Source organism: Oncorhynchus gorbuscha, linkage group LG22, assembly GCF_021184085.1.
Source record: "Oncorhynchus gorbuscha isolate QuinsamMale2020 ecotype Even-year linkage group LG22, OgorEven_v1.0, whole genome shotgun sequence".
Taxonomy (NCBI): Eukaryota; Metazoa; Chordata; class Actinopteri; order Salmoniformes; family Salmonidae; genus Oncorhynchus; species Oncorhynchus gorbuscha.
In genome coordinates, this window is record NC_060194.1 from 4,876,581 (window position 1) to 4,947,911 (window position 71,331).

At 43.6% G+C, this 71,331-nt stretch overlaps 3 protein-coding genes and 10 non-coding genes across 18 annotated transcripts in view; 12 read left to right on the top strand and 1 right to left on the bottom strand.

Annotated features, from left to right (window-relative positions):
- Positions 1-3,286: 3,286 nt before the first annotated feature.
- On the top strand, positions 3,287-40,980 carry LOC124010197 (anoctamin-8-like). Of its 4 annotated transcripts, XM_046322603.1 has the most exons (17): positions 3,288-3,811; positions 9,293-9,403; positions 10,808-10,940; positions 16,105-16,243; positions 17,601-17,697; positions 18,010-18,126; positions 18,315-18,442; positions 18,990-19,151; positions 22,639-22,791; positions 23,360-23,486; positions 25,774-25,829; positions 25,958-26,032; positions 26,149-26,805; positions 27,044-27,235; positions 35,399-35,530; positions 36,274-36,384; positions 39,695-40,980. In XM_046322603.1, exons 1-17 carry the CDS (start codon positions 3,733-3,735, stop codon positions 40,340-40,342), a joined length of 3,117 nt encoding a protein of 1,038 aa, XP_046178559.1. In that variant the 5' UTR covers positions 3,288-3,732; the 3' UTR covers positions 40,343-40,980. The 4 variants fall into 4 exon arrangements, with proteins under 4 accessions (XP_046178562.1, XP_046178559.1, XP_046178560.1 ...); XM_046322606.1 differs by lacking the exon at positions 35,399-35,530 and having other exon boundaries at positions 3,287-3,811; XM_046322604.1 differs by lacking the exon at positions 9,293-9,403.
- Positions 19,889-19,961, top strand: trnak-cuu. The gene has a single exon. It is a non-coding gene; the product is annotated as a tRNA-Lys (tRNA).
- On the top strand, positions 20,069-20,141 carry trnak-cuu. The gene has a single exon. It is a non-coding gene; the product is annotated as a tRNA-Lys (tRNA).
- Positions 20,249-20,321, top strand: trnak-cuu. The gene has a single exon. It is a non-coding gene; the product is annotated as a tRNA-Lys (tRNA).
- trnak-cuu lies at positions 20,429-20,501 on the top strand. Its single transcript has one exon. It is a non-coding gene; the product is annotated as a tRNA-Lys (tRNA).
- On the top strand, positions 20,609-20,681 carry trnak-cuu. Its single transcript has one exon. It is a non-coding gene; the product is annotated as a tRNA-Lys (tRNA).
- trnak-cuu lies at positions 21,136-21,208 on the top strand. Its single transcript has one exon. It is a non-coding gene; the product is annotated as a tRNA-Lys (tRNA).
- Positions 21,316-21,388, top strand: trnak-cuu. Its single transcript has one exon. It is a non-coding gene; the product is annotated as a tRNA-Lys (tRNA).
- On the top strand, positions 21,496-21,568 carry trnak-cuu. Its single transcript has one exon. It is a non-coding gene; the product is annotated as a tRNA-Lys (tRNA).
- Positions 21,676-21,748, top strand: trnak-cuu. The gene has a single exon. It is a non-coding gene; the product is annotated as a tRNA-Lys (tRNA).
- On the top strand, positions 22,208-22,280 carry trnak-cuu. The gene has a single exon. It is a non-coding gene; the product is annotated as a tRNA-Lys (tRNA).
- Positions 40,981-42,661: 1,681 nt separating the features above from the next.
- On the bottom strand, positions 42,662-48,153 carry LOC124009472 (DET1- and DDB1-associated protein 1-like). Of its 2 annotated transcripts, XM_046321282.1 has the most exons (6): positions 48,039-48,153; positions 47,590-47,628; positions 47,121-47,201; positions 46,837-46,888; positions 44,818-44,879; positions 42,662-44,704 (listed from the first exon to the last, which is right to left on the bottom strand). In XM_046321282.1, the coding sequence occupies exons 1-6, from the start codon at positions 48,066-48,068 to the stop codon at positions 44,600-44,602; spliced, it is 369 nt and encodes a 122-aa protein (XP_046177238.1). In that variant the 5' UTR covers positions 48,069-48,153; the 3' UTR covers positions 42,662-44,599. The 2 variants fall into 2 exon arrangements, with proteins under 2 accessions (XP_046177238.1, XP_046177239.1); XM_046321283.1 differs by having other exon boundaries at positions 47,590-48,138.
- Positions 48,154-59,387: 11,234 nt separating this feature from the next.
- The window catches only part of LOC124010221 (protein ABHD8-like), a 20,719-nt gene continuing 8,775 nt past the window's right edge, over positions 59,388-71,331 (top strand). The window contains exons 1-3 of one of the 2 annotated variants that reach the window (XM_046322657.1): positions 59,388-59,715; positions 68,245-68,297; positions 70,683-71,331. The exon at positions 70,683-71,331 is cut by the window's right edge and continues 142 nt beyond it. In XM_046322657.1, coding sequence (XP_046178613.1) covers positions 70,692-71,331 — 640 coding nt within the window. In that variant the 5' untranslated portion in view covers positions 59,388-59,715; positions 68,245-68,297; positions 70,683-70,691. The remainder of the gene's footprint in view (positions 59,716-68,244; positions 68,298-70,682) is intronic. The other variant, XM_046322658.1, reaches the window with a different exon arrangement.

Below are 71,331 nucleotides of genomic sequence, written 5' to 3' on the forward strand. Positions count from 1 at the left end.
AAGTTCAAAGATTGACGACCTTCATGTCTTAAAGTAATGATGGACGGTTGTTTCTCTTTGCTGGTTTGAGCTGTTCTTGCCATAATATGGACTTGGTCTTTTCCCAAATAGGGTTATCTTCTGTATGCCACCTCTACCTTGTCATAACACAACTGATTGGCTCAAACGCATTAAGGAACGAAATTCCACAAATGCACTTATGACGAGGCACATTTGTTAATTGAAATGGATTCCTGGTGACTATCTCATGGAGCTGGTTGAGAGAATGCCAAGAGTGTGCAAAGCTGTCATCAAGGCAAAGGGTGGCTACTTTGAAGAATCTCAAAACTCAAATATATGTTGATTTGTTTAACACTTTATTTGGTTACAACATGATTCCATATGTGTTATTTCATAGTTTTGATGTCTTCATTATTATTCTACAATGTAGAAAATAGTGTAAATAAAGAAGCAGCCTGGAATGTGCAGGTGTGTCCAAACTTTGGACTGCTACTGTAGAACTCTAGAAAACTAGATAATGGTTAAGGTAACCTGTCAGGCACTAGGGCCTTCATAATTACAGGACACCTACACCAGTCAGTGTGTGTGTGTGTGTGTGTGTGTGTGTGTGTGTGTGTGTGTGTGTGTGTGTGTGTGTGTGTGTGTGTGTGTGTGTGTGTGTGTGTGTGTGTGTGTGTGTGTGTGTGTGTGTGTGTGTGTGTGTGTGTGTGTGTGTGTGTGTGTGTGTGTGTGTGTGTGTGTGTGTGTGTGTGTGTGTGAAGCTAAGATAATGACAGTGGGAATTAAAACATGACCCTCATATTAAGTTCTTATTATATCCTAACGGCTTTAGGGTGCCTCAAGTATGAATCCAGAAGAGTTCATTCTGGCAGAGTTTGCGGTCCTTGTCTCCTCCTCTTGGTGACACTTCCACCATGTCAATGCCCTGGAATTATAGAGAAGACACAATGTGAGAGCACTGGACAAGTAACAGGGTCATTTTCCTCCTTGCGTCTCATGTTGGCTTATTCTCTGTTTCAAGCTTCTAGTTGTCTTTCCCTCGTACATGTTGTCACAAACAGGGTGTAAATCAAACGTGTTGTGTTGCATGTGATCACGCCTTTAACACTGTATCCAGACCTTGGGTGTCAGAACTGATACTTTTTCGGTTCTGTTGCACTGAGCACAATTGCCATAAGGGTAGTTTACATCTCTCGGTGGAGTAAAAGGACGGTTTGTTTAGAGCCCATGTTGAAGCTGGCTCTGACTAGTCTACTGCGAAGATTGGAGCCCCGTTTGTAGACAATTAAAGGGGGGTTCCTTGAATTCCTGGCCGAGCTCTGGGTCTGAGGTGAGCATATGCCAGTGCTTCATTACTATGTTTTTAATCAAACAGACTTTGCGGGTGAATGTAGATATGCAAGTAGTAGAACTCCTTAGAAGTTTTAACACATTTTGTTTTAGTATATCCTGGCCAGGTTTAGTATATCCTGGCTTTCAAGCGCACTACGCATCTTCCGCAATGAGCCTATAAACCTGTCCAGAAAACGTTTGTTTCACGTTGACAGCGTTATCAATCAAGTCCTTTGTCGAATGACACACAAGTCTGAGCCTATAGAACTGGCTCTTGGGTAACCCTCTTTCAAGGGCACTAAAATGAGCGCTACCTTGCTCTTGGGTAACCCTCTTTCAAGGGCACTAAAATGAGCGCTACCTTGCTCTTGGGTAACCCTCTTTCAAGGGCACTAAAATGAGCGCTACCTTGCTCTTGGGTAACCCTCTTTCAAGGGCACTAAAATGAGCGCTACCTTGCTCTTGGGTAACCCTCTTTCAAGGGCACTAAAATGAGCGCTACCTTGTAACTACCAGTCTCTTTCTGATATAGAGTGGCGATAAAGTTCCCAATTAGCAACCTCTATTCCACATGTTCAAGAAATGGACCCGCTCGTGGTCATATTCAATAGAGAACTTCAGGTCAGAGTTCATGCTGTTCAAACAGGAAGTGAATGCATGGAGTTCTTGTTCAGTGCCAATCCACACAGAGAGAATATCATCAATATACCTGAATCATTTGAGGATCATGCAGAAGTAAGGGATCCTGGTCTCATCACAGATAAACTTTTGCTCAAAATAGCACACATATAACACATAATTAGGGGCCAATTTGGAGCCCATAGCATTTCCACTAACTTGAAGGAAAAAGTGTTTTTCAACGGAAAAGTCGTTGAGCTTGAGAACTTGAGAAGCCAGTTCACAGATCTGAGGATGGGTACCAAAACATTTCTGCAGCGTTGAAGGTCCCCAAGAACACTGTGGCCTCCATCATTCTTAAATGGAAGAAGTTTGGAACCACCAAGACTCTTCCTAGAGCTGGCCGCCCGGCCAAGCTGAGCAATGGGGGAGAAGGGCCTTGGTCAGGGAACTGTGGGGAGGTTTTTCAGCGGCAGGGACTGGGATAATAGTCAGGATAGAGGGAAAGATAAACGGACTAAAGTACAGAGAGATCCTTGATTTAAAACCTGCTTCGGAGCACTCAGGACCACAGACTGGGGGCGAAGGTTCACCTTTGACCCTAAGCACAGAGCCAAGACAACGCAGGGGTGGTTTCGGGACAAGTCTCTGAATGTCCTTGAGTGGCCCAGTGAGAGCCTGGACTTGAAACCGATCGAACATCTTTGGATAGATCTGAAAATAGCTGTGCAGCGATGCTCCCCATCCAAAAATCTGCAGAGATTGGATAAATGGGATAAACTCCCCAAATACAGGTGTGCCAAGCTTGTAGCGTCACACCCAAGAGGACTTGAGGCTGTAATTGCTGTCAAACGTGCTTCAAGAAAGTACTGAGTAAAGGGTCTGAATACTTATGTAAATGTGATATTTCCGGGGTGGGGGGGGGTTATACATTTGCAAAAATGTCTAAAAACCTGCTTTTCCTTTGTCATTGTGAGGTATTGTGTGTAGATTGGTGAGTGGAAAAAACGATTTAATCCATTTTAGAATAAGACTGTAAAGTAACAAAATGTGGAAAAAGTCAATGGGTTAGAATACTTTCCTGAACGCACTGTACATTCAGAATATTCAATAAGTAGCAAATTGTCTGTGATGCATGAATCAAATACCTGAATGTAGGCTACAACACAGATAACCTTTTATGTTATGTCTAGCCTACATGATGGATGGAGTCGCAATATAAGATGCCCTTTTTATAGCCCTTTCACGTCACAAAACCACCTCGCATAATGTTTTACTCCACTCCAATGGAAGGTAAGAGCCGATATTGATATATTTGTTATCACTGCATCATTGACGACAGATATTGCAAAGCAAGAAGAGATCCACCTTTGCTGTAGCTCCACCATCAGTTGTCTTCTAGCCCCAGGTCCGGCGCGCTATCGACTGTGCCGCAAAAACATGCTCATGCGGCAGGTTCGATTTCCGCGCTTATAAACCCAGGGTCGTTACACTATATTGGACGGGACTTCGTGTCGACCTCCTACCTCCTTATTCACTGCTCATTCAAGGAAGACTGGCGTGTGCAGTCCATCATCGGGTAGGGTAGGCGGGTATCCCCAAATTTGTTCATGGAACAAATGGAACATCATCTTCCATAGTTGCAGTGCTGTCTTTCCAGCACAGGACCTGCACTTGACAGTGAATTCATGCACCATACTTATGACGTGAGCGTGCGGCACCTATTATCGCCGCCTCTGTAAACACAACTGCACCGCAGACAGCGACAGTGCAGGGGAGAGGATGGAGAACACAGTGCCCACCGAAGAGGACAAGATAACTAAGCAAGAGCAAATATCTTCAATGTCGTCAGGTGTACTGGGTAAGTGTTTTGAGGAACACAGCATTTTGTCGTCGTGACGGGGTGCGTAAATTTGAGATCGATGGTTACAGAGGGGATTATTATCAATGATAATATTTGTGGTGGTAAACTATGATGCCGTATTCTCATACATTCACGAAACATGCAATTGACCCCAGCCTTTCGCGGTTAATCCTATAGTTTAGCCTTCACCTTTCATCTTTCATGCCACATGTTTTATTGATTTGGTAGTGCATCGTGACCTATAACATCGTGCGTATTCCAATGAGAATGAGAAGGGCCAAGTTACGGCTGTGCTGGCTTTTGTACAACCGCATTTCCATTCATTATATTGTTTTAATGTAGCCTTTGTATTTTGATAAATACTAGATGTTAATTATTTATTTCAGTTGTCTAGATGTCAAAGTAAAGTAACTGTCCAGTAAAAATCTCACTTTTAAAAGTGAATATTCTGTTAAATCATACACAAATAATGTTGTTGACTAATCCTATACTCCTATTTGTGGCCAAAGCATAAATGTGAGGGGAAAAACACTTCAAAAGCCCAACCTCAAACTTGTATCTCAAACAGACTGTTTAAAAATGTTTGATATTTCCTCACAGAGGATGATGTCATCCTCCTAGGGAGCTGGCCAATCAGCGCTCTAATTGCATGAATATTTTTAATGACCGGTATACGATTAATTATAGGTCATATTTCATAGAAATCTGGAAACACTGGACAGTTCCTTTAAACAGAAACTGTAAGATTAAAAACTAAATATTTAATGTTGGATTTTAGTAGCCTACAGTGGTTATTGTATTACAACTTTGTTCTTCTGAAAAACTGCATTGTGCATAACATTAAGCAACCACACACATGTCTTCCAAGTCCACATTTTTGTAGGCCTATACTTAAAGCTGCAATATCCAGGACAGATTTTGAGGAACACCGTTGTACACTATACTTGCTTGTTTTGTCACATAAACTGAAATTAGGCAAACTATTAGAATTTTAGCAACCAGGAAATTACATAGCGATTCCTGCATAGTGCATCTTTACCGTTTACATTCAACTGAAACAACCGAACACACAGCCTACTCTGCATGTGTTTACTGTGGTGGCAGGTAGCCTACTGGTTAGCTAGGCTACCTGCCGGGCTGACAAGGTAAAAATCTGTCGTTCTGCCCCTGAGCAAGGCAGTTTAACCCACTGTTCCCCGGGCACCAAAGACGTGGATGTCGAGGGGTTGGATTAAATGCAGAAGACATTTCAGTTGAATACATTCAGTTGGACAACTGACTAGGTATCCCCCTTACCCCATTCCCCTCTACCAGTGAACACACACAGCCTAATCTTCAAGTGTTTACAGTACCAGTGAACATATACTCAGGACACAATTGGTGACATATCATGAAGATGTCAAGGCGAGAACATCACAGACACATTTTACTGCACTTCCTTTTGTTTAGCCTATTCTGTCACAACTATGTGGTGGAGGTGAGAGCTGACTGACTGGTATTTCTTGCAATGGTTGAAGAAAGTCCTCAAAGAGCAGCAGAGGAAAACAGTATGGCACAGGATTTGGCCTTTCTGTGAATTTGGAGATGGAGGTGGGTAGATAAGAATCCAATCATCTGTAATTGAAGATATTATATTCTTGAAGTGTTCTGCTGCCAATGCCTAGCTGTCACTGTTATCTAGCAATGTGGGGGAAGACTATGAGCAATGAGGTAATTGAAAATAATTACTGGGGTGATGAGGGTTAATGAGGTGATGCTCAGAGCTTGTATTCATAAAGCATCTCGGAGTAGGATCACTGATCTAGGATATGAATAGGGGCCCAATGTGCTATTGGATGAGTGGACAGCCCATTTTAAAGGCTTTGGGCTGCATTTGTAAAAAAAATGTTACTGTTAGACTAAAGTATTCTCCATTCAGTACACACACACACACACACACACACACACACACACACACACACACACACACACACACACACACACACACACACGCACACGCACACGCACACGCACGCACACACACACACACACACACACACACACAATTATCAAAGTTGGGCAAAATTGAATTGGTCTTCAAATGAAAGCTTTGGTTAGGAAAATATCACCATAGTAAAGGCCGTAGGTACTAGGGCTGACCCCATTTAGTCGACTGATCAATTGTTTGGTCGATAGGCTGTTTGGTCGACCAAGATTTCTTTAGTCGAGCAGTAGCAAAAATAATAATAATTTCATGGTGTACAAGACATCTATCTGATTCGCACCTGGACTAATCCATTGAGGAGGCCGTGGGGATGACACAGTCCATTACTAAGACATGTGCAACTGAAATTGTATATGGTTATATTACATAAGAACAATGGTGCAACACTAATAAAAATAAAATATAGATTTTACCTTTAATTAACTAGGCAAGTCAGTTAAGAACAAATTCTTATTTTCAATGACGGCCTACGAACAGTGGGTTAACTGCCTGTTCAGGGGCAGAACGACAGATTTGTACCTTGTCAGTTTGTGGATTTGAACTTGCAACCTTTCGGTTTCTAGTCTAATGCTCTAACCACCTGGCTACCCTATAACAAATTCACTTCATCCCGCGTTGGATATCGGTCGCTGTCTGCAGTTCTGAAACGTCAGTGCGCAGTTGAATTGGCGCCTTTTCCTAGAACATGTTGCTATGTGCATAATAAATAGCAACGTTAACCTGCATATACTGTTGAGAACAATGCAGCGGAGGCAGCAGCGGAGTTAGGAGACGAGAAAACAGCACTTGTCTTAATTGTCTAAGAAAAGTGAGAGGAGAGAGGAAACGCCAACTTAATTAGATGTATAATCAATTCCTAACTGTTAAATGTGTCTGGCTTTATAAATCATACATATATATCTACAGAAATAAGACAGATCCTGCTTCTGATTGAGTGTTTGTTTAATAGCCTACTGATTCCGTGAGCACCAAGACTCACGCACCCACAACATGTCGGATAAACATTTTCACAAATTCGTCTGATTTTAATCTTTGAAATGCTGTAATAAAGGCTTTACACATTTTTTTCCCATTAGAACAGCCTCTCTGGTATTCCTTTGAATGTATTTAGTGTTGTTTACGCTCTTCCAAATAGTCAGAAAAAGTATTTTTATAATAATAACATTACTTTTTCTTGATCTCCTTCTTATTGTTGTTACTACTATTATGACTGTCATTATAATAATAAGTCATGTCATTATCATTAGGCTTAGTATAGGCCAAAGAGCGCATCGTGTTTAGTCTTTGTATCGTAACTTACTTACGCCTATATTTCAATACTTATATAGGCTACTGTGTCAATCAGTCATTCCTTCATTCGTGTCATCACACACCATATGAGTCATTCCATATTTGAAATAAAATCAAGAAGTTTAGTTTGAATAATTTGCGTAAATAATAAATAAACCGTTCAATTTCGGAAATTGCATTCAACTGTTTTTAAGTTTTGCTGTAATAAAGGTTAAAGATTTTGGGTGGGTAAAAACATTACAACAGATTATCTGGTGCGCTTATCATATTTATAGTGTTGTTTACATTGACCCAGTGTCTCCCTGGTTTAGGGGAGGGTTTGGCCGGCAGGGATGTTCTTGTCCCATCGCGCTCTATCGACTCTGGTGGCAGGCCGTGCGCAATGCACGCTGACACGGTAGCAAGGTACATGGTGTTTCCTCCGACACATTGGTGCGGCTGGCTTCCGGGTTAAGTGGGTGTTGTGACAAGAAGCATTATTTTTTTTAAACACACACAAAAAAAAACACAAAAAAAACACATAGGATATGTCTATATACGGAAAAATACACGTTTTAACATTTCGACCAATCATTTGGTTGAAAGAACATATGACTCTAGGTTAATTAGTTGGGGACAGCCGTAGTAGGTACAATCACAAAGTTACGTTGTCTATATTTGCTGTTTTACGTGCTGCTACTATACTGAACCAAAAATATAAATGCAACATGCAACAATTTACAGGTCATATGAGGAAATCAGTAAATTGAAATAAATTCATTAGGCCCTACCTAATCTACAGATTTCTCATGACTGGGAATACAGATATGCATCTGTTAGTCACAGATACCATTAAAAAAACATGGTCTGCGGTTGTGAGGCCGGTTGGATGTACTGCGAACTTCTCTAAAACTATGTTTGAGGCGACTTATAGTAGAGAAATTAACATTAAATTCTCTGGCAACAGCTCTGGTGGACATTCCTGCAGTCAGCATGCCAATTGCACGCCCCCTCAAAACTTGAGACATCTGTGGCATTGGCTTGTGTGACAAAACTGCACATTTTAGAATGGCCTTTTATTGTCCCCAGCGCAAGCTGCACCTGTGTAATGCTCATGCTGTTTAATCAGCTTCTTGATATGCCACACCAGTCAGGGGGATGGATTATCTTGGCTAAGGAGAAATGCTCAATAACTAGGAAGTAAACAAATTTGTGCACAAAATTTGAGAGAAATAAGCTTTTTGTGCGTGTGGAACATTTCTGGGATCTTCTATTTCAGCTCATGAAATATGGGACCAACACTTTACATGTTGCGTTTATATTTTTGTTCAGTGTAGTGTAGTCCCTTAACAGTACCAGCACTAAAAGTCCCGGGTATGGAGCTGTCATTGGTTTAAACATTGTAACTTGGCAGTGAAGATAAAAGTATAAGATGTGGTTGTGCAAGAAAGGGGAAGGATCGAGTACTGCATGTTGTTCAGAACACAAGCCCTTACAGTGGCGCCCTGTTAGAGTGACAAGATGCTTTTCACTGCACAAGCTATACACAAGGCTCACCCACTGCAGCTCAGTGGTGTTTGTGGGTGTCTGTATGCGTGTGAGAGAGAACAGGAGAGAGGGAATGGGCGAGGAAGGTTAGAGGACTACTTCTCATGCCAGTAGTAGGTGACGTATGAGTGAGATCCCCACTTCAGTAGGTAAATGCGCTGACAAGAGCATTCCAGATTCTCATTGTTGATCCTGCCCTTTGACCTGATTAAGTCGGAGCCTGTGGTTTGTACCTCCCACGTGGTGGTTGGTTTTCAAGAGCAGTTTTCAAAAGCTACCATACAAGTACTGCAGCTTAGTGGAGTAAACACTTGTTTGGTGTTTATGTAATGGTGAGCCTCGTGTTCTGTTGCGCAGGAAGCTACTTGAATTGCACAAGCCCTGTGCAAATGTAGAAAAATGTCATTTCTGATTCTTTCACGATTTGGGATGATCTGTGCGCATTTCAAATTGTCTGAGGAGAGAAAGGAGTAACAAACTGCTTTGGCCTTGTTGACGAGTCAGAAAAGTGACAAAGCTGGCCGTGAGGATTTGGCACTTTGGCAGAATCCTCCGTCTCTCCTTCTGTCACCTCTTTCCCCACTACACGGCACTGATGAGAACTGTTCTTACCCTCCATCTGTCTATGCATCCCCCCTTTGCCCTCTCTCTCCTCCCTTCTACCTCTCCCCCTTTAGACAAATTGTTTGGGAAACGCCTCTCGCAGGCCAGACGGTACATCATGTCCCATAAATCCTGGCTGAAAATGGTTCCCACGGAAGACTGTGATATCCTAATGACATTCTCAGGTACACTTAATCGCCACATTCATCTTCTATGGTTCAGTCCCCTCAATCATGATGGGAAATGTAGATGGGAATCTTATTAGCCATTGTGGGCAATGAGCCAATCACTCGGAGACGTGACATGAAACAGTTCACGGGGAATACTGAATCACATCCATTACCTCAGGGCTGCCCAACCCTCTTCCTGGAGATCTACCTTCCTGTGGTTTTTCAGTCCAACGCTAATTTAACAGACCTGATTCTACTAATTAGCTGCCCAACAAGACTTTAAATAGCTGAATCAGATATGCTAAATTAGGGTTGGACTGAAGATCTACTGTCCTGTAGGTTTTCAGTCCAACCCTCTTACTGGAGATCTACTGTCCTGTAGGTTTCCAGTAAGAGGGTTGGACTGAAAACCTACAGGACAGTAGATCTCCAGTAAGAGGGTTGGACTGAAAACCTACAGGACAGTAGATCTCCAATAAGAGGGTTGGACTGAAGACCTACAGGACAGTAGATCTCCAATAAGAGGGTTGGACTGAAAACCTACAGGACAGTAGATCTCCAATAAGAGGGTTGGACTGAAGACCTACAGGACAGTAGATCTCCAATAAGAGGGTTGGACTGAAAACCTACAGGACAGTAGATCTCCAATAAGAGGGTTGGACTGAAGACCTACAGGACAGTAGATCTCCAATAAGAGGGTTGGACTGAAGACCTACAGGACAGTAGATCTCCAATAGGAGGGTTGGGCTGAAGACCTACAGGACAGTAGATCTCCAATAAGAGGGTTGGACTGAAGACCTACAGGACAGTAGATCTCCAATAAGAGGGTTGGACTGAAGACCTACAGGACAGTAGATCTCCAATAGGAGGGTTGGGCTGAAGACCTACAGGACAGTAGATCTCCAGGAAGATGGTTGGGCAGCCCTGCATTACCTGTATGTTTATTACAGAGTAAGGTACTCTAGGATTCTGCACATGCTGTGGGAATGCATGCTACACATGGATCAATTTCAGTAATCAAAGTCAAACCAAGTTTCCAACATGGATCAAAATTGGATATGAATTATTTGACTTATTCCTGCTAGAAGGGATGACATTAATTCAGTGGTGCCTTGCCCCATAGACTCTCAGGTGTTTATCTCATTTGATTGGATTGACCTGTCCAATGGATCCGTCCTCCCACGGTTACTGCTGCTACTTCTGCCAAGCTCTGGAGAATGTCGTTGTTTCAACATCCTTATGTGAATACACTCATTAAGTGGCTCCAAGACTGTCTGATGAATGACAAGAATTTAATGTGTAAAAAAAAAACGGTCACGCAATTGCGACAGGTTCAATATTAATGCATGGAAATGGGCTCCTACATAAAATGAATGCAAAAGCTGATCTAGAAACTGACCATTTCTTTTTTTTTTGTAGACACCATAGATGACCACACCTTGCTATGGCTGCTGAACCATATCCGACTGGGAATCCCACAAGCTAAAATCCAGATCAGACAGCATCAACACACACAGGGATATGCGTTCTGCATTACAAGCACATTCGAGAAGTAAGATATCCCACTTCTGACCTGACATTTTTGTCAAAAATGAAATGGTTATATGTTAACTATCTGAGCTGACCCTTTTGCACGGTCTCTTTGCACACTCACAGGACTCTACACACTCACAGGACTCTACACACTCACAGGACTCTACACACTCACAGGACTCTACACACTCACAGGACTCTACACACTCACAGAACTCTACACACTCTTGCACACTGACACTCCAACGCACACACCACATGCACACACATTTATATTGACACACGCACACGCACTCACATACTATCACATTTCAGGAGAAGACCCAGATGCAGACAGTGTCGAAGTAACAAAAGTTTATTACTAGAACAGGGGGCAGGCAAAATGACAGGTCAAGGGCAGACAGAGGTCAGTAATCCAGAGCAGAGTCCATAAGGTATAGAACCTTGGGAGAGGTGAGTGCAGACAGGGGAAAAGCCAGGGTGCTGTAACCCCGGGAAAAAGCGGAGATAAAAGTTGGCAAATCCCAGGAAACGTTGCAGTTGCACTCTGGATGTAGGCTGGGGCCAATCCACCACTGCACGCTCCTTCCCGGGATCCATCTGTACACTCCCTGCAGCGATGATGTAACCCAGGAAGGGGATGGTGGAGCGATGGAATTCGCACTTCTCTGCTTTCACAAAAAGCTGGTTCTCCGATTGGCCTGTCGGACGTGGAGCACGTGTTCTTGGGAGGAGCGGGAGAAAACGAGGATGTCGTTGAGGTAGATGAAGACAAACCTGATCAACATGTCACAGAGAACATCATTCACCAGAACCTGGAACACAGCAAGGGCGTTGATAAGGCCAAATGGCTTACCGAACACCTCCGAGAGGTCCTGGTACTCCGCGGGAACGGCGGAGACGTCCGGGGCAACTTCCGAGCCGCCAGGAAGACGTCCCATGGGCAGGCTGCGCTGACTTCAAGCAATGAGAGTGGCAGGATGGGCTCCAGACCATGTTGGCACCAGCAGAGGGAAGAAGCCAAGATAATCCCAATACAATGGGAACATGAGGAGACTTAATTAACTTGTTAAGCCAATGGGTTCCCCTACAGGAACTTACACCCCCCCCCCGTTCAGCTGAAACGGGGGCGCAGGGAATGCAAAAATATGCGTAGAAATATTTAACCTCCACACATTAACAAGTCCAATACCTCAAATGAAAGATAAACACCTTGTTCATCTACCCAGCGTGTCAGATTTTTAAAACGTTTTACGGCGAAAATACAGCATATATTTATCTTAGACCACCACCAAAACAAAGACAAAACGTAGCCATTTTGTACCACAAAAGATAAAATCACAAAAGCAGGATTAAAAAAGAAAATAATTCACTAACCTCTTGAAAATCTTCATCAGATGGCAGTCATATGACATGTTACACAGTACATTTATGTTTTGTTCGATAATATGCATTTTATATCCATAAATCTCGGTTTACATTGACGCCATGTTCAGAAAATTCTCCAAAATGTCCGGAGGAATTATAGAATACTACGCCAGATAACAGAAATACTCATCATAAACTTTGACTAAAGACACATGTTCTACATATAATTAAAAAGATACACTGGTTCTTAATGCAACCGCTGTGTCACATTTTTTTTAACGTTACGGAAAAAGCCTACCATGCAATAATCTGAGACGGCGCTCAGACGTAACAATATTTCTCCGCTATGTTGGAGTCAACAGAAATACAAAATTACAACATAAATATTCCCTTACCTTACAATACAATGGGACCATGAGGAGACTTAAGCAGAAATTGGATTCTCTCGCTGTCGTTCCCTGACACACGTAGGTTGATGGGGTGGTGATTGTGGGTGACCCGGCCTATAGAGTGCCCGTCCAACGCTCTAATGTCCATGGGAATGGAGAGGGGCTGAGTGGGAATTCCTAGCTCGGACTCCATGGTAGCATCCACAAAGCTCTCATCGGCCCCAGAGTTGATGAGTACCCGGAGAGATTTGGGCTGGTTCCCCCACAGCAAGATGGCATTAATCAATTTTACAATAAGGCTGTAACTTAACAAAATGTGGAAAAAGTCAAGGGGTCTGAATACTTACCGAAGGCACTGTATTACATGCCCCTGCGCCCCTATGGGCATGACGCTTCTGAGTGGCAGCGAGGACCTCCAGTGTTTAAGCAATGCCACTTTAAATAACGGCACCTTAATAATGTTTACATATCTTACATTACTCATATCACATGTAAATACTGTATTTTATACCATCTATTGCACCTTGACTATGCCGCTCGGCCATCGTTCATCCATATACTTAGAGTTGAAGTACGAAGTTTACATACACTTAGGTTGGAGTCATTAAAACTAATTTTTCAACCACTCCACAAATTCGTTGTTAACAAACTATAGTTTTCGCACGTCGGTTAGGACATCTACTTTGTGCATGACATGAGCAATTTTTCCAACAATTATTAACAGACAGATTATTCCACTTGTAATTCACTGTATCACAATTCCACTGGGTCAGAAGTTTACATACACTAAGTTGACTGTGCCTTTAAACAGCTTGGAAAATTCCAGAAAATTATGTCATCGCTTAAGAAGCTTCTGATAGGCTAATTGACATCCTTTGAGTCAATTGGCAGTGTACCTGTGGATGTATTTCAAGGCCTACCTTCAAAATCAGTGCTTCTTTGCTTGACATCATGTGAAAATCTAAATAAATCAGCCTCCACAACTCTGGTTCATCCTTGGGAGCAATTTCCAAACGCCTGCAGGTACCACGTTCATCTGTCCAAACAATAGTACGCAAGTATAAACACCATGGGACCACGCAGCCGTCATACCGCTCAGGAAGGAGACGCATTCTGTCTCCTAGAGATGAACGCAGTTTGGTGTGAAAAGTGTGAATCAATCCCAGAACAACAGCAAAGGACCTTGTGAAGATGCTGGAGGAAATAGGTACAAGAGTATCTATATCCACAGTAAAACAAGTCCAATATCGATATAACCTGAAAGGCCGCTCAGCAAGGAAGAAGCCACTGCTTCAAAACCGCCATAAAAAAGCCAGACTACGGTTTGCAACTGCACATGGTGACAAAGATTGTACTTTTTGGAGAAATGTCCTCTGGTCTGATGAAACAAAAATAGAACTGTTTGGCCATGATGACCATTGTTATGTTTGGTGGAAAAAGTGTTGAGGCTTGCAAGCCGAAGAACAGTATCCCAACCGTGAAGCACCGGGGTGGCAGCATCATGTTGTGGGGGTGCTTTGCTGCAGGAGGGACTGGTGCACTTCACAAAATAGATGGCATCATGAGGGAGGAAAATGAAGTGGACATATTGAAGCATAATCTCAATACATCAGTCAGGAAGTTAAAGCTTGGTCGCAAATGGGTGTTCCAAATGGACAATGATCCCAAGCATACTTCCAAAGGGTTAGGGTTAGGGTTAGGGTTGGGGTGGCAAAATGGCTTAAGGACAACAGAGTCAAGGTATTGGAGTGGCCATCACAAAGCCCTGACCTCGATCCTATAGAAAATGTGTGGGCAGAACTGAAAAAGTGTGTGCGAGCAAGGCTTACAAACCTGACTCAGTTACACCTGCTCTGTCTGGAGGAATGGGCCAAAATTCACCCAACTTATTGTGGGAAGCTTGTGGAAGGCTACCTGAAACGTTTGACCCAAGTTAACCAATTTAAAGGCAACGCTACCAAATACTAATTGAGTGTATGTAAACTTCTGACCCACTGGGAATGTGATGAAATAAATAAAAGCTGAAATAAATTATTCTCTCTACTATTATTCTGACATTTCACATTCTTAAAATGATCCTAACTGACCTAAGACAGGGATTCTTTACTCAAATTTTTACTTGAATTAAATGTCAGGAATTGTGAAAAACTGGCTATTTGGCTAAGGTGTATGTAAACTTCCGACTTCAACTGTATTTGTATATATTCTCATTCACCCCTGTGTGTGTATTAGGTAGTTGTTGGGAAAAAACTCATCTCATATGTATATACTGTACTCTATACCATCTACTGCATCTTGCCTATGCTGCTCTGTACCATCACTCATTCATATATCTTTATGTACATATTCTTTATCCCCTTACACTGTGTATAAGACAGTAGTTTTGGAATTGTTAGTTAGATTACTTGTTGGTTATTACTGCACTGTCGGAACTGGAAGCATAAGCATTTCGCTACACTCGCAATAACATCTGCTAACCATGTGTATGTGACCAATACAATTTGATTTGATTTGCTTTTGTGTCACCTGCTGAATTTAATTGAATGGCGTTTCGCCTCAGAGAATCATCTGGCCCCTGTATCTATGATACACAGTGCGGGTCTGCTAACTCACAGGGTCTCTTAGTGAATAGTTCTGAATACTTTCAGAAGGCACTGTACAGTATGCCCCTGTGCCCCTATGGACATACTGTACAGTATGCCCCTGTGCCCCTATGGACATACTGTATAGTATGCCCCTGTGCCCCTATGGACATACTGTATAGTATGCCCCTGTGCCCCTATGGACATACTGTATAGTATGCCCCTGTGCCCCTATGGACATACTGTATAGTATGCCCCTGTGCCCCTATGGACATACTGTATAGTATGCCCCTGTGCCCCTATGGACATACTGTATAGTATGCCCCTGTGCCCCTATGGACATACTGTACAGTATGCTTACTTGCTTTCTCGTGTTCTTCTCATTTCTTCTTTTTTTTCTCTTGTGTGTTCTACGGTATGTCATTTTTAGTGCTACATTGAGATTGATTACTGCATTGTTGGGGTTAGCTTGCAAGAAAGGCATTTCACTGTACTTGTGCGTATGACATTAAAACTTGAAAACTTGATAATGACCTAATAAGTACTATTTTGTTTCTGTGTAATTGTTTGAAACAAGCACCGCTATTTGGCAGCCGACGTACTCACATCATTACCACATCATTCGTAAACATCAAATTCGTAAATAGTGACCTGGTTCCAGGTATTTTAGTTCTGTGTCGCAACGTTTGGTATCACAATGACCATAGGAGGAGTTGGCCATACAAGCAAAGTCAGATGTGGGATCAGGCTCGGTAAATAGAGACTGAAACAGGACTGTTAATTAAAGGCAATATCTAACCCGCTGAAATCCTAATCCCCCCCCCCATCCTCCATTTCTCCTCAGCTTGCTGCGTGGTGCAGAGCTGTTGGGAATGCACAAAGTGGTGAAACCACAGTACGGAGGTGGAACACGCAGGTTTTCCTGTGAGGAAGATAACATCTATGAGAACATAGAGAGCGAATTGATCTTTTTCACCTCACAGGTTTGTATCCGTTATGGCCATAATCTGCAAACATATTTAAACATCTCCGATATACACATAATATCCAAAAGTATGTGGACACCTGTTCGTTGAACATCTCATTCCAAAATCATGGGTGTTAATATGTAGTTGGTCCCCCTTTGCTGCTACAACAGCCTCCACACTTCTGGGAAGGCTTTCCACTAGATGTTGGAACATTGCTGTGGGGACTTGCTTCCATTCAGCCATAAGAGCATTAATGAGGTCGGGCACTGATGTTGGGCAATTAGGCCTGCCTCGCAGTTGGTGTTCCAATTCATCCCAAAGGTGTTCGATGGGGTTGAGGTCAGGGCTCTGTGCAGACCAGTCAAGTTCTTCCACAACAATCTCGACAACCATTTCTGTATGGACCTCGCTTGGTGCATTGTCATGCTGAAACAGGAAAGGGCCTTCCCCAAACTGTTGCCACAAAGTTGGAAGCACAGAATCGTCTAGAATGTTATTGTATGCTGTAACATTAAGATTTTCCTTTACCGGAACTAAGGGGCCCGAACCATGAAAAACAGCCCCAGACCATTATTCCTCCATCACCAAACTTTACAATTGGCACTACGCATTCGGGCAGGTAGCGTTCTCAGATTCGTCCATCAGACCGGCAGATGGTGAAGCGTGATTCATCACTCCAGAGAACGTTTGACCACTGCTTCAGAGTCCAATGGTGGCGAGCTTTACACCACTCCAGCCCATGCTTGGCATTGTGTATGGTAATCTTCCATTTCATGAAGCCTCCGACAAACAGTTCTTGTGCAACATTGCTTCCAGAGTCAGTTTGGAACTCGGTAGTGAGTGCTGCCACCGAGGACAGATGATTTTTACGTGCTAGGCGCTTCAGCACTCGGCGGTCCGGTTCTGTGAGCTTGTCTGGCCTACCTACCACTTCATTGTTGCTCCTAGATGATTCCACTTCACAATAACAGCACTTACAGTTGACCGCGGCAGCTCTAGCAGGGCAGAAATTTGATAAACTGACTGGTTGGAAAGGTGGCATCCTATGACAGTGCCACGTTGAAAGTCACTGAGCTCTTCAGTTAGGCCATTCTACTGTCAATGTTTGTCTATGGAGATTGCATGGCTGTGTGCTTGATTGTATACACCTGTCAGCAACGGGTGTGACTGAAATAGCCGAATCCACTAATGTCTAGGGGTGTCCACATACTTTGTCCTGTTGCTGACTTTTACCTTGATCCCTTAATCTACCATACGTAGAATGTATGCACACATGACTGTAAGTCGCTTTGGATAAAAGCGTCTGCTAAATGGCATATATTATTATTATTATATTATCTATGTGGTTGTTCCACTCTTACCTTGTCTTTAGGAGCGTCAGAGTATCATCAAGTACTGGCTGGATAACCTACGTGCCAAACCAGGGGCGGTCCTTCACAACATCCACTTCCTGGAGGGACAACCAATCAGTAAACTGTTATTTTTGTATTTCATCAATCCCTTTCTCTACAGCATGACAACATATACAGTAAGACTGCTTCATTATTGACTGATAACTATGTTGATTGATCTCAAACGTTTAAATATCCTTGGAGAGTATGGACATGAATAATGTATTCCTCTATTGCTCAGTTGGTAGAGTTTGAAACGTCACGATAGGGAGCTCTGACCACACATACGTTAAAAAGGTTTTTAAAAAGGTTTTTAAAATATGCACTCATATGACTGTCAGTTGCAATGGATAAAATCATCTGATAAATGGCATTCACTTGTTATTATAGTTCCAGAACTGGTGGCCAGAGGAGTAATCTGTCAAGTGTTTCCTCTACATGAGCAACGGATCCTCAGTCAGCTGATGACGTCATGGGTCCAAGCTGTCTGTGAGAGACAGCCTTTGGGTGAGCAGCAACTGTTGAGACAATACAGCATTACTTATTGTTGCAATTATCTGCGCTACAAATGCAACATCAATGGAAAGATGCACATTTCTTCAAATGATCATTCACTAGCTGAAACCATTAATAACCCATTTTGTCTGTCTTTTGTCCATGTTGTTGGTCCGTGGCTGCTGATCCCTGTGTGTTAGATGACGTCTGTGATTACTTTGGGGTGAAAATCGGCATGTACTTTGCCTGGCTGGGCTTCTACACCAACTCCATGCTGTACCCTGCCGTCGTTGGCTTCCTGATGTGGATCCTGGCAGAGGCTGACCAGGTAGGTGATCCAGCATCACATGCCTCAATGGAGACCACACACTGGCCAATAAACCTGTCAATATACGGTAACTAATGTATCATACACAATGTAGTTCAGCCTACTACCTAATCTGCCAGTGACAGTGACGTAGGAGTTGGCAAGATAGCACAAACAGATCGTGGATTAGGCTAAATGTAGCTAAATGGGATTTCACAGTTATACAATACAAATGACTCACCTATTGTGGGAATATGTGTAGGTGTTTCTTTTCACAATCACTGCATGAAACAGCATGTAACAAAACATGGATGTGTTGGCCGATACTTCCAAAATGTATCCCCCGCCACAGCTCTTAATTCCCCAAGCCGACAATGTGGCAAATCTGTCGACGTACCCTTGAGCAAGGCACTTGACCCTAATTGCTCATCTAATTCGCTCTGGATTAAGAGCGTCTGCGAAATGACTTCAATGTAAAATGATACAGTCCCTTTGTTCTTTTGAGTTACTGTACAAAGGTCCTTGTGTTTTTGTATGTATCTCATGTGGCTCACCCACTCCCGAACAGACCAGCCAGGACATCTGCTGTGTAGTGTTTGCCCTTTTCAACGTGGTGTGGGCGACGCTCTTCCTGGAGAGATGGAAGCGGAGAGAGGCCGAGCTGGCACACATGTGGGGAACACTGGACACCCCCGCCGAGCCCCTTGAGGAGCCCCGTCGCCAGTTTCGGGTGAGTGTCCTATTATTGCATCCTACTCATTTCAGAGTTAGGCTGAGATGAATCTCTCATGGACAGATCTATGTAAACATAGCTGGTACCGTAGAATCTGTCGGGAAGGAATGTGGGCTAAGGAACAGAAGTCACTGGTTATTTGGACATATCGTGATTTCAAAGGTGTTAGAATCTTTCGAATTTTGGAAGGGGGTGGAACATTCGGGATGTAACGTGCAAAGAGAGAGGGGGGAGCTCCTCGTTCTGGTTCCGCTCCTTGTTCTAGCATCTCTTCATCTCTTCTCTTAAAATGTTTGGACCCAGAACTTGATCGAGCAGCGGGCCAATTACGCAATACTTTAGATCTGGAGATTAGTCCGAGATTCAATCTGTGGCGTATTGTAGAGCCATTGACATTTAAAGGTACTTTCCGATTGAGCCGACATCTGCTGTGGGAACATTGCATTTAAAAGACGTATTGTCGATAGCGCTCTACAACACACCTTAGTTTGAATCACAGCCTTAGATTACTACCAGTGCTGTTTGGTTCCTTCAGGACTATGGCCAGAGTACAAATTCCATCACCAGCCTCAAGTAGCTTTTCCAGGGTTGTTCCAGGGCCAGAATTTACGGGTCTACAGTGATAAGTAATATGAGCTCTAGGCTTGGAGAGTGTTGTGTGAATTCCAAGGGGTGGGGCATGGAGACATGCCTCCTGAGAGTTCTAAATGGGCAGTTGTTGCTGTTGCTATCAGGCCCGGCTAGCTCAGTCGGTAGAGCATGAGACTCTTAATCTCAGGGTCGTGGGTTCGAGCCCCACGTTGGGCGTAAATGTTTTAGCTGCCGGTCCTGATCTTCTCAACTACCATTGTGTCTTTGGGGGGACACATGCCTCCTGAGAGTTCTAAATGGGCAGTTGTTACTGTTGCTATCAGGCCCGGCTAGCTCAGTCGGTAGAGCATGAGACTCTTAATCTCAGGGTCGTGGGTTCGAGCCCCACGTTGGGCGTAAATGTTTTAGCTGCCGGTCCTGATCTTCTCAACTACCATTGTGTCTTTGGGGGGACACATGCCTCCTGAGAGTTCTAAACGGGCAGTTGTTACTGTTGCTATCAGGCCTGGCTAGCTCAGTCGGTAGAGCATGAGACTCTTAATCTCAGGGTCGTGGGTTCGAGCCCCACGTTGGGCGTAAATGTTTTAGCTGGCGGTCCTGATCTTCTCAACTACCATTGGATCTTTGGGGGGACACATGCCTCCTGTGGTTTCTAAACAGGCCGTTGTCACTGTTGCTATCAAGCCCGGCTAGCTCAGTCGGTAGAGCATGAGACTCTTAATCTCAGGGTCGTGGGTTCGAGCCCCACGTTGGGCGTAAATGTTTTAGCTGCCGGTCCTGATCTTCTCAACTACCATTGTGTCTTTGGGGGGACACATGCCTCCTGAGAGTTCTAAACGGGCAGTTGTTACTGTTGCTATCAGGCCCGGCTAGCTCAGTCGGTAGAGCATGAGACTCTTAATCTCAGGGTCGTGGGTTCGAGCCCCACGTTGGGCGTAAATGTTTTAGCTGCCGGTCCTGATCTTCTCAACTACCATGTGTTCTTTGGGGGGACACATGCCTCCTGTGGTTTCTAAACAGGTCACTGTTGTTATCAGGCCCGGCTAGCTCAGTCGGTAGAGCATGAGACTCTTAATCTCAGGGTCATGGGTTTGAGCCCCACGTTGGGCGTAAATGTTTTAGCTGGCGGTCCTGATCTTCTCAACTACCATTTTGTCTTTGGGGGGACACATGCCTCCTGTGGTTTCTAAACAGGTCACTGTTGTTATCAGGCCCGGCTAGCTCAGTCGGTAGAGCATGAGACTCTTAATCTCAGGGTCCTGTGTTCGAGCCCCACGTTGGGTGTAAATGTTTTAGCTGCCGGTCCTGATCTTCTCAACTACCATGTGTTCTTTGGGGGGACACATGCCTCCTATGGTTTTAAACAGGCTGTTGTCACTGTTGCTAAAAAGCCCGGCTAGCTCAGTCGGTAGAGCATGAGACTCTTAATCTCAGGGTCGTGGGTTCGAGCCCCACGTTGGGCGTAAATGTTTTAGCTGCCGGTCCTGATCTTCTCAACTACCATTGTGTCTTTGGGGGGACACATGCCTCCTGAGAGTTCTAAACGGGCAGTTGTTACTGTTGCTATCAGGCCCGGCTAGCTCAGTCGGTAGAGCATGAGACTCTTAATCTCAGGGTTGTGGGTTCGAGCCCCACGTTGGGCGTAAATGTTTTAGCTGCCGGTCCTGATCTTCTCAACTACCATGTGTTCTTTGGGGGGACACATGCCTCCTGTGGTTTCTAAACAGGCTGTTGTCGCTGTTGCTATCAAGCCCGGCTAGCTCAGTCGGTAGAGCATGAGACTCTTAATCTCAGGGTCGTGGGTTCGAGCCCCACGTTGGACGTAAATGTTTTAGCTGCCGGTCCTGATCTTCTCAACTACCATTGTGTCTTTGGGGGGACACATGCCTCCTGAGAGTTCTAAACAGGCTGTTGTCACTGTTGCTATCAAGCCCGGCTAGCTCAGTCGGTAGAGCATGAGACTCTTAATCTCAGGGTCGTGGGTTCGAGCCCCACGTTGGACGTAAATGTTTTAGCTGCGGTCCTGATCTTCTCAACTACCATTGTGTCTTTGGGGGGACACATGCCTCCTGAGAGTTCTAAACGGGCAGTTGTTACTGTTGCTATCAGGCCCGGCTAGCTCAGTCGGTAGAGCATGAGACTCTTAATCTCAGGGTCGTGGGTTCTAGCCCCACGTTGGGCGTAAATGTTTTAGCTGGCGGTCCTGATCTTCTCAACTACCATTTCGTCTTTGGCGGGACACATGCCTCCTATGGTTTTAAACAAGCCGTTGTCACTGTTGCTATCAAGCGCGACTAGCTCAGTCGGTAGAGCATGAGACTCTTAATCTCAGGGTTGTGTGTTCGAGCCCCACGTTTGGCGTAAATGTTTTAGCTGGCGGTCCTGATCTTCTCAACTAACATTAGGTCTTTGGGGGGACACATGCCTCCTGTGGTTTCTAAACAGGTCACTGTTGCTATCAGGCCCGGCTAGCTCAGTCGGTAGAGCATGAGACTCTTAATCTCAGGGTCGTGGGTTCGAGCCCCACGTTGGGCGAAATGTTTTAGCTGGCGGTCCTGATCTTCTCAACTACCATTGGATCTTTGGGGGGGGACACATGCCTCCTGTGGTTTCTAAACAGGCCGTTGCCACTGTTGCTATCAGGCCTGGCTTGCTCGTGTGGGACTCTTCATCTCAGGGTTGTTGGTTCGAGCCCCACGTTGTACTGTAATGTGTTAGCCGCTTCTCAACTACTGTCTTATCTTTTGGGGGACATATGCCTCCTGTGGTTTATAAAGGCGGAGCTAGCTCACTCAGTAAAGCGACTCTTAGTCTCAGGGTTGTGGGTTCAAGCCCCAGTCTGGGCGCAAGCATTGTAGTTGGTGCTCGACGAAGCCTGTATCTCTGTGTGCAGGGTGTGAAGCGGTGCAGTCCAATAACAGGCTGTGAGGAGTTATACTACCCACCCTGGAAGAGGACAATGTTCAGGTGGATGGTCAGCCTCCCCATCTGTCTCCTCTGTCTCTGCTTCGTCTTCTTGGCCATGCTCGTCTGTCTGGAGATGCAGGTAAGAAACAGCGAAGTCAACAGGAAATAGCCTCATTCCCAAAAGTCATGATCATCAAACACGGTCCGGTGAAAGAAGAAGGTTCAGGGTGGCAGCTTAATTCCCGTTAATAATATGTATTGCTGACACGTTTAGAGGGGAGCTCCTTTCGTCAAAGCACTTGGTAGTGTTAATGTCAGGTACGATTAGTGCTTTTTAAAATATTTTTTACAGAGATTTTTTTTCTTTTAACGAGGCAATGACAGTCTAGGAACAGTGGGTTAACTGCCTTGTTCAGGGGCAGAATGACAGATTTTTTTAACCTTGTCAGCTCAGGGATTCAATCTAGCAACCTTTCAGTGACTGGCCCAATGCTCTAACCACTAGGCTACCTGCCTTCCCAACACTCTAACCACCAGGCTACCTGCCGCCCCATTTAAATACACTATCCCATTTAAATCACATGCAAACCCATTAACTTTTGAGGAGTAGGCACTTTTAAGATAAAAGATAATGGCTGCAGTGTTAATTAACCTGTCTTTCTGTAATTCAAAATGCCCATGTTGTGGTTTATCTCCTTTTTTTCTAGGAGTTTGTGATGGAAATTAAGGAGTTACCCAGTATCACAAGATTCATTCCTAAAATGTTGCTGGCCATCGTTGTGACTGTATGTGATGAGGTGTATAGGAAGATCGCCCATTGGCTCAATTATATGGGTAAGCTGTGCAGCTGAGATTCATTCATATCAGCAACAGGTGCGGAATGATTGGAACAGTGAGCACCCATCTCAGAATAGAAGTACGGATCTAGGATCAGGTCCCTCCCTGTCCATGTAATCTTATTCATTATAATATGCAAGGCAAAACTGTTCCTAGATCAGCACTCTTAGTCTGAGATGCTTTAAGAACACTGGCTTTGATCTCATCAGAGGGGTATACTACGATGCAAGCCAGATCTACTCAGGGTTTTCAAAAGATAACCAGCTTCAGTTAGCTTTTCATCTGTATTACGACTGTGGACGATGGTGTAGTGGAGGCTATACGTAGGTATACGCCACATACCCACTATTCTTTCAGTCGGCATTGCATATACTCATTTCTTAATCCCCACTGATGGGTATCAAATTAGTGATGTGGAGGTACACGGCGTATAAATTAATATGGTTCCAAAATGCAATTTGTAGGAAAACACTGTTCTAAAATGCTCACCGCAAGCAAGCGGTTTCATGGACAGAGATGGAAATATCTGTTTGAATTTTAGAAAGAGGGGAGATCTAAAGATGCAACAACTATCATGGTTTGCTAAATACTGTGATGAGGATAATGCCTTTAGCTGCTAGACAATAGACAAGAAAGTTGATTTGAAAACCAATAGAACAGGAGAGCGCATATGAGGAAGTGTTTTTTTTAAATCCCTCAACATTCCTATGATCAGTTTTTGGCTACTTTGAAACAAGGTAAGACATGCCTCACAATATGAAGTAAAATGTCCATGTTTCAAACAACTAAGGAACAGAAAAAAATATATTGGCGCTAATGATAGGCCTAACTGTCTTCGGGTAGATGGAAAGGCTTTCACAAAAATCTTCTCAGTTAAATGTTAACTAGCTATAAAGTAGCCTATTACCTAGTACCTGGCAGAATAATATCGTGATTATTTCCATCAATACAGTGGCCATTTGTTTTGCAAACTCCATTTCATGTGCGCTACTGAAACACCGCTAACCAAACAACAGTGCTAGGTGCCTGCACACTTGAATAAAAGGGTAACAAAACACACAAAAAATGTAATAGCTCAGATTTTTCCCAGACCTCAAAAGTGGTCACCTGATGTGGTTTAAGCATTGTTGTGGACTTAAAATGTGCAATTTGTTGTTTTTCTATGAATAAAAGTGTGACTTTTTTGAGAGGGAAAACCAGAAGAAAAAAAAGACAAATCTGAAACCTGTGAATTTCTGACTCAGTTCACAGCCTCATTTATATATTTCAATAGTGGGCCTACTATTAGCCTTCTTACTATTAGCCTTCTTGCTCAGTACAGCTTGGGTTGGCCTGACTGTGAAACACCAATATGGGATTTATCCTTTTAGATCATTCAGAGTATGTCACGGTTTCTCCGAATTTTTCACACAGGGCGCCTTTCCTTCACCGGGCGGGCCGTTTGGATTTATTTTCGCAAAATTAGAGTATACATACTTCTCCAGGCACCGCTACGCCACTGACGGTGGATATTGCTCGTCCGCCTGCCACTAACTCTAGCAGACTTTAAACTGTGCGTGCATGTCGCACGTGGCTAGTCGAATGCCGAACTCTTCATTGAGACAATGCTGAAACATCCATGGGCGATTCAGTGCCACATTTGTGCCGAAGTCCAAATTTAACAAAAGTGGTCTTGCAGATTTAGCAGGCTTTTGGTGTGAAGTAGGCTTTTATTTGATTACTTATGGTTAATGCCGTCTTTGGTGTGAAGTAGGCTTTTACAAGTCCCGTCTTTATTTTATTACTTATTGTTAATGTCGTCTTTGGTGTGCTTATTAATGTGTGCTTTTTTCCCCCATTCCTATCGATAAACATATTTTCATTAAGTATTTTAACAAGACTATTTCTTAAACACACACAGAAACAATATTTAAATCAGTCGTTTTCCCTAAAATGAAGATGCCGATGACGCAATCTTTGTCAAAGGGAGGAAACCTGTTTCAATTGGTCCTCAACTTGCAGCTCAGGCATTTAATTCAGGATTAGTAGTGTTAGCCCTGAGTTAGCCTGCCCTGGAGCAGGTTAGTTCTGAAGGAATCGTTAAATGTAAATGTACCTGTCTAAAATGTGAGCCACTTCTGTAGCCCCGGATATCCCGAGTTGAACTCAAAAAATTGACCAAAGTCACCTCGCTAACTCCTCAAACCAGGTATGTAGTGTTGTACAAAGTGATCACACAGGTTTGTTCAGTAATCAGTATCAAATGGAGCAATGTCTTTTGATGATTGGTATTATTTTCTTACAGAGAACTACAGACTTCAGAGTGCCTATGAGAATAATCTCATCATTAAAATGGTTTTTGTAAGTTAGATATTTCTTCTTTCGACCATACTAACTGTTATTCACGGGGTTGTATTATTGACTAACACTTCTGTGTATATGTTGAGAAATGCCATGTCTGATTTAAAGTCCTTCTCTTCATTTTGCAGTTTGAGTTCATCAATTCTTACCTTAGCCTTTTCTACATCGGATTCTACCTCAAGGACATGGAGCGACTGAAGGAGGTAAAATCTGTCAATTAGATTTGGATAATGGTAAAACATGATTGAACAAACAAACAAACAAACAACAAAAATCCCCAAGGAATAGCAACTGAATCCCTCACACTGTCTCCTCACAGACGCTAGCCACTCTCCTGATCCTGCGCCAGTTCCTCCAGAACATCAAGGAAGTGCTCCAGCCTTATCTGTACGAGCATCACAAACTAGGAATATTTACCCCCAAGGTCGCGTGGGAGATTCTCCAGGCCATAGTGCTCAAATACAGCCGCTTGGCTCTAGGAAAGTCCCAGGCTTCATGGACTATCCAGTCCCTGCTAAGCCCCAAAGGCCCTGCCACACTTCCTGGACAGACAGAACAGAAGAAGAGAGGAGATCTAAAAGCTGGCTATAGGTTTACAGAGGAAGAGTGGGACATAAATTACACACTGAGGCAACGGAAGATTAGCTTCAATGAGAAGGTGCATGTTGCCAGGGACATTGCCTTGGCGACCCAGCCAGAGGACAGCTTCATGGAGGACAGTCCCAGGTTGGTGGAGGAGGGCATGGATCCTTCCAGCGTCTTTGAGATAGTCACTGACATTGTCACCTATGAGTCCTCTGAGACCAAGGAGACTAGTGTCTCCCCACCAAATGGCTATGACACGCTAGTATGTCAGAGATGGAAGAGACCAATTCCAGAGAAAAAGGCAACAAAGTCCTGGATTGACCCGCCTGATGAGCCCAAGTCTGTCATTCTCAGCCAAGCAGAGGTTGAGAGCTGCATGCAGACATATGAGGTGTGTCTTAGTCATCAGATCTGTTGTTATGCACCTGACCTGCTGTCAGTTTATATTGGACACGTGTTAAGTTTAATTTAATGGACTTGGAGAGTATTTCTGGCTAGTGTTAGTAGCTGGTACATGCAGCAGTACATTCAAATTTAAAGTAAAGCGTGATTTGAAACACAAATGCTATTCTATGTGACTTTGTGACTATGCGACTTTGACCTCATACCTTTGACCTCTGACCCAACAGGACACCCTGCAGGACTACCAGGAGATGTTCATCCAGTTTGGCTACGTGGTGCTCTTCTCCTCCGCCTTTCCACTGGCTGCCATGTGGGCCCTCATCAACAACATCATCGAAATCCGGAGTGACGCCTTGAAGCTCTGCACAGGCCTGCAGAGGCCCTTTGGCCAGAGGGTGGAGAGCATTGGACAGTGGCAGGTCATTTTGGTCGCTCACATCTGGGCCCGTATTTAAAATATGTTTCACAGTAGGAGTGTTGATCTAGAATCAGACCCCCCTTGTTCATATAATCCTATTCATTATGATCTAAATGGCAAAAATCATCCTAGGTCAGCACTCCTACTCTCCAATATGAGTTTATCCTGGAATAACCCAGGACAGACAGTATATTCACATAATTTAGACATACAGTATATAGATTTACACTGAGTGTACAAAACATTAAGAACACCTTCCAAATAATGAATTGCACCCTCTCTGAACAGCCTCAATTAATCTGGTCATGGACTCTACAAGGTGTCGAAAGCATTCCACAGGGATGCTGGCCCATGTTGACTCCAATGCTTCCCACAGTCGCGTCAAGTTGGCTGGTGGACAGTTAAGTGTGAAAAATCCAGCCGCGTTGCAGTTCTTGACACAAACATGTGCGCCTGGCACCAACTACGGTACCCCGTTCAAAGGCACTTTTTTTTCTTTTTGTGTTGCCTTTCACCCTCTGAATAGCACACATACACAATCCATGTCTCAACTGTCTCAAGGCTTAAAAATCCTTCTTTAACCTGTTGTCTCCTCCCCTTCATCTACAATGATTGAAGTGGATTTAACAAGTGACATCAATACACTCCATGTAAATCTATATACTGTATGTTTAAATTATGTGAATATACTGAAAAACAAGATGGCGCCGACAGAGATGGTCGCCTCGCTTCGAGTACTTAGGAAACTGTGCAGTATTTTTTTTTTTATGCATTATTTCTTACATTGTTACCCCACGAAATTTTAAGTCTTATTACATACAGCCGGGAAGAACTATTGGATATAAGAGCGACGTCAACTTACTAACATTACGACCAGGAATACGACTTTACCGAAGCGGATCCTCTGTTCGGACCACCACCCAGGACAATGGACCTAATCTCAGAAGCTGACCTAGAACAACGGCGCCGCAGATGGAGCGACCTCCAGGTCAGGTTCCATAGACGTGCACATCGCTATACTACTCGCAAATATCCAGTCTCTTGACAACAAGGTAGATGAAATTCGAGCAAGGGTTGCCTTCCAGAGAGACATCAGAGATTGTAACATTATCTGTTTCACGGAAACATGGCTCTCTCGGGATCAGTTCAACCACCAAGCTTCTCCATGCATCACGCCAACAGAACTCCTCTCTGGGTAGATGGTGTAATAATAACCACATACAGGAACTCAAGTCTTTCTGCTCACCCGACCTATAATTCCTTACAATCAAATGCCGGCTATATTATCTCCCAAGAGAATCCTCATCAGTTATCGTCACAGCTGTGTACATTCCCCCTCAAGCAGATACCAAGACAGCCCTCAAGGAGCTTCACTAGACTCTATGTAAACTGGAACCATATATCCTGAGGCTGCATTTATTGTAGCTGAGGATTTTAATAGAGCAAATTTGAAAGCAAGGCTACCTAAATTCTATCAGCATATTGATTGCACTATGCACGGGTGTAATACATCACTGCTACTCTAACTCCTGTGATGCATACAAATCCCTCCCCCACCCTTCGGAAAATCCGACCACGACGCCATCTTGCTCCTACAGTCTTATAAGCAGAAACTCAAACAGGATGAACCACCCCTCTCCATCTCTGTGGCCGATGTGAGTAAAACATTTAAACGTGTTAACCCTTGCAAGGCTGCTGGCCCAGACGGCATCCCTAGCTGCGTGCAGACCAGCTTGCTGGTGTGTTGTCCTTACATATTAAATTGCTCCCTATCCCAGTCTGCTGTCCCCACATGCTTCAAGATGGCCACCATTGTTCCAGTACCAAAGAAGAGGTGCAATAGCGCCTCTTCAACCTCAGGAGGCTGAAGAAATGTGGCTTGTCACCCAAAACCCTGACAAAGCTTTAAAGATGCACAATCGAGAGCATCCTGTCAGGTTATATCACGCAACTGCACCGCCCTCAACCGCAAGGCGCTCCAGAGGGTGGTGCGGTCTGCACAACGCATCACCGGGGCAAACTACCTGCCCTTCATGACACCTACAGCACCCAATGTCACAGAAAGGCCGAAAATATCATCAAGGACATCAACCACCCGAACCACTGCCTATTCACACCGCTATCTTCCAGGAGGCGAGGTCAGTACAGGTGCATCAAAGCTGGGACCGAGAGACTTAAAAACAACTTCTATATCAAGGCCATCAGACTGCTAATCAGCAATCACTAACTCAGAGAGGCTTCTGCCTACATTGCCTACACTGCCTACATACTTAATAAATGGATCATTAGTCACTTTAAATAATGCCACTTTAATAATGTTTACTGTATTTATACCATCTATTGCACCTTGCCTATGTCGCTCGGCTATCGCTCATCCATATATTTATATATTGTCATGTTTGTCATTTATTATCATGTCTTGTCCCTGTGCTCCCCATGCTATTCGTTTCCCTCTGCTGGTCTTATTTGGTTCTTTCCCTCCTTCTATCTCTCTCCCCCTCCCTCTCTCACTCTCTCGCTCTCTCTTCTCTCTATCGTTCCGTTCCTGCTCCCAGCTGTTCCTATTCCCCTAATCATCATTTAGTCTTCCCACACCTGTTCCCGATCCTTTCCCCTGATTAGAGTCCCTATTTATTCCTTTGTGATCCGTTCCTGTCCCGTCGGTTCCTTGTATTGTATTCACCATGCTGTGATTGCGTTTCGCCCTGTCCTGTCGTGTTTTTGCCGTGATTGTGTATCGCCCTGTCCTGTCGTGTTTTTGCCTTCATCAGATGCTGCGTGTGAGCAGGTGTCTCTGTCGACTACGGCCTGCGCCTACCCGGCGACCTGCAGTCTGTGGCCGCTTCTCCAGTTGTTTCCCCTCTACAAGTCTAGAGGATTTCTGTTATTCCGTTTTGGACTTTAATAAACTCTGTTTCTGTTAAGTCGCTTTTGGGTCCTCTTTCACCTGCATGACAGAAGGAACCGACCAAGGAATGGACCCAGCGACTACAGACGCTCGTTACACTGCCGTCAAGATCCAAGGAGCCATGCTCGGCAGACACGAGCAGGAATTGTCTGCTGCTCGCCATGCCGTGGAGAACCTGGCCGCTCAGGTTTCCGACCTCTCTGGACAGTTCCAGAGTCTACGTCTCGTGCCACCTGTTACTTCCTGGCCTGCCGAGCCTCCAGAACCTAGGGTTAATAACCCACCTTGCTACTCCGGGCAGCCCACTGAGTGCCGCTCCTTTCTCACGCAGTGTGAGATTGTGTTCTCTCTCCAACCCCACACATACTCTAGAGAGAGCTCGGGTTGCTTACGTCATTTCACTCCTTACTGGCCGGGCTCGAGAATGGGGCACAGCTATCTGGGAGGCAAGGGCTGATTGCTCTAACAAATTCCAGAACTTTAAAGAGGAGATGATTCGGGTTTTTGACCGTTCAGTTTTTGGTGGGGAGGCTTCTAGGGCCCTGGCTTCCTTATGCCAAGGTGAACGGTCCATAACGGATTATTCCATTGAGTTTCGCACTCTTGCTGCCTCTAGTGAGTGGAACGAGCCGGCGCTGCTCGCTCGTTTTCTGGAGGGACTCCACGCAGTGGTTAAGGATGAGATTCTCTCCCGGGAGGTTCCATCAGATGTGGATTCTTTGATTGCTCTCGCCATCCGCATAGAACGACGGGTAGATCTTCGTCACCGGGCTCGTGGAAGAGAGCTCGCATCAACGGTGTTTCCCTGCTCCGCATCGCAACCATCTCCCTCCTCTGGCTTTGAGACTGAGCCCATGCAGCTGGGAGGGATTCGCATCTCGAATAAGGAGAGGGAACGGAGGATCACCAACCGCCTGTGCCTCTATTGCGGAGTTGCTGGACATTTTGTTAATTCATGTCCAGTAAGAGGCCAGAGCCCATCAGTAAGCGGAGGGCTACTGGTGAGCGCTACTACTCAGGTCCCTTCATCTAGATCTTGTACTACTATGTCGGTCCATCTACGCTGGACCGGTTCGGGTGCTACATGCAGTGCTTTGATTGACTCTGGGGCTGAGGGTTGTTTCATGGACGAAGCATGGGTTCGGAAACATAACATTCCTTTCAGACCGTTAGACAGGCCTACGCCCATGTTTGCCTTAGATGGTAGTCATCTTCCCAGTATCAAATTTGAGACACTACCTTTAACTCTCACAGTATCTGGTAACCACAGTGAGACTATTTCTTTTTGATTTTCCGTTCACCGTTTACACCTGTTGTTTTGGGTCATCCCTGGCTAGTATGTCATAATCCTTCTATTAATTGGTCTAGTAATTCTATCCTATCCTGGAACGTTTCTTGTCATGTGAAGTGTTTAATGTCTGCCATCCCTCCCGTTTCTTCTGTCCCTACTTCTCAGGAGGAACCTGGCGATTTGACAGGAGTGCCGGAGGAATATCATGATCTGCGCACGGTCTTCAGTCGGTCCCGAGCCAACTCCCTTCCTCCTCACCGGTCGTATGATTGTAGTATTGATCTCCTTCCGGGGACCACTCCTCCTCGAGGTAGACTATACTCTCTGTCGGCTCCCGAACGTAAGGCTCTCGAGGATTATTTGTCTGTGTCTCTTGACGCCGGTACCATAGTGCCTTCTTCTTCTCCGGCCGGGGCGGGGTTCTTTTTTGTTAAAAAGAAGGACGGTACTCTGCGCCCCTGCGTGGATTATCGAGGCTGAATGACATAACGGTTAAGAATCGTTATCCGCTTCCCCTTATGTCATCAGCCTTCGAGATTCTGCAGGGAGCCAGGTGCTTTACTAAGTTGGACCTTCGTAACGCTTACCATCTTGTGCGCATCAGAGAGGGGGACGAGTGGAAAACGGCGTTTAACACTCCGTTAGGGCATTTTGAGTACCGGGTTCTGCCGTTCGGTCTCGCCAATGCGCCAGCTGTTTTTCAGGCATTAGTTAATGATGTTCTGAGAGACATGCTGAACATTTTTGTTTTTGTCTATCTTGACGATATCCTGATTTTTTCTCCGTCACTCGAGATTCATGTTCAGCACGTTCGACGTGTTCTACAGCGCCTTTTAGAGAATTGTCTCTACGTAAAGGCTGAGAAGTGCTCTTTTCATGTCTCCTCCGTTACTTTTCTCGGTTCCGTTATTTCCGCTGAAGGCATTCAGATGGATTCCGCTAAGGTCCAAGCTGTCAGTGATTGGCCCGTTCCAAGGTCACGTGTCGAGTTGCAGCGCTTTTTAGGTTTCGCTAATTTCTATCGGCGTTTCATTCGTAATTTCGGTCAAGTTGCTGCCCCTCTCACAGCTCTTACTTCTGTCAAGACGTGTTTTAAGTGGTCCGGTTCCGCCCAGGGAGCTTTTGATCTTCTAAAAGAACGTTTTACGTCCGCTCCTATCCTCGTTACTCCTGACGTCACTAGACAATTCATTGTCGAGGTTGACGCTTCAGAGGTAGGCGTGGGAGCCATCCTATCCCAGCGCTTCCAGTCTGACGATAAGGTTCATCCTTGCGCTTATTTTTCTCATCGCCTGTCGCCATCTGAGCGCAACTATGATGTGGGTAACCGTGAACTGCTCGCCATCCGCTTAGCCCTAGGCGAATGGCGACAGTGGTTGGAGGGGGCGACCGTTCCTTTTGTCGTTTGGACAGACCATAAGAACCTTGAGTACATCCGTTCTGCCAAACGACTTAATGCCCGTCAAGCTCGTTGGGCGTTGTTTTTCGCTCGTTTCGAGTTTGTGATTTCTTACCGTCCGGGTAGCAAGAACACCAAGCCTGATGCCTTATCCCGTCTGTTTAGTTCTTCTGTGGCTTCTACTGATCCCGAGGGGATTCTTCCTTATGGGCGTGTTGTCGGGTTAACAGTCTGGGGAATTGAAAGACAGGTTAAGCAAGCACTCACGCACACTGCGTCGCCGCGCGCTTGTCCTAGTAACCTCCTTTTCGTTCCTGTTTCCACTCGTCTGGCTGTTCTTCAGTGGGCTCACTCTGCCAAGTTAGCTGGTCATCCCGGTGTTCGAGGCACTCTTGCGTCTATTCGCCAGCGCTTTTGGTGGCCGACTCAGGAGCGTGACACGCGCCGTTTCGTGGCTGCTTGTTCGGACTGCGCGCAGACTAAGTCGGGTAACTCTCCTCCTGCCGGTCGTCTCAGACCGCTCCCCATTCCTTCTCGACCATGGTCTCACATTGCCTTAGACTTCATTACCGGTCTGCCTTTGTCTGCGGGGAAGACTGTGATTCTGACGGTTGTCGATAGGTTCTCTAAGGCGGCACATTTCATTCCCCTCGCTAAACTTCCTTCCGCTAAGGAGACGGCACAAATCATTATTGAGAATGTATTCAGAATTCATGGCCTCCCGTTAGACGCCGTTTCAGACAGAGGCCCGCAATTCACGTCACAGTTTTGGAGGGAGTTCTGTCGTTTGATTGGTGCGTCCGTCAGTCTCTCTTCCGGGTTTCATCCCCAGTCTAACGGTCAAGCAGAGAGGGCCAATCAGACGATTGGTCGCATACTACGCAGCCTTTCTTTCAGAAACCCTGCGTCTTGGGCAGAACAGCTCCCCTGGGCAGAATACGCTCACAATTCGCTTCCTTCGTCTGCTACCGGGTTATCTCCGTTTCAGAGTAGTCTGGGTTACCAGCCTCCTCTGTTCTCATCCCAGCTTGCCGAGTCCAGCGTTCCCTCCGCTCAAGCGTTTGTCCAACGTTGTGAGCGCACCTGGAGGAGGGTGAGGTCTGCACTTTGCCGTTACAGGGCACAGACGGTGAGAGCCGCCAATAAACGCAGGATTAAGAGTCCAAGGTATTGTTGCGGCCAGAGAGTGTGGCTTTCCACTCGCAACCTTCCTCTTACGACAGCTTCTCGTAAGTTGACTCCGCGGTTCATTGGTCCGTTCCGTGTCTCCCAGGTCGTCAATCCTGTCGCTGTGCGACTGCTTCTTCCGCGACATCTTCGTCGCGTCCATCCTGTCTTCCATGTCTCCTGTGTTAAGCCCTTTCTTCGCACCCCCGTTCGTCTTCCCTCCCCCTCCCGTCCTTGTCGAGAGCGCACCTATTTACAAGGTACATAAGATCATGGACATGCGTTCTCGGGGACGGGGTCACCAATACCTAGTGGATTGGGAGGGTTACGGTCCTGAGGAGAGGAGTTGGGTTCCGTCTCGGGACGTGCTGGACCGGTCACTCATCGATGATTTCCTCCGTTGCCGCCAGGATTCCTCCTCGAGTGCGCCAGGAGGCGCTCGGTGAGTGGGGGGGTACTGTCATGTTTGTCATTTATTATCATGTCTTGTCCCTGTGCTCCCCATGCTATTCGTTTCCCTCTGCTGGTCTTATTTGGTTCTTTCCCTCCTTCTATCTCTCTCCCCCTCCCTCTCTCACTCTCTCGCTCTCTCTTCTCTCTATCGTTCCGTTCCTGCTCCCAGCTGTTCCTATTCCCCTAATCATCATTTAGTCTTCCCACACCTGTTCCCGATCCTTTCCCCTGATTAGAGTCCCTATTTATTCCTTTGTGATCCGTTCCTGTCCCGTCGGTTCCTTGTATTGTATTCACCATGCTGTGATTGCGTTTCGCCCTGTCCTGTCGTGTTTTTGCCGTGATTGTGTATCGCCCTGTCCTGTCGTGTTTTTTGCCTTCATCAGATGCTGCGTGTGAGCAGGTGTCTCTGTCGACTACGGCCTGCGCCTACCCGAAGCGACCTGCAGTCTGTGGCCGCTTCTCCAGTTGTTTCCCCTCTACAAGTCTAGAGGATTTCTGTTATTCCGTTTTGGACTTTAATAAACTCTGTTTCTGTTAAGTCGCTTTTGGGTCCTCTTTCACCTGCATGACATATATTCTCATTCACCCCTTTAGATTTGTGTGTATTTGGTAGTTGTTGGTCAATTGTTAGGTCACTTGTTAGATATTACTGCACTGTCGGAACTAGAAGCACAAGAATTTTGCGACACTCGCATTAACATTGATTTGATTTTAATAAGGGATCATAGCTTTCATCTGGATTCACCTGGTCAGTCTATATCTTGGAAAGAACAAGTGTTCATAATGATTTGTACACTCAGTGTATATTTACCCCACTTGCAATTAAGGTCAGAGAACCATTTTAGAATCACGCATTTTAAGCATCTCTGCAAAAAAGCATGTCAACTGTTATTTATTTCATAAAGTTATTTTTCCTCAGAGATTTCACTCTCTCTGTGTGCAGACAGCAATGGAGGCCATGGGCTTGATAGCCATTATGGTGAACTGTTATCTCATTGGCCAGTGTGGTCAGCTGCAGCGTCTCTTCCCCTGGCTGAGCCCTGAGATGGTCATCATCTCCATCGTGGTACTGGAGGTAAAACATAGCCGGCCATTTTGTCTTCACTCTGTGACACCGAGTAGATCGATGCCACAAATACAGACAACAATCGTAGCAATTGTGGTACTTTTTATATACTACCTTTATCAAAACCAAGGACACTGTACATAGATCCACAAAGATTACAGAATATAAAACAATGGACCATAGCAAAAAAAGGAGGAGGTGTTATCTAAACACAAGTAAATAGTCTTCACTCAATAAGTTAGATCTACATTGTGCTTTCTTCAAAATGAAAAAGGAAAGGACAGGTAACTGAGAAACTATTGCTAAAGTGCTTGTGCCCAATGTGTGGCTCAAACCCAAGACCCTGAGAGTCAGAGTCTGATGCTTCACCGGCTGATCTAGCCGGGCTTGAGAAGAGCAAGCAGCTCCCTCTACACACCACACACAGCATTGCAACATCACACATACTCTATCCACTCTGGTATAGGTTAAGATCACATTATTCCTCAATTGTACGCAAGGTCCAACTGAAATTTGATGTCCGCTTTATCCCAAACCCTCCGTAAGACACACATACATACATAGGTTGGAGAGGTTGGAGCAAGGGGCTGCCACATTGGATGCCCGCAGAGCAGTTGTTGTGGGGGGGGGTTAAGTGCCTTGCTCAAGGGCACAACGGCAGGCAATGGCATCTAGGATTTGATACCAGCAATCTATAATTTTCTGTGTTCTCATGTCAGTGTTTGTTTCCTTTCTTGTTTTGGGATATACAGCATTTTGCCATCCTCCTCAAATACGTCATCCATGTGGCCATCCCTGATATTCCTGGATGGGTCGCAGACGAGATGGCCAAACTGGAGTACCGTCGAAGGGAGGCTTTCAAGGTACAGTCGCATAGCTCTAAACACTCTTGGCTAAATCCACAGAGCATATAATGTACTTCGCATCTCACCCTTGTCAATCACTAACATCCTCCAAGTTTGTGTCCTTTTGGTGGATTTACTTTGCATTTTCTGATACACACGGAAGGGCATCCTTTTGTACTGACAAAACCCTCTGTTAACGTTGGCCTTCATAATAACATAATGCTGTCATAATGTCATGACATATTTCATACAGTCATGAAAGCTGATGTCAGCATATGGCATCTAACTTTACACAGTCATGAAACAAACCAAAGCTGGTCACAAGCTAGGTTTCCATCCAATTCGTGACAGATTTGCATGCGAATATTCTAGAATCTGCATAAAGAAAATATGTACATTTCCCCACCAGTGGTATGTTTCCACCAAAAAGACTTGTTGCAGATTTTTTTTAAACAGTGCGTGATGATATAGTGCACACAAAATGTATTTTTTCGCATTTTTCTTTCTTTTTACAATTTTCTACATTGTAGAATAATAGTGAAGACATCAAAACTATAAAATAACACATATGGAATCATGTAGTAACCAAAAAAGTAAAATAAAAAATAAAAATATATTTTATATTTTATATTTGAGATTCTTCAAAGTAGCCACCCTTTGCCTTGATGCCAACTTTGCACACTCTTGGCATTCTCTCAACCAGCTTCAGGAGGTAGTCACCTGGAATGCATTTCAATTAACAGGTGTACCTTGTTAAAAGTTCATTTGTGGAATGTCTTTTCTTAATGTGTTTGAGCCAATCAGTTTTGTTGTGACAAGGTAGGGTTGGTATACAGAAGATGGCCCGATTTAGTAAAAGACCAAGTCCATATTATGGCAAGAACAGGTCAAAATAGCCAAGAGAAACAACAGTCCATCATTACTTTAAGACATGAAGGTCAGGAAAGGAAGACTCAGAGTTACCTCTGCTGCAGAGGTTAAGTTCATTAGAGTTTCCAGCCTCAGAAATCGTCAATGAACTGCACCTCAGATTGCAGCCCAAATAAATGCTTCACAGAGTTTCAAGTAAAAGACACATCTCATCATCAACTGTTCAGAGACTGCGTGAATCAGGCCTTCATGGTCGAATTACAGCAAAGAAACCACTACACTTAAGGGAACCAATAAGAAGAAGAGACTTGCGTAGGTCAAGAAACACGAGCAGTGGACATTAGAATGGTAGAAATCTGTCCTTTGGTCTGATGATTCCAAAAATGAGAATTTTGCTTCCAACCGCCACGTCTTTGTGAGACGCAAGGTAGGTGACCGGATGATCTCCGCATGTGTGGTTCCCACCGTGAAGCATGGAAGTGTGATGGTGAGAGGGTGCTTTGCTGGTGACACTGTCTGTGATTTATTTAGAATTCAAGGCACTCTTAACCAGCATGGCTACCACAGCATTCTGCAGCGATATGCCATCCCATCTGGTTTGCGATATGCCATCCCATAGTGGGAATATCATTTGTTTTTCAACCGGAGAATGACCCAAAACACACCTCCAGGATGTGTAAGGGCTTTTTGACCAAGAAGGAGAGTGATGGAGTGCTGCATCAGATGACCTGGCCTCCACATTCATCCGAACTCAACCCAATTGAGATGATTTGGGATGAGTTGGACCGCAGAGTGAAGGAAAAGCATCCAACAAGTGCTCAGCGTATGTGGGAACTCCTTCAAGACTGTTGGAATAGCATTCCAGGTGACTACCTCATGAAGCTGGTTAATAAAATCCCTATCTTATCACATGCAGTCTTAAGGAAGCACTCTGCGACAGGAGTGGCAGCAAATAATTGTGTTTTGTACAGTTATCTGTACAAAACAGCACTACAAGGCAAGATGTCGTGCTGCTCGTTTGACAATTTAGTTGATCAAATTTGATCGGCGGAGAACGAACACTCTACTCTAACATGCTGACCAGACCGCTCGCGCGCATGTTGATTTTGTCCACCTACACCAGACGTGATCAGGACACGCAGGTTGAAATATCAAACCGAACTCTGAACCAACTATATTCATTTGGGGACAGGTCGAAATGCATTAAAAATTCATGGTAATTTAGCTAGCTAGCTTGCTGTTGCTAGCTAATTTGTCCTGGGATATAAACATCAGGGTGTTATTTCACCTGAAATGCACAAGGTCCTTTTTGTCCCGGATATTTGTAGAATTTTGACCCATTTTGAGTCAAAATTGTGTGTTTTTTACTCTGACAGTTAATCCACAGAAAAAAAGGGACATTTTGTTAGTTTCTAATAATCTCTCCTCCTTCAGTCGTCTTCTGTGGACTTCATAGGTGCATTGCCACCACCAACTGGACGAGAGTATGGACCTCAGTTCAGCTTTCAATCACCCACATGGGTATATGCTCCTTAAATCAATGGGGAGTTGGTAGAGGCGGGACTTGCAGCGAGGCGGAACTTGCAGCGTGTCAAGCGTCAAAAATAGAACCAAGTTATATTGTAGCGCCTGGCTATGCAGACGCTCGCGAGCAGTTTGGATGAAATGATTGAATAACATGTATTGTGTACATTTATTTTGCAATGCTTGCACACGTAATGAGAGTGGTGTGGCAGCATGTTATGGGGATGTTTTCACGCACCACTGATTGATGTTTGTCCAAAAATCTGCGGAAATTCAAAGTTTGAAGTAGGAAAAACGTCAAGAGCAGCTGTCGAGAGGAAATCATGGCTCTCGATGTAAAGTCCAGAGCAGACGGAAGTGCATGCATGTAATGTCATATGACTTGTTCAGAATGAGAAGTAAAATGTTGCTCATCCACGGATAAAAGTGGACTAAACGGTGAATGATATCCAAGGCCTAAGAAGAATAATTTCTTAGGCTGTTGTGTTTATGAAGGAAGACGTGGCTGGAGTTTGGGCGTGGAAGAGTGAGTCGGAAATGGCAGCGAGTAGTGCGGACCTAACAAACTGTAGTGTAGCCTAATAAACTGTCTCCCGAGTCGTAGTGGGAGGACCACATACCATATCATCGGGTGTCTCCAAATTTACGATGATGTGATGGTATATTATATCAATATTTAAGTATAAAGGCATTTCCACCGCCATTTCCAGCATAATACATTTTACCGACGCAAAAAGATCCCATCATGTTGAATTAACAAATTATCTGCCAGAATTTAGAAAATGACACTGAAACTTACGATATAATATATGATATATGACTTTACTCGCATAAAAACTGTGGATGGGAACGTGGTTACAGATAATGTTGCCTGCCAAGTCTGCTTTCTTTCTGCCACATATTATACATACAGTATTACCTTGTTCATATGCAGAAGCACGAGCGTCAGGCCCAGCAGCACTCCCAGCAACAGCTGAGGAGGCAGCTTGAGGAGGAGGAGCTGCAGCGTCAGGTGGAGCTCCAGGCCGAGGCCCAGCAGGAAAGCGAGTACCACAAGGCTGACAAACAGCACCACCATGAGAAGGCCCAGTGGAAGCCTGTGGACAAGCCCAAGAGACCCAGCTCTCTGCTGGGTAACAGCAATGTAATGAAGCTCAAGCAGATCTTCCCCCAGCAGGGGAAGTTCTCCTCAGGCACAGCCCTCACCCCTCAGTCCCCAATCGGGGGAGAAGCCAAACTAGCAGGCTTCCTCAGCTTCAAGTTCCGGAAGTCTCCGGAGTTGAAGAAGGAGCCGTTGTCTGTAACACCAGCACCGGGGACCGTGGTGACGGCTGCGTCCGTGAACCAGGAAAGGTCCCAGTCCCCCAACAGGACCTTCAGCCCAGGGAAGCTGTTCAGCTTTAGCAGATCAGAGGGGGCAGTGGTGTGTGCGAACGGGCCTCAGCTGTCCAAACCAGGCGATGCTACCCCCCAAACGACTCCTAACAGTCAGCCCATCAGGCAGGACCTGAATACAACTCCCTCAGGCGAGTTGTTACCCTCGTCTGAGAGCGAGAGGAGAGAAACAAACAAGACAATCTAACGATACTGACACTTCTGGCTCCAAGTGTTAGTCAATCATCATGGCAATATGTAAAATGTAAGAAAGGGATGCAGAGAACAATAACTTGTTATTCTTGTTAACATATCAACATGGTTTAGGTCATACTGAATAAACTAAATAAGCTAAGATGTAATGTAAGGTCAGGTTTTGGATTCATTCTCCACCATCCAAATGATATGACAGTAAATATAGGCTATATCTGTTCTATATACTGACACCCTAAGTGTATACTATGTACAAATTGTAACAGTTTACCCCCTTGAATGAGGCCCTCCCTAGTACCATAACTAAATGCAGTTATAAGACTGCATGACTTGTGGTTCTGGTCATCATGAAGCGATAAGATCTGGATGTTTATTCCATCCCATATTTTGTCTTTCCATTCATCAGATTTGATGTGTAAAAACCATGGCGAAACATCTGCATGCCTGAAATAAATGTCTTATTCAGCACCTTATAGGCCAAAGACATCTTATATAGTACAGAATGAGCACATTCACGGTGACTGAAAGATATTTGACTTTTCTTAACTTTGTTTTTCTATTAATTATTTTATCACATGAAATAGTGAATGTACCACCGATGCAAAACACACTCCAATAAACTTCATGAGACCAGAGGAAATGGAATGCATCACGTTTTGAACACATTCTACCACACCAAGGATGATAAATATGATATAAAATAGAATACACTATATATATATATGTATATATACAAAAAAGTATGTGGACACAGCCATGCAATCTCCATTGACAAACATTGGCAGTAAAATGGCCTTACTGAAGAGCACTATCATAGAATGCCACCTTTCCAACTAGTCAGTTTATCAAATTTCTGCCCAGCTGGAGCTGCCCTGGTCAACTGTACATGCTTTTATTGTGGAACTGTGAAGTGCAACAAGTGGAACCATCTAGGAGCAACAAAAGCTCAGCTGCGAAGTGGTAGGCCACACAAGCTCACAGAATGGGACCGCTGAGTGCTGAAGCGCTTAGCGCATAAAAATGGTCTGTCCTTGGTTGCAACACAAACTACCGAGTTCCAAACTGCCTCTGTAAGCAAGTCAGCACTATAACGGTTAGTTGGGAACTTCATGAAATGGGTTTCCAAGATCACCATGCGCAATGCCATACGTCGGATTGAGTGGTGTAAAGCTCACCGCCATTGTGGCAACAGTTTGGGGGGTGACCTTTCCTGTTTCGGCATGACAATGCCCCGTGCAAAAAGCGAGGTCCATACTGATTTTTTTTGTTGAGAGCGGTGTGTAAGAACTTGACTGGCCTGCACAGAGTCCTGACCTTAACCACATCAAACACCTCTGGGATGAATTAGAACACCAATTGCGAGCCAGGCCTAATCAACCTCACTAATGCGCTTATGGCTGAATGGAAGCAAGTCTCCGCAGCAATGTTCCAACATTTAGCAGAAACATTTAGCAGAAAGCCTTCCAAGAAGAGTGGAGGCTGTTATATCAGCAAAGGGGGGGGGGACCAACTCTATTTTAATGCCCAAGATTTTGGAATGAGATTTTAGATGAGCAGGTGTCCACATACTTTGATCATGTAGTGTAGCTTAAAGTCTGGGTAGGAGGCAAGGCAATGGATATGTCTGCCAGAACACAAGGAGAGGGTAGCCTGATGACCTTTTATTGAATCGATTGCGTCTTTGGTCTTTGTAGGTGTAACCAGTGTGAAATGGCTAGCTATAGTTAGCAGTGCGCGCTAGTAGCTTTTCATTCGGGTGACTTCTCTCACTCAGAGACCTTGAAGTAGGCCTAGTGGTTTCTCTTGCTCTGCAAGGGCCGCAGATTTAGTCAAAGTGATAGGTAACGATGCTTCGAAGGTGACTGTCGTCGATGCGTGCAGAGGGTCATTGCTTCAGGCCCAGGAGTGGGACGGAAGCAATCCTGTTACAAGGGCTTCAGACTGTTTAACTGATGATTTGATAGATGTCTCTAGTGGTCCGTTTGGTTGAGAGAACTTAATCACTGCAGACGGGGTATTTAAAGGGCTAGCCCCACTCATTTCAGGAGTTGGTGATCTGGTTGATTAGTTGACAGGTGTGTGGCGACTAATAAGAAACAGGCTCCCCTTCAGGTGTATCCCCACCAGGTAGGAGGGGATATGCACATATAACTATAACATGAGCTAGCATGTAGCCTGCCTATTCCTACCGTCTGTAGTTATGCTTTACTAGCCACCTTTGTGTGTATACGAAATATGTTTCAGTTCATTCCAACATGAGAAAAAAAAAACATACCTCACGGATGCTCAGTAGAAATAAACATTCACAAGCAAATCAACACAATACCCAGGTAACTTTATTGAGAACATCTTTTCAGAGGGTCATTTCCATATGAATTCAGTCTAGCTGACGATCAGCTACCATTCTGTTCCTTGGTGGTACGAGCTGTCTACGTGTTAATGTTGAGAATGTGTTATTTCTTTTATACCGTAAGATGAAGCACTCCTCCCTTCAATTCTCAATAGTAAACAGCGCGATGACCTTAATAGACATTGTGTGCTGTGATTTTAACTGTGAATGTGCCAGGCCCCACATTCACAGTTTAAATCAGAGCACAATGTCTATTAAGGTTAACTTACTTTATCAAAAAAACAACTAAAAAACAACAACACTTGATGTAGACAGCTAGCATCACCAAGGAACATAATGGTAGCTGATCGTCAGCCAGCCTCAAGATCACCTCAAACAAGATGAGTCGACGCCACCTAAATCATATGGCCTGCAGAGTTTATTCTGTACATGCTTTCAAACAAGAATTAAGTGTGACTGTTTCAGGTAAGATATGACTATCTAATGATCAAAAGGTTATGGACACTGCGAGTCCTTAAACTATTACCTGACAATGGTCTAAGGAAACAAACCATGTATACACAGCCCATAGTTTGACAGGATTCACAAATACACTACCAGGTCATTGTAAATAGCAACAGAGGGATATAGAGAGCATATCAGGAACAATACGCCCCATTTTAATATTTACATTTGTCAAACTATGCCCCACATTAACAGTTTAACATCAGCTGGTTACTTTTGAGACAAGATTCTATACACCTGAATGGCACATTTACCCCACATATCGACTTAAGTCCTTTTTGCAAGGTGTATCCTATAGGTTCACACAGATCGATTGAGCTAAGTTGCTATGCTTTTACTTGTGGAGCCATGCCATGTTAACAGTCAGGTAAGTCCACTTCCCTATACTATCCAGACACTTATCTGCTTCAAGATAACTTTTCTAGATGTGACGACAATCTAGCTGCTAGTGGTAGATTGTGGCACGTCTACGAGAAAACAGCGTTTATGCACATTGACAAACATCGAGCATTTCTGCAAAATTGGTCTGTTTTTATACTGTAAAAGGGTTTGCCCTAATATGAACCTGTGGGAGCATCCTCCATATTCATACCATTAATCCCCTCGTTAACTCAACAGTGTGTGTGCGTTTCCTCCACTGTTGTCACAATGTAAACAGAGGGAGGGTCCTTAATTGATCAAGAAACGTTTCCATTAAGGCAATTCAATCACTCAAACTAGGAGACGTCAAAACTTTCAGGAATGCAGCCTTCTGAGGCAGCATTCCCCATAACAACCTGAGACGAATTCAATCTTAAGTCTATACACAGTCTTCCCTTTTCAGTAACTGTAATAATTGTTGGGGATCTCACAAGCATCCTTCAGTGTTATAGTATACCGCCGTCATCGTATTTATCTCAAACTAAAATAAGAGGCTGTGGAGACAATATTCTATTTACTGTGGAGACAATATTCTATTTACTGTGGAGACAATATTCTATTTACTCCAAGCCCAGAAGGATGTACATAAAATGGCATAGAACCTAATTGATTAAATGGACATGACTGTAAATCATGCAGGTCAAAATACACATATAGTACAAGTAAACTAATGAGAGCAAACAAGGGCACTGAAAATGCTCCTCACGTAAAAACATGGTCAAGCAACAATTAAATATGAGTCCTAGGGTGGAGGAGGTAATGTTATTGTTATGAAGACAGAGCTTTTCAGCTATGTGCCAATCGAAGACTTAAAAAAGGACCGTTAAGGGGAAAGAAAATGTTAAAGTAAATCAAATACAAAAGACTGTCAACATTCCAAGATCATGTTGTACGATGTAGGAAGTGGTATGTCCTGTCTGTCAAATGCAACTTTGCCTGTGTGCTTCTTTATCTGTAGTTGTGTGTGTGTACAGCACTCTATGAGTCCTCATTTAATTCCCGACTGTCGGTTCTGGCAATTTTCCGCGGGGGTGCTGTGTTCTCCCCCTCCGCTTGCTCCTGCTCCCGCTTTTTGGCCGCATTCTGTCGAGACAAAATACAGAGGGGTTGGAAAACTAGCCGACCTACAGTAAACCGCAATACAGTGTCTATATAGTGTGAAGAAACAAGCATTATTAACTTTCCCAATATTTTACCTTTTTGTCCCACTGTTGGTGAAGATATCTCAATAGGATATTTGTCTTCTCTGTGACAATGACTTAGAAGAAAAAATATCAGATTTAAAAAAAACTATATAAATCACAAGAGAATGTACAGTAACAGTCAAAAGTTGGACACACCTACTCATTCAAATGGTTTTTCTTTATTTTTACTATTTTCTATACTGTAATACATTTTGCTGGGTCAGCAAATAACACACTTGTAATACGGAATTGGAATATATGCATGAAGCAGTTTCATCTGCTGATGTTCAGCATTTGTATGGCACAGATTACACAGGTGGCCATTTCAATTACAGTACCAGTCAAAAGTTTGGACAAACCTACTCATTCTAGGGTTTTTCTTAATTTTGACTATTTTCTATATGGTGGAATAATACTGAAGACATCAAAACTATGAAATAACACATATGGCATCATGCAGTAACCAAAAAAAAAACTGTTAAACAAATCAAAATATATTTATATTTGACATTCTTCAAAATAGCCACCCTTTGCCTTGATGACAGCTTTGCACACTCTTGGCATTCTCTCAACCAGCTTCATTAGGTAGTCACCTGTAATGCATTTCAATTAACAGGTGTGCATTGTTACAAGTTCATTTGTGGAATTTCTTTCCTTCTTAATGTATTTGAGCCAATCAGTTGTTGTGACAACGTATGGGTGGTATACAGAAGAGAGCCCTATTTGATAAAAGACCAAGTCCAAATTATGGCAAGAACAGCTCAAATAAGCAAAGAGAAATCATTACTTGAAGACGTGAAGGTCAGTCAATTCGGAAAATGTCAAGAAAGGAGGAGATAGAGGAGGTGTGATGGTGCTTTGCTGGTGACACTGCAGGTAATTTATTTAGAATTCAAGACACACTTAACCAGCATAACTACCACAGCATTCTTCAGTAATACGCCATCCCATCTGGTTTACGCTTAATGTGACAATCATTTGTTTTTCAACAGGATAATGACCCAAAACACACCTCCAGGCTGTGTAAGGGCAATTTGACCAAGGAGGTGTGATGCATCAGATGACATGTCCTCCACAATCACCCGACCTCAACCCAATTGAGATGGTTTGGGATGAGTTGGACTTTGGAATGAAGGAAAAGCAGCCAACAAGTGCTCAGCATATGGGGGAACTCCTTCAAGACTGTTGAAAAAGCATTCCAGGTGAAGCTGGTTGAGAGAATGCCAAGAGTGTGCAAAGCTGTCATCAAGGCAAAGGGTGGCTACTTTGAAGAATCTCAATATATATGTTGATTTGTTTAACACTTTTTTGGTTACTACATGATTCCATGTGTGTTATTTCATAGTTGTGATGTCTTCACTATTATTCTACAATGAAGAAAATAGGTTTTTTTTTAAAGAAGAAAAACCCTTAAATGAGTAGGTGTGTCCAAACTTTTGACAGGCACTGTATACCAATGAGCATTTGGATCAGGAAAGTAACCTCTACAAGACAGAATGTTGAATAAAATGAGTTGAACTTACTTTGCTGGTTGTCCATGTGGTTGGTCCTTTTGCAGGTAGGAATGAGAGACAATATAGCAACAGGAAAGTATAATTAAGTCAACTTTTCAACCGCTGGTAATGTGTTCAGATTACTATCACGTGAAGCATGCATTACAGGTGATAAAAATACATGCACGAGACAGATGTATACTTTCAGAGCTCGTGCACGTGTATACATGGTTCTGCGCATGCTTCAGGTGATCGAAATCTGAACACACTGCCAGCGCTTTGAAATGTTGATGTAATTATACTTTCCTGTGGATGTATTGTCTCACATTCATACCTGCAAAAGGACCAACCACGTGGACAACCAGTAAAGTTAAACTATCCTTCTATTGAATCCAATGCAATTCAACGTTGGGTCTTCAGGCTAATCAATAATGTTAACCTTTATCGGTCATACTACACAATATTCAGATCAGAAGTACACACTAGCACGCATATACTGTGAGAACAGAGTATAATTTGAATCTGATGGGACACTCACTCTGTTCTGATGGATACTCCCGAGTTGGGAGATACACAGAAGGCCTCCGGTTCTGAAAGACAGACAGAAATAGGTGATGAAGTCTAAATCAAGTATGTGACCACTAACTGACTAACCCAAATAACAGGCGAGAAATATAAAGTCCAATTACAATATGCATTGTTTGGCACTTAAATTCAATATCTAGGTTGACCCATTAGCAATTCATGCCCTCAGGTTAAAACAATCAAATTAATTTGGAATTTCGTTGACATACAGAACGAAGGGCAGAGGAAGACACTTACTGACGCTTTGCAGACAGAGTCTGCATGAAATCTGCTGAAATTGCTTTTGTTGTAGACAGGTAGTCCTTTTAAAAACTCTGCCTGTTTAGGAAAGATTGCAAAATGTGAGAAATTAACCTAGCTGACTGACGTTACTCTAGCTTTTTAGGATACTTAAATTCTGAACATTGGGATTGGGAAATATCTTCCTGGGTAGCCAACTGAACAATTGCTGTACCTACCTAAATGACATTGGCCTAGCTAACTAGATAATACATTAGATAACTAGCTATCAAGGGACAACATAACGTTAAGCATATAATATTAAACTGTATTTTTTCTAGCTGTCATATGTCAGCTAAGCCAAGTAAACACAGGGCCAAAATTGAACTAGTTGATAGTCAAAAACAGGGTAACTTAATTAGCTAGCAGTCAACTGTAAACATAATATTTTTTAGCTTGAAAGCGATATAAAAGGAAAAGACGTTACCTTATCCATGGTGGCTTTATACCACAGAAAGACAACAGACTAAAAGATGATGCGCGTAGAAAATGTTAGCGACAGTAACACGACCCTGCGTAGTTTACTAGCGTAATTAAAAGCAAAATACGCTGTACAGCGTTGGCTATCTGAAATATTCAAGATTACACAAAGTACAAGGAATGTGTGCATCAATTCTTAGTCATTTACAAGGATTATATAAGCTAGCAAGAACACCAGTTTGCTAACTAGACAACCCGTTATATCTATCTAGCAACTCACTAACGTTAGCTAGCTTGCTACTAGACAGTGTTTTGTCGTAGCTAAGAAACCGCTGGTTGTTTACAAGTTCGGGTTGACTATGACACAATCAAATAATGCTATGTTTTTTTTATTTTTTTTTAGTGAAATTAGGTTTGAGATAATCAAACTGTGTTGAATCGAATAATAAAGCATACTTGATGGCTATAGAGCACGCAAGTTAGCATAACAATTCCGTATACTCCATATTTGTTGCTCGTCCGTGTATGGGCGTTCTTCTTCTTCTGACTGGTGCTCCATTGGCTACAGGAGAGGATAGACGGTCGTAAAAGGACAATGCTCATTGGGCCATTAGTTTTTTACACGAGAAACCAGCACACCAATAGGAAGAAGGGGCTCCAGATCCCGTCACGTGATTTGATGGCGGAGAGGCAGTGATAAGCAGTCGCGAGCCATGGCACACAAATTCCTTGTTATTCAGTATCAAAGTTTGTGAAGTTATTTTTACAAGGAGATATTAACACAGACATTGAGATATAAAATATGTTAACCATGGTTTTCTGATCTTCCATCATCTCCAACCCCACTGATTTCAACCAACAACACTCACTCATGCTAATAAAAATGCTTATTCCCCCCCTGAAACACAGTGCTTTTTTTTTTAGCAAGACAAACTTGAATGACAACTGTGTATCAGCATGGTATGAAGATCCGAAGATGTGTTTATTTTCGCAGCACAGATGGTTATATCCCAGCACTTACATATTAAAAGTCCAATATTCAAATTCAGGAACTAGTTCAACCGCACCACTGCATGTTGACAGGTGCATAAGTAAAACGACTTTTGTCACAGTTGATTCCCTAAGCCATTTAAGCTAAATTGACTTACTGCACCAACCTACCAAGCCTATCCAAGATTGAGTCTGAAATAGATGAGAAAGACATTGAGAATCCATTTCATGGTCAAATACATCTGCAAATTCATCTTCCTTCCAGTAGAGGCTACTCATAGGATGAAGGGAAGGACCATCCTCCTCAGTGAAATTCATTAAAATAAAAACTGTAAAACATATAAAAAGTTATGCTTTTTTGATAAAATACTAAATATTTTCACCTCACCAAATAATTTATTAAAACATACTGTTTCGCAATGAAGGTCTACAGTAGCCTCAACAACAATCTGTAGGATAGCACCACGGTCTAGCCGGAGGACAGCTAGCTTCCATCTTCCTCTGGGTACACTGACTCCAATACAAAACCTACGAGGCTCATGGTTCTCACCCCTTTCCATAGACTTACACAGTAATTACGACAACCTCCGGAGGACTTCCTCCAACCTATCAGAGCTCTTGCAGCATGAACTGACATGTTGTTCACCCAATCAAAGGATCAGGGAATAAATATAGTACTGAAATCATAAGCTACAGCTAGCTAGCACTGCAGTGCATAACGTGGTGAGTAGTTGACTCAAAGACAGAGAAAGACAATAGTTAAACCATTTTGAACGATGCATTTCTTCCAAAATGAAGAAGCAAGAGAGAGATTGTCAATTTTTTTCACTTTCAATTTCACTTACTTAGCTAGAAAATGCTGCTAGCTAGTTTAGCCTACTCAAACAGTGGGATGCTAAGTTAGCTAGCTGGCTATGACTATCCAACACAACTCTTCGAAGTCAAGATAAGCTTTTGGTTTGACTAATTTATTGCCACCGTGGCCCGCCAGTGTAAGTGCTAGACTGCTTACCTTTTCCTGTTACACTGTAAAGTTACTGAATGATTGTAGCGGGTTTACTAATGTGGTAGTTCTATTAGCTATTTTGACTATGATGTTACTTTAGCTAAGATGGTGACAAAGATGTAGGCTGTGTGTAGTGGTTATATGGTTTGGTTTGGAAAGGTTTTTTTCGGCTGATGTGAAGGGAAAAGGTGAGAGGAGAGTGTATAGATGAGAGAACAAATATAACGTGGCTGCTATGAAAGTGAACTGTGTTTTATGTGTGATCAGGGGTGTATTTATTCTGCAGATTCCGTTGAAAAACGGAAAGGGGATAAACATAACTGAATTTGTTCATTAGAAACTCGTTTGCAACTGTTGGACTAATGACTACACCCTATATCAGCTAGATGCAGGCAAGTGTGTGCAAGGTGTGTCACTGTCACGTCAAATTTTTCTCTCGACCTGTGTGCACCTACATTGTAAACTTTCATTCATAGGCTAGGTTGTGCAACCTCATGATGTTTAGCCTAAAGCTATCGCTGTTTCACTGAACTGGGTGAATGGAATATGAATGAGTCATCCAACATGGAGTAATAGAAATAAGGCCACGCTCTTTAAGTGTTTGCTTCCTCCCTAATCTTAAATAACACTGACCGCCACTGCTGCCTTCACATATCCAATAACTCAGACATCCAGCTCTACACAAAACTGTACCAACAAGTCTGCAGGTTCTGCAGGTGCCTAATAAATCAGACTTTTATGTGAAATCATCAAGTTTTCCTTAGTAGCCAGAATGTTGAATAAAATGACATCTGAATTTATTCTACTGGTTGTCTGTGTGGTTGGTGCTTCAGCCACTCAACATTTTTGACAAAATATACATAGGAAAGTTGTTTACCCCACTTTTTAGAGCGTAGGTACTGCCGTTGAAATTTATATCTCCTGGAATATGCGAAAAACCATGTAGACGTTGGTTACATGCATGCATTACGTGCATGTACTTCCATCTTGTTCATGTGCCTTTGGTCATGAGCAAACAAATCTTGATTGCTACACACACAGACTGACGTTTCAAAGTCAGGTTACTAATACTTTCCTGTGGATATTTTGTCTAAAATTTCTACCAACACAATAGACAATCAACAGAGTAAGTTCAATTAAGTTTATTCAACATTCTTACTTGTAAAGGGACTGTTTGGAATGTTTTAATGTAAATGTGCATGGTGTTGCCTACATAATTGGAAGGCATTGCCATGTTTCGTGCCTATTTTTTGGGGCATCTTCCACATGGTAGTAAAACCTGGGCACCTTTGCATCACAACTTCGATAAGTTTACTGACAAAATAGTCCATTGGGTGATTAGTGTGAGAGGGATTTCCGTCCTTTTAGCATCCTACGGAGAATCACCTCGATGCCACCCTGTGTGCTGATCCTCTTGATCCAGCCGTGGGTCCGCTTCCGCTTTATATTCTTGGGCTGGTACTCCGTGCCCCGCTTCCTTGTGCGAACCTGCTGGTGGTGCCAGGGGAGTTGCTGGAACACTCCTGCCCCCTCTGCCTGTGATGTGAGAGGACCACACCGAGAGGTCAGGGGAGGTACACTGGCCCAGGACAGAACCCAACCACTTAGTGATCGCGGCTGGGCGACACCATATCCTGGAAGCTCTAGTGCAAAATTCCTGCTGGATAATAAGAGTATGAAATGTCAGTTTCATGATTTAACCATGTAAACTATTCAGCAGAGTGCTAAGGCATTCAAGCTTTAGGACAATATGACTGTTGGTCTGTGAAAGTTAACTAGCTAGCTTAGTTGGCTTTTTAAAGCAGACTTGGTCATAAGGGTTAGTTAGAATGTGTTCATGGATAGCTAGTTCACTCAAAGTTCAATCATTGGAAGGGAAATACAAGCAGGCAATATATGTCTGATATATCAGGTTGTAATTCACAATTAATTGGTATATACAGACTGAAACATTGGCGTGCAAAATCATGTAAATGTTCCTAACAAGCCAGAATGTTGAAGAAAATAATTTTAACTTACTATACTGGTCTCATACAATGAACCCGGTGGGTGTTTTGAAATAGAGAAGCTGGCGGTGTGCACATCGTTAAATTACTTCATTAAAAATATTTGTAATGGAGCAATTTCTAAATTCCAATTCACCGCCTGCATCTGGACAGGCGTATTAAATGATAGAAAGTTCAAATTAACATTTTATTCAACATACTTGGCTTTTTGATGAAAATGAACAGCCTGATTAAATCACACAAGCAACGTATTTGATATGGAGTGGTGGGTGTAATTAAACTAGCTTCGTTAGAGTCGAAGCCACAATCAAACGCGCAAAGATAGCCTGCAACAACTGCTGCAGCATCATTTAGGTACAGATCTAGCCCAATAATGTACTGTTGAGGTGTACATATCCAGAGGTAGCCTAGCTAGCGCTAGTTTGCTGAGGTTGAACCTCAAAATACCTTGCCATGACTTCTCAAGCATTCCATTTTATATTCATTTGAAGAACGCAATTACCTAGTGGAACATATCACTCCATGAAACCGGTAAACCGACGACCTTATAGTATTCATTATATATAATATTCACGTTCTTTCACTGACATTGAAACAACATCAACGCACAGGTTCTAAACCATGAACGCAATCGAATTGCAACATAGCCTCCTTCCATCCAGAGCTATGATTGGCTTGCGTTTTTCATCCAATCGAAATGTGTCTTACAGATACTAGCCAAATATTTCACCGGATATATAATGTATTATTATTATTTTTTAATTCCGGATGTATAAATATGAAGTATCCGGTTGGCGTTTTTATTTTATTTTAAAATTTTATTATCAACACAACAAATACAAAAAAACAGATATACAAACAAGAGTACATGTACCTAACAGACAGGGAGGGGTATTACATATCAAGATTCATTTTCAATTTGTTAAATACTTTTATGGTGTATATTGCTTTTTTTGTTTTTACATTTACTGATAGAATTGAAATATTATTTTGAAATTATCTTAAATAATGTGAAAAGGGGTTTGTTCTCTGCCCACTTCATTTTATGGACAAAGAATCTTCCATGAAAGATAAACAAATTAACAATGAAAGTTAAATATATAATTTGGCTCAAAATAAAACATAATATCAGAGACTTTGAAATTAACATTAATAGTTGTTTCTTTTAAAATAAAATCTTCTAACTCACATCAAAATATTCTGACATAAGAGCAGTCCCAAAATAAATGGTCAAGTCTCTGGGTCACAATCACAAAATACACATTTGTTATCAATAGCTATTTTAAATCTGTGTATAGTAAAGGTCTTTACAGGGTAGATTCTATGAATGAGTGTGTATGATACTTGTTTCACCTTATTAGATATGCAATATTTACCAGATAACAATGACATTTTGTTCCAGTTCACTTGTCCTAGGGCTGCATTCCAGTACATTCTAGCAGAGGGAATAGTAACATATTGACATAGTTTCCTTATATACATGTTATATATAATCCTTATTTCTTAAATAGTTTTGTATCCATTTAATCTTAAATATTATATTAGAGGTTTTAAAATCCAGAGCACTCAACCCTCCCTCACCTTGGGTGCTACATATTATCGCTTTTCTTAAATAATGAGGTTTATTCCTCCATATGAAGTTAAATAATTTAGTATCAACCATTGTAGTTACTGACAGAGGAACATCCAAGGCAAGGGAGGTATAAACTAATCTGGACAGACCTTCAGATTTTGATAAAAGTACACGTCCGGATAAAGAAATATCTCTTAATAACCAGGAGTTAAATCTTTTCCAATTGTCTCTACAATAGGAGAGAAATTTAAGTTGGCTCTTTCTTTCTGGCCTTTGCTAACTGTAATACCAAGATATGTGATCCACATCTTTTACAGGGATATTACATACTGGGTTTAAGTCACATCTTTTGAATGCAAATAATTCACCTTCCTAATATTCAGAGATTAACCTGATACATGTGAGAAGGCATTAATACACTCAATAGGTTTCTTGACTTCATTATGATCTTTCAAAACAATGGTGGTGTCGTCAGCCAATTTTGAATATGTGTCCTGTCTGGTCCCTACACATGCTTAGGAGCCTGGGAGATCGTCACATTTTCCGTTGTCAATAACCCTTGCAAATTTACATTGTAGAATAATAGTGAAGACATCAAAACTATGAAATAACACATATGGAATCATGTGGTAACCAAAAAAGTATTAAACAATTCAATTCAAAGTAGCCACCTGTTGCCTTGATGACAGTTTGCACACTCTTGGCATTCTCTCAACAAGCTTCACCTGAAATGCTTTTCCAACAGTCTTGGAGTTCCAGATTCCAGGACAGATTTCCACTGGTCTAATGTCCATTGCTTGTATTTCTTGGCCCAAGCAAGTCTCTTCTTATTATTGGTGTCCTTAAGTAGTGGTTTCTTGGTGGCAATTTGACCACGAAGGCCTGATTCACGCAGCCTCCTCTGAACAGTTGATGTTGAGATGTGTCTGTTACTTGAACTCTAATGAACTTATCCTCTGCAGCAGAGGTAACTCTGGGTCTTCCTTTCCTGTGGCGATCCTCATGAGAGCTAGTTTCATCATAGAGCTTGATGGTTTTTGCGACTGCACTTGAAGAAACTTTCAAAGTTTTTGAAATTTTCCGCGTTGACTGACCTTCATGTCTTAACCTCTTGAAGCTAGGGGGCACTATTTTTATGTTTGGAAAAATAACGTTCCCAAAGTAAACGACCTATTTCTCAGGACCAGATGCTAGAATATGCAAAGAATTGACAGATTAGGATATAAAACACTCTAAAGTTTCCAGAACGGTCCAAATATTGTCTGTGAGTATAACAGAACTGATATTGCAGGCAAAACCTGAGGAAAATCAAACCAGGAAGTGGCTTCTATTTTGAAAGCTCCATGTTCCATAGCCTGCTTTCGCTCCATTTAAAGGGATATCAACCAGATTCATTTTCCTATCGCTTCCTCAATGTGTCAACAGTCTTTAGACATAGTTTCAGGCTTTTATTTTTAAAAATCACAGAGAAAGATAACATTGCGTCAGGTGTTCGCATGAGTTTTGCTCGCGCAACAGAGTTTGGGCAGCCATTGCCTCTCCCTCTCCTACTGATAAAGACAGTTGCGGTTGATATATTATCGATTATATATTTTAAAAACAAGGATTGATTATAAAAAACATTTTCATGTTTCTATGGACATTACGGCTATTATTTGGAATTTGTCTGCGTTGTCGTGACCGCTCTTTCCTGTGGATTTCTGAACATAACACGACAAACAAACGGAGGTATTTTGTATATAAAAATAATCTTTATGGAACAAAAGGAACATTTATTGTGTAACTGGGAGTCTCGTGAGTGAAAACATCCGAAGATGGTCAAAGGTAAATTATTAATTTGATTGCTTTTCTGATTTTTGTGACCAAGCTACTTGATGCTAAGTGTACATAATGTTTTGTCGAGCGATCGATAAACTTACACAAATGCTTGGATTGCTTTCGCTGTAAAGCAGATTTTCAAAATCTGAGACGACAGGTGGATTAACAAAAGGCTCAGCTGTGTTTTGCTATATTGCACTTGTGATTTCATGAATATAAATATTTTTAGTGTCTGTATGATACTTGTGGTTGTTCGTTTGGGCCAGGGTCCGGTTATTATTAAATGCACCACCTGCACTTGCTTCCCGACACCCAGCGTCTATGTTCCAGAATACTGCCTCACCAAATAGAAGCAGCGGGAAATCAGGACATCTCCCAGACGGTTGACAAACAGGGATACCTACTTCGTAAGTACCATGACCAGCTAGCGCAACTGGGGACGGCTATGGAAGAGGTTCTTCAAAGTCTTGGAAATGCCTGAGAGGCATTGCCTTCCACTAGTGGAGGATACTCTGCCACCAGTTGACCCAGCACATCAGTCTGCCCAGGTCAGTGATGCCCGTGAGTCTTTCCCGGATAAAAGATTGAACCCCATTCATATGCCGTGGCTACCTACTCCAGTGCTCCCTCTATTTTGTGCATCAAATGGGAGCTAGCATGTCATGAAGACAGCCTCTCATTGGATGCACTCATCGGGATGGCCATCCGGTTGGATAATCTACTTCTGGCATGTCGGTGCCAACATCGCTTCTCTCCCTCCCTCAGTGAACACTGTAGCAGAGCCTGAACCTATGGAGGTAGGGGTCACATGCCTCCCCATGACGGAGCCAGCTGAGGCTCTGTCTCTATTGTGGTCAAGGGGGGGCTTCAGCAGTGTCCGGTACGTCCCAACTCGGGATCAACGAGAGCAGAGGGACGGTCGTAGGATACACACACCTACCCCAGGAGGTGGAAGATTACATCTTCATCAGTTTCTTTTAAACCCTTTATAGTGTTGCTCATACTAGCTGGCTGTCCCTCATGTACTGTTTCTACAGCGCTAGTGGATTCTGGTGCCGTGGGGAACTTTAATGACCAGACTCTTGCCTCCTCTCTGAACATCCCCTCATACCTGCTCTCCTTTCCGGTTTAAGCCCCTGGTAATCGGCCACTTGGATCCGGAACCATCACACACACCACATCCCTCACCCTCGCCGTGGAGTCCCTTCATCAGGGAAACATCCCCTTCATCACTAGTGCACCAGATCACCAGATCATCCTCAGCCTCCCATGGCACCAACGCCATAACCCCACTATCTCATGGTCGAGGATGAGAATCACGGACTTGTCACCTGAATGCAGGATGACCTGTTTTCCTGTTCCCTCTTGTGTCATGTCCCAGACCACAGGGGCTGTAGATGTGGACATTTGCCAGGCTCTGGAGAGGGAACCCGCTCCCACTACCTGTCCTCCTGAGTGCATCTACGTTCCCACGGGGGTAAGGGAGTGACTGTTGACCTGGGCACACAGCTGTCGTCGCTGGCCATCCTCACCCGTACTATACCCATACTATACAATCACTCTCTGAAAAGTATTGGTGGCCCACCTTGGCGCAGGACGTTACTCGCTACGTCAACTCCTGTTCTGTGTGTGCCCAAACTGTCTCCCTGGCACGCTCCAGCAGGGCAACTCCTCTCCGTGCCTCAGCATCCCTTGTCTCATCTGTTCTTTGACTTTGTTACTGATCTCCCCTCTGACGGTTTCACCACCATTCCGGTGGTTGTGGAAAGATTTTCTAAATCATGCCGGTTTATTCCTCACTCTGGTCTCCATACCCCCCTCTAGGTTGCTGAGGCAATGTTCCAGCAGGTCTTCCAAAGAACATTGTCTCCGACCGTGGCCCCCCATTCACGTCACAGGTATGGAGGGCTTTCATGGAGAAATTGGGGGTCATGATCAGCCTCCCTTCTGCGTACCGCCATTAGTCCAACGGGCAGGTGGAGTGGAATAACCAGGAGCTGGGGAGGTTTCTGAGGAGTCACTACCTGGACCGGCATGGGGAGTGGGTCCTTTTTTTCTCTCTCTCCTTCTTCCCTGGGCAAAATGTGCCCAGAATTCGTTACGTCACTCCTTGTGTGTCCTGTGTTATCAGCCAGCCCTGGCTCCATGGATTCTGAGCCAGACCGAGGCCCTGGCTCCATGGAATCTGAACCAGACCGAGGCCCTTGTGGTGGACGACTGGTTAGGGCATGCAGAGGTTTGGAGTGAGGCTCCAGCGTGTCGTCCGTCGCCAGAAGGAGCAGGCGGATCACCACTGCAGTGAGGCGCCCATGTTCCATCCTGGTGATCGCGCCTGGCTCTCCACCAGGAATCTCTCACTCTGCCATCCCTGCAAGAAGCTGAACCCTGGTTTGTGGGGCCTCTCAAGGTTCTCCGGAAGGTCAGTGAGGTGACGTATAGGTTACAGCATCCCAGTGACTACCGTATCTCACATTCATTTCATGTCTCCCTTCCGGTGGTTCCTGGTCCCCTGGCTGATGCTGTCCCCCATGACACCCCTTCGCTCCCCTGGACCAGTACCTGGTGGACTGGGAGGGGTGTTGAGTTCCGGTGGAGGACACTTTGGGCCCCAACATCTGTGATTTCCATCTTAGCCGTCATCCTGCGGCTGGAGCCATGCTTCGGGGGTGGTGGTACTGTCAGGTCTACGCCTGCTCCTCCCCTCTGCCGTTCGACATCGCCAGTTTACTAACCACCAGTCATTACACGCACCTGGCATTCATCATTAGGCATACCTGGACTCCATCACTTCACTGATTACCTCCCCTATATGTCACTACCTTACCTCCAGTCCCCAGGCAGTCTTGACTGTCATCTCTGTACGCTACTCGTGTTTCTTGTTTTGTTCTGTTTATTATTAAATTCACCACCTGCACTTGCTTCCTGACTCCCAGCGTCTATGTTACAGTGACTACCTCATGAAGCTGGTTGAGAGAATGCCAAGAGTGTGCAAAGCTGTCATCAAGGCAAAGGGTGACTACTGTAGAATAGTAAAAATAAAAACCCTTGAATGAGAAGATGTGTCCAAACCTTTGACTTGTACTGTATGCTAATGCATTTATTTATTACCATATATTAAAATATTTTCCATAGCCTATGACAGAGATTCTAAGATTATTTTATTAGGGCTACTATTAGCCTCATCGAGCACTTAGGGTACATGAAAACAATGAGTATGGCTACGCCAGACTACTGTATCCTATTACACATGTGTGAGCCTAGTTTATGCTAATTTAAATAAAATGTTATGCCTTGTCTTTGAGTCATGTCTCAATAATTTAGATCTGAAACGTCAGGGCGTTTCATGGCCTCCAGTAACAGTTTGACAGGCAGATGCTTTTCTGATGACTCTGAAATCTTTTGTAACATTAGAACAGACTAAGAATAATGCAATTTTATACTTTAAATCCTGCATTTCTAGTATTGTAGCCTACTTGTCAATTTAATTTATTGTATGTGCACAGTGGATTTTTCTCATATTAAACCACTAGGGTAAACTATTTGAATTTAATCACTTTTTGACCGCACCCCTTTTGATTTGAAGAAAACCTTCCATATTTGCCCATTGTTAGAAGCATTCCGAAAATTACTTTTTGGATCTGAATGCCAAAACATTTACGAGATTAAGGTGCTCAAAGTTTCCTTGGTTTTCCCCTGCTACAAGGCTACTTCGAAGGAGTGCATGTTTCCGCCAGTGGTCAGCACATCACCATAGGCTGCTGCAGTGGGGCCTATACCAGAAGCATTCCATCCTGAGGGGCCACAGAGCTTACGAGCAGCTCTCTAGGGGAGATGGAGGGAACCCCAGATGTTTTGGTGTCGATGCTGCTTATGGAAGTGAATCTTCCGCTAAGTGACAGGGAGCTGTCATAGGCAGCGTAGGCATACTAATCACCCTTAGGGAGGTCCACTTGTCAAGGTCATCTAGGTTGAAGGTTAAAGAAAACTCTACACCCCCTAAGTCTGGACTGAAAGAAACACCATGGCAACACATAAACAAAAAACTGAAAGAAACACCATGGCAACACATAAACAAAAAACTGATTTTGGCCTTACAAACCAAGAATATTATCATCCATTACTTTTTTCTTTCAGATATCATCAATAAAAAGTATTGATGCATATAAGGCTACATTAACAGTTTTTTTCATTTGTATTATAGCCTATTTGGTACAGTTAAATTGCTTGGTAACACACGGTATGGGAATCTGTTGGTACCTTACCCACTCGGGTTTAGCAACTGGAATACAAGAAATCCTATTGGCTTTCGTAGGACTAAGGTTTGTAGCCTATTCGCTATCTTTCCTGTCATTCAAATGCAGAAGGAAGTTGACGGAAAAATTCCGAAGACGCTGAGTACAACCAGAATACAACAAGACCAAAAGGGTTGGTAGAATCTCGCCCGTGTGCGCAACGCCGAACGATGCTGATCAAAAGAACATTAATCTATCATCAGCATGGGCATTTTCAAATTTAAATGGGCACACCTACCTCGTGTGCATTAATTAGATGTAAAGCCTTATTATATTTGTTGATTAGTAAGATGTAAACCATCTGCAGATGCCCAATTATCATATTGCAGATTGCGTTTGAATTATACCAATGCAACAGATTTTCACCTGCAGTTAATTATTATCAACCTATTGACTAGCGTATTATGGGAGAGGAGCATCCTATTTCTCATCCTTAATCATCAGTAAGGTAAGGATTTGGTTAGAAAATAGGCATATGCATCAGCAAACGTTGTATGGCAATTACTGGGTTTGGGGTTTTATGCTGATACTATAACTAAAACAGAATATTTGAGATTTCATAATGGGAATTCAGATAAATAGACGTCAATCATAATGCGTTGGCATTGTGACATACATTGCGCAACACACCCACTCAATATTGATTTATGTTGTTGGCATATATATATATATATATATATATATATATATACATATCACGTCCCATAGGCAACAGTAGTGTCCAGTCCGGCTTGCAAATGGTTAAATCTTTCATAACAGTTTTGAAAAAATAATGTATGCATGCTCATTTGGCTAATACTTAATTTGTCTGTACATTATGTAATTTCTGATGTCTACAGGTAGTGTTATGCCCCAGTACCAACATAATTCAACTAGTTATGAATTACACATTTGTATTTTGAATACTGTACATATATGTATCAGAATGTATTGATGTACTGTGTGAGTGGAAAAGTAGAGCACATAGTGTACCAAAGGTGTGTTACACATGACGCTTGGATAATCAACCTAATTCCTGCATTGCAGATCAAATAGTAAAATGGCTGAATAACATGGTTGAGAGCATTTAGGGCAGTCCACTGGAAAACTCAATCATATTCAATTCTCACTTTCACATTCGACCTTAATATGACTTGGCAAGGATTTATATGGCAAGGAACGTTGAGTCGGATGGCCTTTTGCATTTTAATCTCTGGTTGTGGAGTAATGTAGTGATCTTGGAGGGTAGTGCAGGTCTCCTCGCAGTTGAGCAGTCATGCGCTGGTTCATTGCAAGAGGGGTCACCTCATCCCCTGGAGGGAAGACCACCTCCAACATACTTTCTGCTCAGGTTTATATCAAACCTGATGTGATTGGATGATGATAACCTCAATATAATATTGGTTATTACACGAGATAGATACAGTATCTGTGTATAGACATATATACCTGAAGGTCATGTCTGGGCTTTCATAGTGCTTACACACATATCCAGTATCCTGACCCCTAAACGTATTGCAATGATTTAGAGGCCAGCTGTGTCAAATGAATATTGTGATGGTAGCATTTGATCGTATGATTAATGACATCCTCACTGTTCGTAGAGGCCCACCATTTTGATCCACCAAGGAAGGGAAATCTCAAAATTCACTTGGCTCATGAAACAGGATAGTACAGGATGCACCGACCTTCACAACACTCTCAATAAATTCTCTCTCTCCCCTCCCTCCCTTTTTCCTTCTCTCCTTGTTCTACCCCTCTCAGCCAGACATTGATCCCTGTGTGCCATTTCAATACGTTAATGAGCTTCCCTGTGTGTGTGGATGCATAGAAACAGTGAGCAGTAAACTGCACCTCCTGCAGAGGCATCATTTACTAGGATCAATGCCCCCTCCTCTCTCCCCATTACCATGACCTGCTTTCCGATTTCCCATGTGTGTTAAAATGAACTTCATTAACTTTCCTTTGCTCACTTGCCTGTGCACCTAATTTTCATAGTTTTTCTCGATTGTGTACAAGCATTTTCTGGAACAATGTTGTCGATTTTCTAAACAGAGTGCACAAGACACAGGGCTCTGTGGCCTTTTGCCAAATAGCAAATGCGCTATGATGAAACTGTTTCTCATGAGGATTGCCACAGGAAAGGAAGACCCAGAGTTACATCTGCTGCAGAAGTTCATAAGAGTTATCAGCCATGTACCCTAGTTACCAGAAATTGCAGCCCAAATAAATGCTTCACAGAGTTCAAGTAACAGACGCATCTCAACACCAACTGTTCAGAGAAGACTGCGTGAATCAGGCCTTCATGGTTGAATTGCTGCAAAGAAACCACTACACAAATAATAAGAAGAGGCTTGATTGAGCCAAGAAACACGAGCAGTGGACATTACACCAGTGCAAATATGTCCTTTGGTCTGATGAGTCAAAATTTGAGATTTCTGGTTCCAACCTACCGTGTCTTTGTGAGACGCAGAGTAGGTGAACGGATTATCTCTGCATGTGTGGTTCCCACCTTGAAGCATGAAGGAGGTGGTGTGATGGTGTGGGGTGCTTTGCTGGTGACCCTGTCTGTGATTTATTTAGACTTCAAGGCACACGTAATCAGCATGGCTACCACAGCATTCTGCAGCAACACGCCATCCCATCTGGTTTGCGTTTAGTGGGACTATCATTTGTTTTTCAACAGGACAATGACCCAACACACCTCCAGGCTGTGTAAGGGCTATTTGACCAAGAAGGAGAATAATGGGGTGCTGCATCAGATGACCTGCCCTCCACAAACACCTGACCTCAACCCAATTGAGATGGTTTTGGGATGAGTTGGACCGCAGAGTGAAGGAAAAGCAGCCAACAAGTGCTCAGCATATGTGGGAACTCCTTCAAGACTATTGGAAAAGCATTCCAGGTGAAGCTGGTTGAGAGAATGCCAAGAGTGTGCAAAGCTGTCATCAAGGCTAAGGGTTGCTACATTGAAGAATATAAAATATATTTTGATTTGTTTAATGCTTTTTTAGTTACTACATGATTCCATATGTGTTATTTCATAGTTTTGATGTCTTCACTATTTTTCTACAATGTAGAAAATATCAAAATGTACAATTTTATTTTAATGTGTACCTAGTGACTGGTACTGTAGATGTGTAGAGATCAATGAGACGTAAAGGCTCTGCATGGCCAATCCGATGTCTGCAGTAGCCGTACTGCATTTACTGCGATGCAGAAGTCAGAGCAAACATACTTTTTTGCTCTTCACGTAGCAGAGTTGTTGTGAAAGAAGTATTCAAGGAAGTGAATTTATGTTTATACAGGACCTCTCTCCCCCACCTACCGTCAAACAGTCATGTCAATGTGGAGCTATACGGAGCCCTCCGCATTATTAAAACATTTGGGATGCGCACGGCAATGCGGTACGGAGCTCGATTATGCCTCCGCAAGCCTCCAGAGGCTCCACAATTGCCTCACACCATTCGTGAGGAGGCTCCGGATCACATTCTCAGAGCAAGCATACAATTAAAGTCGGAAGTGTACCTTACTCAAATACATTTAAACTCAGTTTTTCACAATTCCTGACATGTAATCCTAGTAAAAATTCCCTGTCTTAGGTCTGTTAGGATCACCACTTTATTTTAAGAATGTGAAATGTCAGAATTATAGTAGAGAGAATGATTCATTTCATCTTTTATTTATTTCATCACATTCCCAGTTGGTCAGAAGTTTACATACACTCAATTAGTATTCGGTAGCATTGCTTATAAATGGTTTAACTTGGGTCAAACATTTCGGGTAGCCTTCCACAATCTTCCCACAATAATTTGGGTGAATTTTGGCCCATTCCTCATGACAGAGCTGGTGTAACTGAGTCAGGTTTGTAGGCCTCCTTGCTCACACACACTTTTTCAGTTCTGCCCACACATGTTCTATAGGATTGAGGTCATGGCTTTGTGATGGCCACTCTGTACCTTGACTTTGTTGTCTTTAAGCCATTTTGCCACAACTTTGGAAGTATGCATGGGGTCATTATTCATTTGGAAGACCCATTTGCAACCAAGCTTTAACTTCCTGACTGATGTCTTGAGATGTTGCTTCAATATATCCACATAATTTTCCTACCTCATGATGCCATCTATTTTGGGAAGTGCACCAGTCCCTCCTGCAGCAAAGCACCCCACAACATGATGCTGCCACCCCGTGCTTTGCGGTTGGGATGGTGTTCTTCGGCTTGCAAGCCTCCCCCTTTTTCCTACAAACATAACAATGGTCATTTTGGCCAAACAGTTCTATTTTTGTTTCGTCAGACCAGAGGACATTTCTCCAAAAAGTATGATTTTTGTCCCCATGTGCAGTTGCAAACTGTAGTCTGGCTTTTTTATGGCGTTTTTGGAGCAGTGGCTTCATCCTTGCTGAGCGGCCTTTCAGGTAATCTCGATATAGGACTTGTTTTACTGTGGATATACTGTAGATACTTTTGTACCTGTTTCCTCCAGTATCTTCACAAGGTCCTTTGCTGTTGTTCTGGGATTGATTTGCACTTTTCACACAAACGTACGTTCAGAATGCGTCTCCTTCCTGAGCGGTATGATGGCTGCGTGGTCTCATGGTGTTTATACTTGCGTACTATCGTTTGTACAGATGAACGTGGTACCTTTCCAAGCTGTTTTTAAAGGTACAGCCAATTTAGTGTATGTAAACTTCTGACCCATTGGAATTGTGATACAGTGAATTATAAGTGATATAATCTGTTTGTAAACAGTTGTTGGAAAAATTACTTGTGTCATGCACAAAGTAGATGTCCTAACCGACTTGCCAAAACGATAGTTTTTAACAAGAAATTTGTGGAGTGGTTGAAAAATTAGTTTTAATGACTCCAGCATAAGTGTAAGAAACTTCCAACTTCAATTGTATATTTAGAATTTTTTTCTGTTTCAAAAGCAAAAGCGAATATTAATAATTGCAAGATGGCGCTGATAGAGATGGCAGCTTCGCTTCAAGTCCTTAGGAAACTATGCAGTATTTCGTTTTTTCATGCATTATTTCTGACATTGTTAGCCCAGAAAACCTTAAGTGTTATTCCATACAGCCGGGAAGACTTATTGGATATCAGAGAGACATCAACTTACCAGCACAACCGCCACTACGACCAGGAATACGACTTTCCCAAAGCGGGTCTATTGTCTGTACCTCCCAGGGCATTTGAACTGATTCCAGGGGACAACCCAAAACAATGCTGTCGGAGGAGAGATTGCTGCAGCGGTCTTCTAGTGTGGCTTCGGATGCGCGCACATCACCCAACGCTTCCGAGTATATTACTCGCTACTGTCCAGTCCCGAAATTAGGGCAAGAGTTGCTTTCAACAAGAGATATCCAGGATTGTAAAATACTCTGTTTCGCAGAGACATGGCTAGCTGGGGACACGCTGTCAGAGTCCATAAAGCCAACAGGATTTTCAGTGCATCGCGCCGACAGAAACTAACATAGAAACTATCTCTCTGGTAAGAAGAAGGGTGGAGTGTATGTTTCATGATTAACGACTCATGGTGTAATTGTAACAACATACAAGAAGTTATTTTGTTCACCTGACCTAGAATTCCTCACAATCAAATGCCGACCATATTATCTCCCAAGAGAATTCTCCTCGTCACATTCGTGTATATCCCCCCGCAAGCGGTTACCAAGACGACCACCAATGAATTCCACTGGACTTTATGCAAACTGGAAACCATATATCCTGAGGCTGCATTTATTGTAGCTGGGAATTTTAACAAAGCTAATCTGAGAACAAGGCTACCTAAATTCAATCAGCATATCGATTGCAGTATACGTGCGAGTAACACACTCTACCATTGCTACTCTAACTTCCGCAATGCATACAGGGTCCTCCCCCACTCTCCTTTTGGCAAATCTGACCATGACTCCATCTTGTTGCTCCCCTCCTATAGGCAGAAACTAAAACAGGTAGCGCCATGCTTAGGTCTATCCAACTCTGGTCTGACTAATTGTATTCCACTCTTCAAGATTGCTTCGATCACGTGGACTGGGAAATGTTCTAGGTAGCCTCAGACAATAACATTGACGTATATATGCTGACTCGATGAGTGAGTTTATAAGGAAGTGTATAGGAGATGTTATTCCTGTTCCCAAGAAATTCCCTGTTCCCAACTAAATGACTATCAACCTGTAGCACTCACCTCTGTCATCATGAAGTGCTTTGAGAGACTAGTCAAGGATCATATCACCTCCACCCTACCTTTCACCCTAGACCCACTCCAATTTGCTTACCGCCCCAATAGGTCCACAGACAATGCAATTCTCATCACACTGTACACTGCCCTATCTTATCTGGACAAGAGGAATACCTATGTAAGATGCTGTTCATTGACTACAGCTCAGCATTCAACACCATAGTACCTTCCAAACTCATCATTAAGCTTGAGACCCTGGGTCTCGACCGTACCCTGTGCAACTGGGTCCTGGACTTTCTGACGGGCCGCCCCCAGGTGGTGAAGGTAGGAAACAACATCTCCACTCCGCTGATCCTCATCACTGGGGCCCCACAAAGGTGCCTTCTCAGCCCTCTCCCTGTACTCCCTGTTCACCCACGACTGCGTGGCCATGCACACCTCCAACTCAATCATCAAGTTTGCAGACGACACTACAGTGGTAGGCTTGATTACCAACAACGACGAGACAGCCTACAGGGAGGAGGTGAGGGCCCTCGGAGGGTGATGTCAGCAAAACAAAAGAGATGATCTTGGACTTCAGGAAACAGCAGATGAGCACCCCCCATCCACATCGATGGGACAGCAGTGGAGAAGGTGGAAAGTTAAGTTCCAGGGTGTACATATCACCGATAAACTGAAATGGTATACCCACACAGACAGTGTGGTGAAGAAGGCGCAACAGCGCCTCTTCAACCTCAGGAGGCTGAATAAATTTGGCTTGTCACCAAAAACCCTCACAAGCTTTTACAGATGCACAATTGAGAGCATCCTGTCGGGCTGTATCACCGCCTGGTACGACAGCTGCACCACCCACAACCGCAGGGCTCTCCAGAAGGTGGTGCGGTATGCACAACGCGTCACCGGGGACAAACTACCTGCCCTCCAGGACACCTACAACACACGATGTCACAGGAAGGCATATAAGATAATCATGGACAATAACCACCCAAGCCACTACCTGTTCACCCCACTTCCATCCAGAAGGCAAGGTCAGTACAAGTGCATCAAAGCTGTGACAGAAGCTGGTTTTCAATCTCTCTATCTCAAGGCCATCATATTGTTAAACAGCCACCACTAGCACAGAGAGGCGGCTGCCTACCTACAGACTTGATATCATTGGCCACTTTAATAAATGGAACACTAGTCACTTTAATAATTCCACTTTAATAATGTTTACATATCTTGCATTACTCATCTCCTGTGTATATATTGTATACTGTATCCTTCACTATCTAGTCTATACTATCTATTGCATCTTAGCCGCTCTGTCACTGCTCATCCATATATTTTATACTATTTTATACTTTATACTTATGTTCTCATCCCATTCCTTTACTAGATTGTGTGTATTAGGTTTTGTAGTGGAATTTTTTAGATATTAGGTTTTGTTGTGGAATTGTTAGATATTACCTGTTTAGATACTGCTGCACTGTTGGATCTAGAAGCATAAGCATTTCACTGCACTCGCAATAACATCTGCTAACCATGCGTATGTGGTATAAAATAAAATGGTATTTGATTGAATTTAGACATCTCCCCTCACTGTGAATAAATAATGTATGAATCTAGAATATGAATCCGGGGTTGAAGGTGATTGGAGGTGGGTGAGTGAGAGAGGGATGGACATTAATCAGAGCTCTGCCATTATTAGTGTGTTTGTGTGTGTGGCTTGACATGTATATAAGTCAATGGTGTTTCTTTGAGTGAATACCAGGAGAGAAATATGTGTTGATTAAAGCCAGTGTGTCAGGTCAGCTTTTATATGAAGGGTTTCCACAAACGCATCATTAGAAAAGCCTCCCTTCTCTGTAGCCAACACTTTTCTGAGGGTTGAAAATGGCTGCCGCACTTTTCCCCAGGCCTCACCGACTGTAGCGTTGAGCATGATCTAATAATATTGGTGAACCTTGTTGACTAGAAATGCAATTCAATCAGATGTCTAGCATTGTAGGGATCATGATCTGTGAGCATAGATGGATCATATGCTCCAACTTTACATAAGATTGAATAATAATAATAATTGAATAATAGAACACAAGCAGCAGTTTATATTCTGTTTGGCTAGTGGAGACACAGTAACATAGGAAACCATGAAGCCTTTATCTAAGTTCCAACACATACTGTAGATATGACACTTCTGCTCTGCTTCCCCTTGATAATCTGTGTGTCTATATTTGAACCGTGTGACATGAAATTCTCAATTTACCAGACTGCCAAAAACCTCTTGAGCCATGACTGGACATAACTGTAATGAATTTCCTCCTCTTCTTCCGAAGAGGAGAGGCGAAACGGATCAGAGGACCAATACGCGGCGTGGTAATTGTCCATGGTTCTTTTTAATACGTTAAGGTACACATGAACAACTGACTACAAAAACCAAGAAATGTGAAAACTCAAAACAGTCCTATCTGGTGCAAAGACAGAGACAGGAACAATCACCCACCAACACACAGTGAAACCCAGGCTACCTAAGTATGATTCTCAATCAGAGACAACTAATGACACCTGCCTCTGATTGAGAACCATACTAGGCTGAAACATAGAAATTCCCAAAACCTAGAAAAACAAACATAGACTGCCCACCCAACTCACGCCCTGACCATACTAACGAAATACAAAACACAGGAAATAAAGGTCAGAACGTGACAATAACCATCCTGGGAAACACCATCGTGTGCTGGTGTACTAATAACCAAACTCCATTGGCACATGTAATACATAGAGTGAGCAGTTGGCATGAACCCCACTGTGCCATTTCTGACATTCTATTTATACTCTAGGGACCAGGGGCCATTTTGGAAGAGCCGTGACCATTCTTCGTTTTTTTGACTAGGTCAGTATGTCAATTGTTTCTGCTTCTTCACACTGAAACTAATTTCAACGCAGGTATTGTGTTACTCTTGTCTATGGACTGACTTTGAACCCAATGTTAAACCAGTCATTTATGCTGGTGAGTATTTTAATTGAAAGCTTAATTATTGAGAAACCGTAGCGTGTTTATCATGGAGTATATATCAGGTTCAAACAACTGTTTTGTTGTTTTTTTCGTGTGGTGAATTGTTGTGGTGAGAGCCATTGGGATCTTTTAGTTCAAAGATGTCTGTTGTCTGTTAAGCCTACCAGGTCGTTCCTATTATGTGTTGTGATGTATGGGGAGAACATGTGTATGCTCAGAACAATAATGGAAACTCACAGCACCCCTTCTGGGCCACTTTTGACTGTTTTGTTCTTATACACTGCTCAAAAAATAAAGGGAACACAAAAATAACACATCCTATATCTGAATGAATGAAATATTCTTATTAAATACTTTTTTCTTTACATAGTTGAATGTGCTGACAACAATCACACAAAAATTATCAATGGAAATCAAATTTATCAACCCATGGAGGTCTGGATTTGGAGTGACACTCAAAATTAAAGTGGAAAACCACACTACAGGCTGATCCAACTTTGATGTAATGTCCTTAAAACAAGTCAAAATGAGGCTCAGTAGTGTGTGTGGCCTCCACGTGCCTGTATGACCTCCCTACAACGCCTGGGCATGCTCCTGATGAGGTGGCGGATGGTCTCCTGCGGGATCTCCTCCCAGACCTGGACTAAAGCATCTGCCAACTCCTGGACAGTCTGTGGTGCAACGTGGTGTTGGTGGATGGAGCGATACATGATGTCCCAGATGTGCTCAATTGGATTCAGGTCTGGGGAAAGGGCGGGCCAGTCCATAGCATCAATGCCTTCCTCTTGCAGGAACTGCTGACACACTCCAGCCACATGAGGTCTTGCATTGTCTTGCATTAGGAGGAACCCAGGGCCAACCGCACCAGCATATGGTCTCACAAGGGGTCTGAGGATCTCATCTCGGTACCTAATGGCAGTCAGGCTACCTCTGGCGAGCACATGGAGGGCTGTGCGGCCCCCCCAAAGAAATGCCACCCCACACCATGACTGACCCACCGCCAAACCGGTCATGCTGGAGGATGTTGCAGGCAGCAGAACGTTCTCCACGGCGTCTCCAGACTCTGTCACGTCTGTCACGTGCTCAGTGTGAACCTGCTTTCATCTGTGAAGAGCACAGGGCACCAGTGGCGAATTTGCCAATCTTGGTGTTCCCTGGCAAATGCCAAACGTCCTGCACGGTGTTGGGCTGTAAGCACAACCCCCACCTGTGGACGTCGCACCCTCATACCACCCTCATGGAGTCTGTTTCTGACCGTTTTAGCAGACACATGCACATTTGTGGCCTGCTGGAGGTCATTTTGCAGGGCTCTGGCAGTGCTTCTCCTGCTCCTCCTTGCACAAAGACGGAGGTAGCGGTCCTACTGCTGGGTTGTTGCCTTCCTACGGCCTCCTCCACGTCTCCTGATGTACTGGCCTGTCTCCTGGTTGCGTCTCCATGCTCTGGACACTACGCTGACAGACACAGCAAACCTTCTTGCCACAGCTTGCATTGATGTGCCATCCTGGATGAGCTGCACTACCTGAGCCACTTGTGTGGGTTGTAGACTCAGTCTCATGCTACCACTAGAGTGAAAGCACCATCAGCATTCAAAAGTGACCAAAACATCAGCCAGGAAGCATAGGAACTGAGAAGTGGTCTGTGGTCACCACCTGCAGAACCACTCCTTTATTGGGGGTGTCTTGCCAATTGCCTATAATTTCCACCTGTTGTCTATTCCATTTGCACAACAGCATGTGAAATGTATTGTCAATCAGTGTTGCTTCCTAAGTGGACAGTTTGATTTCACAGAAGTGTGATTGACTTGGAGTTACATTGTGTTGTTTAAGTGTTACCTTTATTTTTTTGAGCAGTGTATTATGTTTGTTGTAAGTTCCAACCTAAGACTTTGTCTCAAACCAAAATGGGGACTGTGTTGTATTTTAATATGAAATAACTAATGTTATTCACAATATTGTTTTGTTTAAGTGTTCCCTTTATTTTTTTGAGCTGTGTATTATGAACAGTGTATTCATTACCTCTGTTCCAGAACCACTATCATTCCACTACCTCTCCCACTTTCCATCACCATGTACCTCTTCCTTGTTTTAACTCTTGGGCTATGTTATTCACAATATCGTGCATACAAAACACTTCCCTCATGTTCTTAACCACAGTACATAGCATAACATTTTGTTCTTTTTTTTAAGCATAATCAATCACGACATGTTGGTTTTGTTAAGATTGCTCATTGACATTCCTCATGGGTATGTGTCTCTGCAGGCAGGCACTATGCTGACCAGCATTACAGACGGCATCCTGTGCTGTCTGACTGGGAAGGCTGCCAGCCTGGTGATGCCCGTCGAGTCCTCTGAGCCAGCTGACACCTTTGAGTTTGTGGAGGTGAAGCCCGGGAGAGTCCTAAGGGTTCGCCACATCATCCCTGAGCGGCAGTCACCGGTGGTAACGGAGGAGGACCAGGTAAAGGAGCCAGAGCAGGGCAGTGGAAGCAACAGCAGCAGCAGTGTGCACTGCAAGCGCAAGATCACTGTCTACCGCAACGGCCAGCTAGTCATTGAGAACCTGGGTGACGTGCTGCACTCGCAGATCCTCCAGTGCCAGGATGGTGACCTAGAGCCCTATAGCACCGTGGAGGTGGAACTGGCTGACTATAAGGAAGTGCCCACCTCCCCTGAACCCAAACCCACGCCTCCACTACCCACGGTCGGGGATCAGAAACTCGCGGCACCTCCTCGCCGGCGCCATCGCAAGCCTAAGCGCACATTGATGATTGACTCGGAGAGGGAGATCTCCAGCTGCAAGGGGACACACTCGGATGTGGCGCTCTTTTTCGTACATGGGGTAGGCGGCTCGCTGGACATCTGGGGCAGCCAGCTGGACTTCTTCTCGCGGCTGGGGTATGAGGTCATCG

What these genes read in the sequence shown, in the direction of transcription:
- LOC124010197 (XM_046322603.1), top strand. Translation starts at nt 3,733, where the DNA reads ATGGAGAACACAGTGCCCACCGAAGAGGACAAGATAACTAAGCAAGAG. An exon ending in TATCCTAATGACATTCTCAG is followed by an intron (nt 9,404 to 10,807) that starts GTACACTTAATC and finishes TTTTTTTTGTAG; the next exon opens with ACACCATAGATGACCACACC. An exon ending in TCCTGGCAGAGGCTGACCAG is followed by an intron (nt 18,443 to 18,989) that starts GTAGGTGATCCA and finishes ACTCCCGAACAG; the next exon opens with ACCAGCCAGGACATCTGCTG.
- LOC124009472 (XM_046321282.1), bottom strand. Translation starts at nt 48,068, where the DNA reads ATGCTAACTTGCGTGCTCTATAGCCATCAA. An exon ending in ACTCTGTCTGCAAAGCGTCA is followed by an intron (nt 46,889 to 47,120) that starts GTAAGTGTCTTC and finishes TCTGTCTTTCAG; the next exon opens with AACCGGAGGCCTTCTGTGTA. An exon ending in ACCAACAGTGGGACAAAAAG is followed by an intron (nt 44,705 to 44,817) that starts GTAAAATATTGG and finishes TTGTCTCGACAG; the next exon opens with AATGCGGCCAAAAAGCGGGA.